General features: G+C 42.8%; 1 protein-coding gene across 2 annotated transcripts; it reads right to left on the bottom strand.

Annotated features, from left to right (window-relative positions):
- Nucleotides 1-380: 380 nt before the first annotated feature.
- On the bottom strand, nucleotides 381-29,837 carry NDP (norrin cystine knot growth factor NDP). 2 transcript variants are annotated; one of them, XM_006137893.4, is made up of 3 exons: nucleotides 29,579-29,837; nucleotides 15,380-15,783; nucleotides 381-7,495 (listed from the first exon to the last, which is right to left on the bottom strand). In XM_006137893.4, exons 2-3 carry the CDS (start codon nucleotides 15,551-15,553, stop codon nucleotides 7,268-7,270), a joined length of 402 nt encoding a protein of 133 aa, XP_006137955.1. In that variant the 5' UTR covers nucleotides 15,554-15,783; nucleotides 29,579-29,837; the 3' UTR covers nucleotides 381-7,267. The 2 variants fall into 2 exon arrangements, with proteins under 2 accessions (XP_006137955.1, XP_006137956.1); XM_006137894.4 differs by having other exon boundaries at nucleotides 15,380-15,735.
- Nucleotides 29,838-58,115: the final 28,278 nt, after the last annotated feature.

The raw sequence follows: 58,115 nt of genomic DNA, 5'->3' as shown, positions 1-58,115 counted from the left end.
CTTTCCATAGCCTTTAGAGCAGTGTGTTTATTTGGATATATGTACTTTACAAACAAACATCAACATTAACTTCTTGCTCCCTAAACCAAAAGGGTCTAAGCTGTCTGCAGATGTACGTTCCCCCGTTCATGGGAATCTGAGCCCCATGTTGCTCAACAATTACACCCGCTGGTCACTGAAGTGAAACATTGATAGAGCTCACAGGGAGTGACTGCTGTGAGGCTGCATGGACACATCTTTAAAAAAAATCAACCATCTAAAAATTTCAGTATTACACATATCAATTTTCATTTTTAATGTTACCACATTGCTTCCAAATAAGCCAGTGAACTGAGACTGATTGTTCTTAAGAATCTTACTACTGCTGCAAAATTACGATATTGAAAACCACGTATTAATTACATATTAAAGGAATGGATGTTTTTATGTTTTCAGAAGGCATTTCTCTTTGAAAGTGTAGTACAGTCAAAAGAGTCCAGTCCTGATGGAAAATTAGAAAATCACAAAATCCATAGAACATTTGTGGTTACAATTAAAGGGAAACTGATCTAGCTAAAGACTAACTCTTTAACTCTTTCTAGAAGAAGAATATTTTAAAATAGGGGGCATTGTTTCAGAAAAATTCTGGTGGGGGACAAAGTTGTGTCATCATATAGAACATTATGAAGATGTTATATCCTGCAAAGTTGGAGCTGGGTGCAAATGGAAGACATAACGGAGCAAACAGACCTATGAAAAATTGAGGGGGCATTGCCCCATATTCCAGTGATGCCCTTGTTAGTAAATTAGTAGGAGGGTATTTTTAAATGTAGTTTTGTAAATGAGTTACATTGTTATTGATTGGGCTTGGTCAGCTAGCTATAGGAAGGGTTGATTTTTGTCACAGGTAAAAGATTTATGACGTCCCTTTGAAATCCCTTTTAGATTCCTCACAGTGTTTCAGAATTTGTAATAGTGCAATCTTGCTTATAAAGTTGTCAATCACTTGTGCTGCATATATGTTTTTGTTTCAGCCTTTGTATTTTAATCCTCTACTGAGTCAAAGAAAGTAGGGAAAACACCCTTATAAACATGGGAGCTCCATATGCTCACAGTGATCTGTTTCTGTCTCCTGCTGTTACTCTAAACTTTTTTAGGATGTTCAGATTTTCTGAAAAATAATATATACACAGAGCTGGAGGGAAAACTCTTTAAGGCCTAATCCCATTTCTTTCAAACTCCACTGCAAACCTTCTGTGGACTTGCTAGTGTAACCCACACATCTAGTGTGGTTCACTGTCCCATGTAGACCATTTCCAATGAGAGATAAGAATGAGTGAGCTCTAGAGCCTGAGTCATAAAGCCAGCTGGCTCTCAGCTTATGCTTTAGACTTCACTTACAATGAGAGATAAGAATGAGTGGTCTAAGTGTCACTCCTAGGGACAGTGAACCACACTAGGGCTACGTCTAGACAGCGGTGCTATTTAGGGATACCAGAAGTATACAGAAATAACTATTCCTGATCTTTAAACGCACCTGTTATTTCAAAATATATTTTGAAATAACAGGTGCGCTATTCCGGCATCCCTGTAACCCTCATTCCACACTTGTCAGAATAGCACTTTATTTCAAAATGACCTCGAAATAAGCTACACAATTTGCATAGTGCTAATTGCGTAGCTTAATTTGAGGTAAGGATGCAGTGTAGACGCACCCTAGGTGTGTGGGTTATACTAGCATAGGCACTGAAATATGCCTCTCTTCCAAGAAAAGGACCCACAACATTCTAAGTTACTCTTCTTCCCAAATCAGTTGCTAAAAAACAGAAGCAGCACTGAAGAAAGACACACAGAAGAGCAGGAGATTGGACTAATCCATTGCTGCACTAACTTCTAGCTTTTTATTGTTCTTGCCCATTCACAAAAACCCATTTAACTGCAAATTATAAATCAGTCTGTGTGCCAGTGCAAATTTGCAAAGAGTTGATCATTGTACACCTGCCTCCGTGATTATAAAATGGTTAATTTGTTATTTGTTTACTGTAAGAAGTGTTCATTTAGGACCTGATCTAAAGCCCATCAGAGACATCAGACTCCCCTTACTGTCAGTGAACTTCATGTCAGGCCCCTTTATTGTACTTAGCATTGTACAAACAGCTTACAAATGCATTTGATTATACCAAGCAGAGACAGCCAGGCTCAGGGTCTCTTATCTATAAAAGTTCTCCAACCTCACAAGCCAAGGGAAAGCATAATTAATATCCCTAGGGACATCTTCAGGAAAACAGTGAGCTCTTAATGTAATTGTTATTATTTATACAGGGGCTGACTCAGCAAAATCATTTAAGTATGCATGTGAGCACGAGTTGTCCCCTTGAAGTGGGGCAAAGTACTCAATGTATGCTAAATTATGATAGTAGCACATCACAACTCCTTCCTAACAGGGTCTCAGGTATATATTGGATTATAATTCTCTTCTTACAAATAAATAACCCCAATGAAGCTCTTCACTATAGTTATTTTTGCATGATCTGAGTTTGTGTCGTTCTCCATCTAAGCTCCATTTCTAAATAATTATAATGAAATTAAGCCAATTCAAATTTAACTATAGCATTGCTGATAAAGTAGTATATGATTTTAAAAAGTAAACCAACTGGGTAGCATGATACTGTGAACTGAACCATGGGAGATGTGGTTACAGAAGAGATTGTTGTGGGTCAGATTTAGTGGCCCACACATTAGGGAAAGGAAGGAAGGAAGGAAGGAAGGAAGGAAGGAAGGAAGGAAGGAGAAAGTGGGGAGAGATGATTGTGGCCTTTGGTTGTAGGAGCATCTTGCCTGTTGGACAAACCATAGAATGTTCTTTAAAGAAGCTGTTCATCCTTCTAGTGTGGTGGATCCTTCTTCAGGAAGGGTCAATCTCAGTGGAAAAAGAAAAACCTCAGACACATACATTCAGATGCCGAGGAAAGGACATTTTTGCAAAGAATCCGCCCTTCGTTCTACCCCCAAAGCATTGCCTAGACAACTGTCCCTTTCCCTTCTGTTCTTAAGGAACATTATTATAGAGGTACTTATATTATAGCCAAACCTTCAGAACATATTGTAGATGTATCAACTACAATTGCATGCTAATGAAACAAAGTAATTTAATTTTCATATTTTCTCGAACAATTTTCAGTTTTTTCAAGATGGTTGCTCTACATGGGTGATGTGAATCCATATTGTTGCACATAATTGATGATTTGTGTACTTTGTTTAGCTGCCTAAAATTGATATATGGGCGTCAAAATACAGATTTAGCTGCTAAATTTTAAGCACTCATTTTGTGACAGCTACAGTCTGGCTGTAACGATCACCCCTTGCTTCCCCCACAATGTTAGAGGAGAAAGAAAGAAAAAGGTCATAAAGTTCATTCTCAACACTATTCAGCCACTGAGCTGCCATACAGTCGACTACAAATAATCATTTCAATTGTTTAGTGCCAGACAATTCCCATGCTATATGAAAACTAGACCATCGGGCCTTACCTTCTGGAGCCAATACAAGTTTTACCTGAGGAAGAGATAAGCAGAAATTGAGAAAGAATGTACAAATTTGGCTCAGATGTTGTCATTTACCAACTCAATTTGTTTTCATATAGGGTTGGCACCTTCATATCCCAACTCTGTTGTATTTATTTGACCTTATAACTAAGTAAAAAAATGTGTATTGACATAACAATTATATGCCTAGCAACAGATTTTGCAGTTACAAGGAGATGACTTCACTATAGGATCAAGAGAAGAGGAAGGAATCTTGGGTATGAGAGAAAGCTTTTGTTAAAATACAAATATCTTTTGAGAGACCTATGGTGACAATAATAGCTCTTGCATTGTGATCAAAAAGGGACATGGGAATAAATATATCCCAAGTTTTTCTCTCACTATAAATATTCTCTTTTTTCTATGCTGGCTCTGAAGTGAAATTCTTTCTTTAACCCCTCTCTTCTTACCAAAGAGAGAGAGAGCAACAACACAACCAACGAGCTTTTCAATTTGGTTTTATTCATCAGTCCAGTCCTGCCTTGTTTGAGACATTGGCTACTGTGTGGTAAAAACTCCAGGCAGGAAATTCTCAGTCTGTGTAAATTGTCAGAGTCCTAGTGACTTCAGTGGAGCTGAGGATCTGCTTCTTGATGTCATGTGTTGGGGGAAAGGGAAGACACACTGCATGCCAGAAGTTGCCCTTAAAATGCTTCCAATATCTTTGATAACAAAATAACATAACTTCAGCACATGAAGAATTCTCTATACTAAGTACAGAGATACTTTGATAACCACATAATATTACTTCAAAATATACAAAGGTAAAACTGAAAATGTATTATTAATGGTTCAGATAAACAAGGGAATTTTCTTATGAAAAGGTGGAATGAGCCTGTTTTGGATTATGAAGAATTTTAGATGAAGAAACACAAAAAGGCACACAAAAATGTTCTCTTGGGGAAGCTCTTGTACAAATTAGTTTTTAGTGATAATGCTCAGTACACTCTCCTATCAGTCATGTGCAAACCATTTATCGGCTATGTAAAGAAACACCATCAGAAAGAAATAATGAATCATGCATGACCAATGATCTCATTGTGCTGCTCCTTCAGTCATGGTCCTGGTATTTGACTATGAGCTACATTGCTCATAACAATTTGACTCATTCTTCATTCACAGCTCTAAGAATTCCTGTTTAAAACTGGCCATCAATGACAAGATGCTCTCCAGCAGACAGGGGCTATCCTTTTCCGTCTATACCATCTGTCCATCGCTAATCTCTGTGAGTGTCTGTGCACATTTGGTCCCATTAGTTTTCTCCTTTTACTGATTTATAGTCTGCTCCAGAATTCAGCTGAGTACCTGCCTGCCACATGTCTCTCCTCCCCAGAGTGTTCAAGGGGAGGCAACAGCCAAGGATGTTAGCTCTGCTTGGTTGACCATAGTAAAGCATGTGTAAGCCTTGGAAATGCTCAGTTCCATTTCAGGCCACTTAATCTGTTTATTTACCTTGGAGAAATCATCCCCCCCAGAGATGCTGGGGACACTTGAATGTGCTTAATGGAATCCCCATGATATAACTGCCAAAAGCTTGGCTGCTATATAAGGTAATTGTTCAAGACAGTTTAGATGGCACACAACAGATGGGCTGAATTCTGGGCTTGTCTACCCACTCCCAACCCCAGCCTCTATCTTTCTATTCATCATTGTGCAGTGACGTCCAGCTGACTTCTGGAGTGACTTATTGGATTGTAGCCATATTCCATGTGGGTATCGGTGAAGATTTGAAGCTGGGCTGAATTTGGCATTATGAGCCATGGAGGAAGCACTTAAGAGCTCTCTTCTTTTTTGGCTTTGACTTTCTTACATGAAACACCTGTTCAGATTGATCTGGATGCAGGGAAGAGCTTCTGTAGGAGATTGACTATCCATCCTACTGAATATAGCACCACTAAAATAAGCCAAAATCCATATAAATTTCAAATAGTTTCCATTTTGTAGAAGGCTCTGGGTATTTGTTGTTCAGCTGACCCCAGAAATGCTAAATGATTAAAGTAATCTGCAGCTTGGGTGCACTGTTTTTTTAAAATGTGCATGTCTGCCAATAGTGGGGGGGTGGCACAGTGAGGGCAGTGACTTCAGCTGAAGTTACTGAGTGTGCTCAGTCCATGTGAGCATGCTCAGTACAAGCCAAGCAGTACTTTTTTTTGGGGGGGAGCATGTGAACCCCCATGTGTTACACACACACATTGCCTCTCTGTATAGGCTATGCAAGCTCTGTAACTCTTGGCTAACCCTATTTCCTTGTATAGCAGTTGCCCTAAAGGGGAAGGCAACTTGTGGTCAGATCCTTCCTTGCAGAGAATAAGCATAAATGAGCTGGGATTCAGGCTCTGCCATGGACTATTGTAGGCATGTCAATTAATGCCCCTGTGCTTCAGATTCCTTATCTTTAAAACAGGGGATGGTGATATTTATTCTCTTTGGATGAAGTACTTTGAGATCTGTGGATAAATGTTTTTCTTATATATTGTTGTTGCTTTGTCAGCTCTAAGTTCTGTGCCTCATGAGGCCAGCCCCGTTTAAGATGGGACTCCATTTAAGAGGATCCATTTTTAAATTGTAAAGCAGTCTTAGTTTCTAGTTTTTAATTAGTGCATTATGACAGCTACAGTCTGGCTGTAATGATCCCCCGCAGGATGTTGGAGAAGAAAGAGTGAAATGCATGACCTTTTTCTTTCTAAATGTCATTCGACCAATGAGCTGAGATGCAATCCAACTACAAAAAATCATTTCAACTGTCTAGGGCTGGACAACTCCCATGCTTCATTCAATAGCCAGTTCACTTTTCAATTATTTATTTGTAATTTCAGCTAAACCACAGTTAAAATTGTCCAGCACTTGTCTGCCAGATCAAGTAACATATATTCGTTGTCATCAATGCAATTCATTTTGGAGGGTAAGATAACTAAGGGATTGAGAATAAAGTGATACAATGAGCAATCGTATGCAGGAATGAACCATCCTGCTTCCAAAATGTCTAGAATATAGTATCTCCAGCAATACGGACCCTGTAGTTCTCTCTGGGTGTCTTTATTGTTCGTGGGGGTGGAGGGAACACCTCTCATTTGGACTTGTTCAGAGCAGAAGAAAGGCTGAAAATATTACCCCTCCCCCTCACCAAAATAACCTTACAGAAAGAAAGGTTCATATACAGAGGAGCCGACAGCCTGCGCAGGCTCTAGGACAAGAGGGGAGGGTCTGCTCTGAGCTCTTGGAAGGGGCGGGGCTGAGGGCAGCCACCACCTGGAGTGTGGCACACATGCCCTGCCCAGCCCTCAATGCTGCCCGGAGCATGCTGTGGGGCACTCCAGTGGTGACTTAAAGGGCCCAGAGCTCCGGCCACCACCGCTGCTGCAGTAGCACCAGCAGCAGCCAGGAGCCCTCGATCCCTTTGACTTGCCAGACCCTGGGGCAATTGCCCCTTTTGTCCCCCTCCTTGTTGGTGGGCCTGTTCACGTCACCAGGGTTATGTCTTCAGCACAGACCAGCAGAGGGATGTCTTTGTTCACACTATCAGCGCAATCCAGGGCCCCAGGGCCTCTCATTTTCTATGGCTCAAATCCAGTCCAGCTTGAAGAGCCGTGGTAGTGGAAATACTGTAATAGTGTCCTGGCAAGATCTCCATGTCTGGGGTTGCTTTCTGGGATCCCTTTCATCCAGCAGTGTCCCCCCTCGCCTCATGTGCAATGCGTTTCCCCCTAGGAGTTGCACTCTTCACAATGGCAAGACAGGATGTAGCGGTAGGTAGCAGTGAGCCTCATGCCACCTGAGCAGCGCAACCTCATTGCTTTCAGCTTGGAGGTCTGAGGCCGGCAACAGTGGCAGGTAGAACGGAATGGTTGTTTTAGAACTGTGCTGAAGGAGACCATCGGCTCAGAGCGTGATGTCTGGCTGCAGTGTCCCTCGCAGCGAGCCAGCAGCACCATCTGCAAGATAGAACAGAGAAGGGTTAAGAAACATCTCCTCTCCCCCTTCTGTGTAAGTTTGTGGCCAAGGAATAGAGCCATGGAGTTTATTCAAATGTAATTGAATTTAAGGGTCTCAGGATTAACTTGGGAAACACATGGTAATGGCTTTTCACTATCTAGTCTGATGCACAGAGCCTTGCAAATCTGCAGATACAGGCAGTCCCTGACTTACGCGGATCAGACTTATGTCGCCCCGGAGCTCACGGGCAGCGGGTCGCCACCCGTGTCCTCTGGGGCGAGAAAAGCTTCTCCCGGTCTCCCTGGTCTGCTGGGGGGTCCAGCAAAGCCACTGGACCCCCCCAGCAGACCAGGGGGACAGGAGCAAAGCCGCGGCGGCCCCCCCCCCCCCTGGAGCAGACCAGGGGGACAGGAGCAAAGCCTTGGAGCACGCCCGCAGCGGGACAGCCCAGGTGTGCTTGGGCTGTCCCGGTACGGGCGTGCTCCACAGCTTTGCTCCCCGTTTCCCTGGTCTGACCAGCAGACCAGGGAGATGGGGAGCAAAGCCTCGGAGCACGCCAGCAGTGGGACAGCCGCGGCGCGCCTGGACTGTACCGCTGCCCACATGCTCTGCGGCTTTGCTCCGCGTCTCCCAGGTCAGCAGCCAGGGAGACGGAGCAAAGCCGTGGAGGACTTGGGCGGTCCCGCCACCCCCGTCTCCCTGGTCTGCTGGGGGGGGGGGGTACAGCTAGTGCCCCCCCCAGCAGACCAGGCTTTTCTTGCCTACCCCTGGGGTAGAGCAGCTGGGGGCTGCCGGGTTGGTCCCGCAGTGCCGCTCCGGACCAACCCAGCAGCACCCCAGCTGCTCTGCCTCAGGCGTCAGCCGCTGCTGGTCAGTTTCAGCAGCGGCTGAATCAGGACGCCTGGGGCAGAGCAGCTGGGGTGCTGCTGGGTTGCTCCAGTAGCACCGAGGAGCCGCGCTACTGGAGCAACCCAGCAGCACCCCAGCTGCTCTGCCCCAGGTGTCCCCAAGTCAGCCGCTGCTGAAACTGACCAGCGCTGACTACAGGAAGCCCGAGGCAGAGTTGCTCTGCCCCGGGCTTCCTGGAATCAGCTGCTGATCAGTTTCAGCAGCAGCTGACTTGGGGACGCCTGGGTTTCTTAAGTTGAATCTGTATGTAAGTCAGAACTGGCATCCAGATTCAGCCGCGGTTGAAACTGATCAGTTTCAGCAGCGGCTGACGCCAGTTCCGACTTACATACAGATTCAACTTAAGAACAAACCTACAGTCCCTATCTTGTACGTAACTCGGGGACTGCCTGTACCTGCTTTATATCCACAAATATCTGCGTCTGTATGGATCATTTTCATGGATCACAGATTGGATATGGATACAAATGTTATTTCTGCATAGGGCTCTACTGGTGCATAACAGTTATAATGGATTATGTCCATTCCAGATTGTTCAATATTAAGTTGTACTTTATGTAGCATCTTGGGTTCTGGACATAATCATCACTTGAGGATTTGGAGCTGGTTTTCAGAAAGCCAAAGTATGTCTTTCAAATACAGTTGCATATGTGCCTGCTTTGTATTTGCAATGACTGCAACTGTGCCGTGACCTGACCTCTCTGAAATTCAAGCCTGAAATCATAACTGACCAATCAAAGTTGAGACTCTTAGTTATGTAATATGTACCCTTTCTAGTTAATAAAACAGTTGGTCACCAGAATTGGGTTTTGAGACTTGTGAACCCTCAAAATGCCTCCCCTAGAAATATGAAAGAGAATCTCAACTTTCTTATTTTTTAAAGTAGTTTTCTGGACCTTTTCTTTGCAAAGATCACTTATAAGAAGTAAATCAATGTAATGTAATGAAGATAAAATGCAATGAAAGTATAAACCAATATAACTGCTTTGCTGGGTTTGAAAGCTCATCACTGACTTTTCTTAACAATATTAAAGGTTGCTGTTTTTTCTCGTCCACTGAATGAACTGTGAATAGATGGAGACATGTTACAGGCCTGGAAAGAACTAAAGCACTTTCATGGTGATTACCCATTTATTTCCCTTCAAAACAATCTGCTGTCCACCTGTAGTGGAGAGTAGAAATTGTGGTAAGTCCTCTCTAAAGCACAAAAAGTTGATGTTTTTTAAATCCTGTTAGCTAATTCAAGTTAAAGGTTATTTCAAACCACAATAGTTAACAGCTTATGTAGACACTGTCAGTATTGAACATCTTTAAAGTTACAATATGGCCAGCCAGCATGATTTTATAGGTGGCAAATGCTATGCCTACATGAGGAGTTAAGAGATGTTTCAAACTAGATCCACAAACTTTGGTTAGCCAAGACACATTCATAGATTCCAACACCAGAAGGGACCATTCTGATCATCTATTCCGACCTCCTGTAGCACACAAGCCATTGAACTTCCCCCTAATTCCTGACTTTGCCTAGATTCAACTTCCTGCCACCAGACTGTGTTATACTTTTCTCTGCTAGACTGAAGAAACTTCAGATCTCTGTTTCCCACATAGGTACTTATAGACCGTGATGAAATCACTCCCTATGATTTTCATTTATGCTACATAGACCAAGACCCCTGGATCTATCACTGTGTACTGCATGTCTTCTAATCCTTTATTCTTGCTCTTTTTTGCTGAACCGTCACCAATTTAAAGTTTATTTTTTTAGCCCACAATTTGGGCTAAAATTGCCTATTTGTTCCATTACATCTATGTCAGATTACAATATTTTTTTAAAGATTAAAAGAAGAACATTTCAACTGAAATGTTACATGATACATCATGGGTTCATGGGTTATAGTACCATGTGGTGAAGAATACCTATAATGGATGGTGATCTCAGCATTGGAATGTTTATACAAGTCCTAAAAAAAAATCCAAACCATATATTGTCCTAAAAAAAAACCCCAAAACTTCAATCTCACCTCCCTCTGCCTAAACCTGTACATGTTTCCAGAAGCAGCAGAAAACAAGGGAACTGGGGAAAGGAATGAAGACAGGGCAAACATTACACAACGTAACTGCAAAGCAGAATTTTTTAATGTGCCAGCAAGAACTCTATTCAGAGCTAACACTAATACTAGTCTTCCACACACAAAAAAGACATAGTTGTTTGCAATAAAACTGCACTGTCATGGTTTAATTAGGCTAATGAATTTAACACAGTGATTATAAAACAAAGCTTCACATTCTTTACAGTTCATACTGTTGCAAAATTTTGCTCTGGTATTAATTGAAAAGTTAGGCTTTCTAGTGCAAGGCCATTTTTAAAACTGGTGCTTTTTCCTTGCAGCCCCTATTTATAGACTGCAGGGTATATTTTAAGAGTGACCCTGCATAATGAGAAACATAAATTTTGTTGGAAAAAAAGTAGTCAGAATTCACATTTAGATGGCTTTTTAAACTCCTGGACTAACTCATAACTTAACCATCACTTCATCAACTCCAAACAGTACCAGTATATTTTGGCAGGTGTGTAAATGAGCTGGAAATAGCATGTACATAAAGGCTTTGGTTTGCTATTTAATCAATTGCAGCAGCTGTTCTTTGCATTGCATACTATAGCAAAATAAAGATTATCACCTAAATAATTAGTAATGATGTGATGGCATAGTGCACTAATAGAGTTAGTGCACATAGAGTAGAAATGCATGGGTATTTTTATAACCTGATATCAGTGTGTGAGTTCTTCTTTTTCCTCACAAAATCATGTACATTTCAGATTGTAATGCTTTCCCGGAAGTACAGCACTGCCTTCCTAATGTAATGCAGGAATGATGGGGATGCTCATGGTTGCCCCTCTGGACTGGCATGAGATCAGCTAAGCAAAAACCCATCCAAACTTACAGTCAGCAGGACTCAACTATTCTGAGGGCTGGGTGCAAAGAGAGGGAGCAGTTCTCATAACAAACTCACAGATAATTACAAATGGGCTTAGAGTTTTGCCGTACCTCAAGCCACAGCCTTTTGGGAATTGAAGATTTTGTTAGTGGTAGTATTGTTCATTTGCACATTTCCGGTGATTGGCTTAGCCTGAAAGTGGGCATGCTAAAATATGTGTCCTTATTTTATATCTGTAGTACTTCTGGCCTGGTATAGAGCTGGAATTACTGCAAATCTCCTGGGATCTTTTGTCTCTCCCACTGTTATCTGAAAACATATACTAAAACTCTTCTTACAATGTATATATCCAGCCTGGCCTCATTATTCTCAGGTGTCACTTGGAGCACTCTTTTGGCACATCTACAAAGAGTGCCTTATAACAGCAGTGTAATTCAGGAGATACTGATATGAGAGGCAATGGGGATTTAGTGCTTTAGGGACCAATGAGTCCTGGTGGCAGAAGGAAGATGGAAGCTAAGCCTGGTGAGGGAATTCAATTCATTGTGAGCGGCAACAAATGTTTTGCTGTAGGCCAAAACAGAAGTACATTGTCTTTTAAAGTTGAATTACCTTCTAATGTCTCTTCTTGATGTTTCTTCTACATATTGTACATAGTGTATTATTATGTTAGCTTCTCAGTCCTGAGGCCTGTGTTCAACATCCAGTTGAGATCACAAATAAATGGGAGTTGATCAATCAAATTGCATTCAATGGACATATTAAATGTCACAGAAATACCTTCCAATTGGCAGCGTTGAAGGTGAAAACAAAGCACTTTATATATTTAGGACATAATCTATCATTAGTCCAGAATGTACAAGAAAACCCACAAGACTTTTGTTATCTCTAATTTTGATGATTGCATAGCCAAGTCTACACTAAGAAAGAAAGTCAACTTAAGATATACAGCTCCAGTTACTTGAACAGCATAGCTGGAGTCGACGTACCTTATGTTGAATTTCTGTGACGACCCCACTGTGGGAAATTGATGGAAGAAACTTTTCCATTGACTTTCCTTACTCCTTGAAACCAGGTGGAGTATTGGAGTCAACAGGGGCAGTCAAGACCCACTAAACTGATCCCCAAGAGATCAATCTCAGCAGCATCAATCTCCCGGTAAGCGAAGACAAGCCCTATGATGCAGTAGCAATAGTAATACGAATCAGGAAACAGGCCCATTAGAAGAGAACTATGTAACTATGTAACTATGTAACTATGAAAAGTATGTTTCAGTGGAAAAGGGCAGAAATTTAAGGCAGATCAAAGAAACAGTGCAAGGAATAACAAAACACACAAGCACCCACTAATCCCATAGAAACTTATTGTTTCTACATTATATGTAAAGGATATAACATGCTTATATATTTCAAACTAATATTTTATCAAAATGTATTTTAAGAGAGATTCTGAGGCCAATCTGCAAAAGGGAATATAATACTGTGCAAGTAGTGCGTGTGCCTTCAGAATAGAATTTGAAGAAGTCACCATAACAGTAGCAATGTCCTGGATCTATAAGATCGTAACAATATGAGCTAGTTGAAAGGTTCATAGGAAATTTTCAAATTTTCCATGGGTTTGAAATAGGCCCATTTTCTAGTTTATGTGAAATTTTCCTTGAGATTTTTATAGATAATTCAGATGTTCAGCAAAAACATTTTCAAAATGATTATGGAATTTAATGATTTCAAACAAAATTTGGATTAAAAATAGATTAAGATGTTGTGGAAGCTTTTGCAAAATGAAAAATTTCAGAGATGTCACCAGACGTTCCACAAGAAGTTCTGTTTTTAAAGAGTAGTTTTTCATCAGAAAACCTTTTGGTGTTAAAATATTCCCCTCACTTTTATTAATAATTAAATAATAAATCGATTAATGAGGGCAGTTGAAGCAGTACTTCATCATCCCAACATCCATAAAAGCATAACCAAATTAAAAGAGGTGGTATCCCTAAGGATTTAGAGGAAATACATTCCATTTGCAATATGGGAAATCAGATAAACATTGCAAGATCCTGGACTGAAATCAATATTGCCAACCTTGAGAACTGAAAAATCATGAGGTACAGTCCTCCCACATCCCCATCATCCCATTGGCTTAAATTCATGATTTTTTTAAAATTGCCTTTTGATTTCTGAGTCTTTACAGTATATTCACTTCACACCAGCTGTTCCCTGCCACTTGGAGAACTAGAAATGTTTGCTTTTATGTGAAAGCATAGATGCTTGTGAAGTCTCTTAGCCCCCGTGTTGGAGATTAATAAAAACATCAAATATTGCAAGGCTCACAATAAAATTGCAAAAGTTGGCAACATTATGAAACTCACACATTCCAGTACAGGCTACCCACAGCATATGGGCATAGCAGAGAGAGACACCCAAGCAATAATATAATGAACCTCCTGGCTCCTTGACTGGCAATTTTGTTAATCTCCAATGGACTCCAAAATCCTTGTAGCACAGGAAAGGGAAGTACTGTCAGAGGGGACATGGCGCAGAAGAGAACTAAAGGCTGTGAGCGAGCAGAAGCAGCAGCCTAGGAGCTGTGGCTAAGGCGGGGCATCTTAGCTGCTTAAGAGCTGACAGCCTGTCTGGGAGAAGACATGAAGAGAGGCCTGAATGAAAGGATTAGATTCTGTCCGGGGGATCATCCAGGAGAGGGATGGCCTGATCTGAATATGCCCAGCACTAGACCTGAGAAGCCCCATCTTGATGAGTTGCCTTGAGGCTGAGTGCGGATGTGTATTGTTGTGGCTCATCTTTTGTTTGTAATTTGAACTACACTCTATATTTCTGGCAGCCCTATCAAAACAACCCTTTGTTGTCCATTAGCAGCTGTGGGCATTTATGGGAACTCACTGAAGGAAGAGCTTGAAGGGCATCTACACAGAGGTGGCATTAATTTTTCTCATGTGTCAATCTGGGGAGCTATGGAGTCATTCCAGATACTAACAGAGAGTGGGGTGAGCAGCAGATCTAAGTGACATTGCTGGGGCAAACTTTTTGCTGAAAAATGCAAATTTGGGTCAATCTAAATATTTTGTGAGTTTGTGTGGAATTTGCTAACTTGTTTCAGCTGAAAAAAACCTGAACATTTAAGCACTGGCATTTTCAATATAATGTACCAGTTATTTTATTCAAAACAATTTCTTGTTTTGAATTTTACCTCAATTGTATTTTTTTTTAAATGGTTTTTAAAAGCCTCAGAATTGCAATAAAACATTTGTTTTGATATGATTATGCCCCTTTCCCTACATTTTTTTTTCTGGCAGTGAATCAAAAAAAATCAGTTATTCACACAGTTCTCATGGTCAGACCTTTGACCACGTGTTTGAATGTGAACTGGGTTAACATTTTCAAAGGGAAGTTAGGGCAGGGAGAAAGGGATCAGTAAGCATTCTCTCCCTCTGTCTCCTTTCTCTCCTCACTTATCATTCATGTCAGAAACTACTGTAAACTATATACAGAAGCTAATATAATATGTTGACTCAAAGTTTTCCAAACTTGAAATTTCAAATGAGAGATAGAAACACTAACAAATGCGAAACAGCCTAAGCCAAAAGTAGTGATCCTTCTTGAATTCTGCAGAAAAGCAAAAATGAGAGGTGCATAATGTTTACTAAATAGTAAAAAAAAAAAAAAAAAGTGAGCAAAATTTTCAGACTCTTTTTTTCATAACTTTTATATAACTTAATTCTTTACCCCAATATAGCCCGTTAGAGTGCATGCCTTTATGCAATCCATATTAATTGAACATGGCCCAAACCAAAACTGCATCAAAGTGTATAGGATTGTGATGATTTGACCTTTACAGATAGACCTTTCTTTGTAAGAGTCTATACCAAAATCCAAAACTTCTGATCTAAGCATTAGTACTTCCTGCTCTAAGGCGGGGTTCTTTTGGTACTAATATTTCACATCAGAATAATAATTGTTGTTAGTTTGTTTCAGAAACATTCTTGATATCAAAGTCCTGGTGTCATTTTTATCAAAACTTACCTTAGAGCTACACTTGTACAGTGGATGACTGATGGAATCAACATAATGATGCCTCATACAGCGACCTGGGTCTGAATCAATCATAAACGAACTGTCTGTTTTACTGTCTGTGTCTCCCATTATTGCCAGAAGGGAGAGCATGGAAATTGAAGCTGCTAGTACCTGGTTTCCCATTGCTGAAGAATTTCTCAGTAATAACAGCAGAGGGAGGTAGAGTATTAAAAAACTTCTAAATATTGAAACCCAGTTCCTTTCAAGGAAGGTGAAAAACCTGGTTTAAGTCTCTTGGTTGTCATTGTTCTTTTTAAGTTGGAGTTTTGTTGAGGTTGTAATCCATCAAAGAATCTTCTACATGGCTGGAACAAAAATGACATCAATTACAGTCCTGACCCCCCCAAAAAAGCCTGCAAGATAAAAACAGACATAAATAAGGCTCATAGGATTTCTGTTAGCCAAAATATTATTCATTGAGTGAACATCATTTTCACTGTAAGTACAGCATACGAGATTATCAAAAAGAAGGTCAAGGCCTTGTGACTTTAAGCACTGCTCTATCATTTTAATAATGATGATAATATTAATTTTCATTATCACAAGCGCTGTAATGCCAAGGCTTTTTACTTTATAGTGTCTCAGTGGGTTCACTTCAATACCAATGATTTGCAACACAACTAAGGATTTCTGCAAATGAAAGAACCTGCCTTTACTTAAAATGCTGAAGGGCATGTTTTAAGGGTTCTGCATTCAAAGATGGAAGTTCTGGCTCTGATGTGAAAATGTATTTTGGTGGTCTCATCCTAATCTCTAGTGCTCAGACATCCACATCAACAAGCCATCACACCATATGGTCAATCTCTTCTCAAATACATCCCAAGGATGCTTTGGGAATACATATCTGCAGATGAAGTCACACCTCATGGCCATCTGGATTTCTGGTGTATGTTGGGAACTGGGAGCAATCTAGGGTAACTATACGTCCTATTTTGCCAAATGATGACCAAAAGCTGAGGGCTTGGCAACATCAGGTTGCCCAACAGACACGTGACAAAATTTATTTAGTGATGGACATTGGGGGAAAAATGTGTCATTTAGTCATTCGGTTTTTTGAAAAATTAACATGGTCATCAACATTTTTACCACAGACATTTGTGTCTGTGTTAAAAATATGTTGCTGACCCCTGAAAATGTCCACTTTTGTCAAAAACGGAACGGTGTGGTATGGTATGGGGGCCAGCAGAGTTCAAGTGACCAGTGCCAGCCTTAAACAAACAGATGGAGGGAGGGTGGTATCCTGTTTTCCCTTTGGGAAATATGGTCACCCTAGAGAAATCCACTGGACCCGAGAACACAGAACCACCATCAGAAGTTCAGAACTATTTGGAGCTCCCTTCTTACATTCCCCTAAATTTCTCCAAGACTATTTCTTGAAAAGTCTACTATGGAGCCAATAGTCTTGAGTGGGCTATTTAACTTTAAATTTACTACAGATATAACCTGATGGAGCTGTAAATTATTGGACTCAATGTAACTTTAGACAACAAAGGAAGCTGGAAAGTAGCATTAAAACAGATGAACTTTCCAAACAGACATAGCTGATGTGATAAAAAAAATTCTCACAGAACTTGTTGCCTATTTGATATTCTATCATGTGTTTTATTGCCTTTCTGCTTTGCTGGCAATTTTGTTTTCTTCAATATGAAATACAATTGAAAGGTTTTGAAACTGCAGTAGTCTGAGTTTTGTGTGTTGTCTTAGAGCTTGCCCTTACACTTCTGTAAAGAAAGGAGAGTGCATAACTGCAGTAAACTGTTCCAGAGTTTATATAAGTTTGGAGCTAATGTTTTTCAGGCTTAATCCAGACACATGAAGTCTCTTCCTACACAGAAATGTAATTCTAAAATGTGAAAAATATTAGTTAAGCTATTCTTGTTTTAGATGTATGGCCGAAAGTGGTTTTGTTTTTTTTTGTTTGGTTTTGGTTTTATTTTGTTTTTTCATTTTTTGCTTTCAGAGCCTGGATTGCTTGCTGATAAAGAAAAGGAAAAATAGCTTTAATGTAAACTTGTGCATGTTACAAACACCAACTCTTTCCCTTGCCTTGAGATATTTTCCAAGCAAATGTTTTTCAGCTGAAGAGAATTGACATTGAAAAGAGATATGGTACAAGCAAAACGAAAACTTTAAAATCCTAAAGTCTTCCGAAACTGCGATTTTTTTTGTGAACTGTCTTACTGTTGTCAATGAAACATGCTTCTAGAATTTAGCAAGGTTTGACAGAAATACAAGAAACTGAGCTGATCCCTGCACAGTGCAGGAATATGCCACAGTTTTTAATTAAGATGTTCCCACAGCATTATTTACCACAATGAACTAAGCACCTAATCTTTTACTCTCTCTCTTGACTCCTCCTGCTTACCTAATAACCAAGCAGGCCAAAACAGTATTCTAGGCAAGATCTTTCTTCAACATAATTAACTAGCATTATCACCACGCACACACACACACACACTACAAAATTCCTTCTCCATTCAAATAAATTTACCTCAAGCACCACCCCACCTCCACTTGTATCCTCAGTAAATATGTACTCATTGGGCCTGAAGTTCAAGTACATGTGTCCCAACACATTTCCCACTTTTGAGCTGCCTTCCATAACTTCAAATGGCTTTATATTAATTGTTGAAGTGAACAGACATAGCTAAGTCTCAGAGTCCTGATTCAATTTGTGAGGGCCCATCTCCCTGTTTTTTAAGAGATGCCTGGAAGACAGAGACTAACTAGGATAACACAACTCATGTAAGCCAGTGTCACGGAAAGTAATAGGCTGGAATGAAAGGGGAAAGGCAGGAAAGGAGAAAATCTGTTAGTAAAAGGATAATGTAGAATCTTACACAGTCCACACAGACATCACTTACCCATAACTGAAATCATCTCTAATCATCACTCAACACAGATCTGGGCCTTCCTGTATCCAAATTTAGCAGCCTGCATGGAACTGTTCCCTTTCTCCACCATTTTGAGATCCCTGAATATAGAAGAGGCAGGGGACAGGAGGAAGAGGCCCTACACATCCTTTATACCAACATAGCACAGTATCCAGGCAAAACAGTAGTATAGCTTTCAGTTTGTATTAATATAGCCCTAATATGGTGGTAAGAAGGGAACTACAGTCTTAGGGAATCCTGCAAACATGGCTCCAATAGAACAGAGAAGAGAATTTAAGAAGAAAATAGCCAAAAGAGAGATCTTAGATAGAAACATGGCCTACATTTTTAGAAAATTGTGTTCTACGAGGGTGCAAGTGTAGACATACCCTAACTTCTTATACATGTATGCAATTACATAAATTCTAACATTTAAAAAATGGTATTTGTGACCCATGGGACATTTCAATGTTTGGAAATGTGTTTCTCTTCCAAATCAGAAATAAAAAAATCAAAATAGCAAAAAAATTCAGAAGATTAAAGATTCTGAGTAGCTGCAGTTTGGAAATAGGGAAACAAAATGGTTCAATGTATGAAAATGACATTTTTCATTTCAAATGCATAAGTTGTACTCTTTTGAAATGTCAACTCAAAACAGACAAAATTCTCTGCATTGATTCCCTGATCAGAAAAATCGAGGGAGAGGATTATTTTGTTTTTTGTCAAAAAATTAACACTCCCACATGGAAAATTTCTATTTCAGAGAAACCATAGTTTTCAACAGAATTTATTTTTTCCACACAAAAAAATTCAACCAGTCTTAAGTTACTACCAGGGCCCAAGTGACCCCAGCAGCAGCCCAGGATCAAAAGAGTGAAAAGTTGTGTGCATGAAAATGTGGTTTATCCACTCTGAGCTATAAGTTTTATGCTTTTAGAGGCACAGCAAAATATTTCTCCTTATATGCACATATAAAACAAGCTATATGAAATAATATCATAGTCAGATAGGAATTTATGATGAGGTTACATTTTAATTTGGGTATATGTAGCAGTATATATACATATTTGAAAAAGCCCTAAAGCTATGAACTCCCACCTGGAAAATATCTGACTAAAGCTAGTTTCAATGGAGAAGTCAAAAGCACTTTTCCATAAAATTCTCTGCCCTAAGTTCCCTGCCAAATTTAAATTCTCTGCCTGTAGTATATAGTAATATGGTAGCGTTCCCTTTTAAAAGTGTGTGCTGTGTTGTAGAAGCTGGCAGAATGCTGCCAAAGCAGCAGTTTGTATACATATTGAGGCCTTGCAAACTGGGTATATTTAGTAAACATGGTTATTTGGATCCCAGCATGCCATGTAGTTCTTTCGTTTTGAGTTTGTTGTGTACACAGCAAAAGACAAGATACTACATAGAATCATGTCAACACTATAGCTGTACAGAAACAAAAAGTGTCACAACATTTTTGTTGTTATATAAATAATATATTTGCACTATTCTTATACTCAGAAAAGCTGCAGTGATTTTGGACTGACTTTTTTTCTTAAACATACTTTCGGGCAACTTTAGCAAGCCTGGAAAAGCCGAGGTAAAAAAAAAAAAAAAAGTTTTGAAGTGATAAACTCCCCAAATCTGGGTGAGAATAGAACCATTTAGGCAGTCTAAATAGGTGCTCCCTGCTATAATTATTTCAGGGAGAGGGGCCAGTTAAATAGGCATTGTCAAGTTGCATCATAATTCATTTATCTTAGGATGAAATTCCCAATTCCCAGGTAAAGAGCAACTAAATGGGCTTGGGGTTGGTGAGAGAGTGAAATTATGAATTGTGAGGATAGACTCCCCACCCATTCAGCACTAGCGCACAGGATAACCATACCCCTTTCCACAGTTGGTGTTATAGTCAGTTAGCCCCCAGTAGTGGCATAGTCCATTAAGCCCCCATAAACTGTATTTGTGGCTACTGGAGCTATGCAGTGGATAGACTTATAGATTGCGCTCTGCAACTCTGCACTCCAACCTGCCCCGTATACTCCCACAGTGAGCTACTGGGGACTCCGCTTTGTGACAGCCTTCGGAATCCCTGCCTCCCTATAGCCTTACTCCCACTGCTGTACTGCTGTCCTTGGCCTTTCTATCACCACACACAAGCAGCAAGAGCAGAATTTCCCCCTTATCATGTTTATCCTTTTGGTAGCTTTCCCCTTAAGATAGGAGTCATGGTATATGTCTGCTTACATTAATATTTGCATATGTTTTAAAATATTGTGCCTGATCCTGCTCTTTGTTAAATTAATGGCAAAATGCCCCACAGAGTTTCTTTTGGTTCTATAAATTAAGGATGCTGTCTTTCCATTTATTTATTTTTGCATTTCCAATTTTTATGCTCTGCCATTCTCTATATTGTCAGGGACATGATTTTAGCAGTGCATTCAAAACCTCTGCACTATGTTGTAAATGCCCAACGAGGTCACTTGAAACCAGCAGTGTTACACTCAGTTGGAAACCGGTAAATATATAGAACCGAAGCAGTATAAAAAAGATTTCCATTCCCAACATGTTATTTCCCCTAGCTGAAATGGTGCAAATACCAAATTAAACATTTGGGGCCAGATCCATGAAAGTGTAAAGCAGCATCTCTTAGTTGATGTCACAAGGTCATTTACAGCTCCAAATCTGGCCCCACATTGACACACAATAATCCAGGATACATTTTTTGTTGAAATCCTGGGGACATTGAAGTGAATGGGAGTTTTGCCATTTGTTGCAACAGAGCAAGGATTTTTCCTATTGTATACAAAATTTCTATCAGTGATACTCAGACCTCAGTGGTTCAGGAGCCAAATTAGCAGTCAACATTATCCAAAAGAACCACAATGGTGTGAATTCATTGTTCATTGTTTCATTTACATATATAAATCTCATAGCAAAATGACTTAGTAATATTATTTTACCAACTACAATTGGTTAATAACCTAGTAAAAGCATCCTGACTGGTTAATATCTAAATCACATCCTGTGCTGCAAAGAGCTACAGGAGACACATAAAAGAGCCGCTTTCAACTTGCAAGACTCAGACTTAGTATCACTGCTTTAAATAATGCACATTTGTTTAGACTCTCCAGATGTGAAGGTCATATCTGCTGATTTCTGCCCACTCTTCTCTCTCTGACTACCCGGCTCTGGTTTTAGTAAGCAGATTTTATTTTCATGAGTAGTCTCCTTTTCAATATTCCTACCACGATTTTGTTTTTATATATTGAAGTTGGTGAATCTGATTCTCATTTGCACTAAGGCGGTCTGACAACTGACACTGCCCTAGCAGCGTAAAGGAGACATATAGTTGGGGACAAATAATTTACTCACAATTTAAGACTCTGTAATGTGAAATGGCCTTAGCATTACTGAGAATCAGGTCCAGCATGTTAAGTATCAGCAACTCTAGAAAAGTAGGCTGCCCATTTAAACAAAAATTTTAAAGCCATCTTCTTTGGAGTGATGAAAATGAAGACATGTCTGAGCACTATGATTTTTGAAAGTCTATTTTGATATCTCTTAGAATCTAGTGAGGGGCGCTGATAGCCTCAGTCCCTTTCTCTTATTCCAGATTGAGTTCAGTGCCACCAGCAGAAATCCAGTGTAATGATACAGCAAAAAAGGCACAGAAGCTCAATACGGAAAATATCTCTAATTAAAAAGCCATCACAGAGAAAATAAGAGCTTGAAAGAACAAATAAAGAAGAAAAAATAAGTGGGCTAAAGAAACACACTTACATCTCTGGATCTTCTCCACTGAAGGAAAATACATCTTTTAGCAGTATTTATTCACTACTATAATTTTCATCCTAACAAACAGCAAATGTAGTATGCTAAGCTTCAAAAAATGGAAAGAAATAACAGATGCTGAAGGTTCAAAAACTTGAAAGGTTATGACATTAGTTGAAAAAAACTCACAAATTTCATTTTCTGATTCAAGACTATTGTAATACTGCAGTATAAAATACCAGTGCCTATAAGTGGCCTAGAAATATTAATGGCACTGCCATATTACTCTGAGAGGTGTGAGGAAAAAGTGAACAGTTTTTGCAGCAAATATAACTCAAGGTCCCCGTGCTGCAAACACAGACAAGTAACATTATGCACATGAGTCGTGCCATTGAGTTTAATAATACTACTGACGAAAACCAAAGTATAAGTGTTTACAGGATTGGGGGCTACTGTATGTAGTGAGCCAAACTAATATGAATAGCTTTGGAATCAGCAAAGTAACATTCCTTTTATGTTGGTAGGAGTATTGCCCATCCTTCTGTTGCTGTGGGAAACAGATACAGCCCTTCCCGACTGCTGTCTTGAAATGGCAACCACAAGTGGGTGCTATGGGCTGGCACACTGCCAGTGGACAGAGCCAGACAGAAATGTAAAAAGCTTTTTAATATACTCCCAAAGAAAACCATTGGTAGACAAAAGAGAGGTTGTATTTTTACCCTTTCCCTTCATGTTGCCAGCCAGGGGTCTTTAAATAGATCCCCCAGTGGCTTGTGCACAATAGCTCCCATTAGAGCCTGGGAGCTGGGTGAGCTCTGTTGCAAAGCTTCTGGCAAGTGCTAATTTTCATAGAGATGCACTACACTAGTATTCTTACATTATTCTAAGTTTGAATGAATTTAGGGCTGTTTAATAAAGGGTAATCCAGCTCCCGCAATGAAGAAAAGAAAGGGGAAGAATATTTTTTAACACCTTTTAGTAGAGAGGAAATGAACAGCATTATCTACGGGTGAAGCTCAGTGCGCAGGATAGTTTTTTTATTTTTTTAACAGGGAAGTCTAAACCTGCACTGGATACACTTCCTCACAGTAATTCATACAAGTGTCTATTTTCCTAGTGAAAATATTCCCATTCAAACTTCTACTTTCGGTTTAGTTTCTCTTAGTGCCTCTACTTTGGTCTAACAGCTTAACATAATCATAGAATCATAGGACTGGAAGGGACCTCGAAAGGCTTATCAAGTCCTGTCCCCTGCACTCACAGAACAACCAAGAACAAACCAGACCAGGGGGAAAACCTAAGGACCAGATGCCAGGATGCAGCCCCTGGCTTGCCTGGATCCAGCCCCTGACGCTCAGGGGTTCCCCCCAGCATTGGGGAGCCCAAACTGATGGCAGGTGGGTTTTTTTGTTTCTCACTTATGTGCAGCCCTCGACCCAAAAAAGGTTCTCCTCCCCTGATCTAGACCATCCCAGATAAATGTCTATCTAACCTCTTAAATATCTCCAGTGATAGAGATTTCACAATGTTCCTAGAGAATTTATTCCAGTCCTTAGCCACCCTTCCTTGTTCACTCAGTCAGAGAACTGATACAATAGCATGTGACTTAGTTTTTCCTAATGTCCAACCTAAACCACCCTTCTGTAATTTAAACCCATTGCTTCTTGTCCTATCAGCAGAGTTTAAGAATTTTTTTTCTCCCTCCTCCTTGTAACAACCTTTTAGGTGCTTGTGAGCATGGGTGTCGAGTACGTAAGGAGGGGGAAGGCTTTGCCTTCCCAAACCACCAACCTGGCCCCGCCCACACTCCACCCCCAGAACACCTGCTGTAGGCATGCTGGAGGCAGAATGTTGCTGCCCTCAGCACCTGCCCTCCCAGTGCTCCAGGGCTGGGGCCACGCCATGTGCCCTCCACCCTCTTTGGAGCTAGAGAGGCTGGGCCAGGCCAGGCCATGCAGCACAGCACAGTACGCCCTCCTCCCTCCTCTGGTGCTCCAGGGTCGAAGAGGCTGGGCTGGGCCGGTCCAGGCCACACGGCACAGCGCACCTTCCTCCTTTCCCCTGTGCTCCGGAGCTGGAAAGGCTGGGTTGAACCAGGCAGCGCAGCATGCCCTTCTCCCTCCCTCAGCGCTCTGGAGCTGGAGAGGCAAGGCTGGGCTGGGCCAGCCCGTGCAGTGCAGTTGTGCCCTCCTCTGGGACTGGGGAGGCTGGGACTATGCCAAGCACCCTTCATGCCCCCCCCACCAGGCTTGGGCGTGTGTGTGTCCATCCACTCCCCTCCCCTCCCTGTGGTTGGGTGGGGACAGTGTGCACACAGTGTGTTGGCCTGCCTCCCCATGGAGGGGGAAGAGATGGGGCCTCAGCATCAGAGGAGGGCTGGAGGTGGGGTTGGGAGCTTGCCTCCCCCAGCCCTGCCTTCACTAACTGTCCATGCTTGCAAGCTGTTATAATATTTTGACAACACCTTGCAAAGTGGGGTCCTGGTCTGTGATCAGGGACCCTAGAAACAATGGCAATACTATTAATACATAACAATATTTTTTCCTGAGATTATTATTACTAACTGAGTATAAAGTTGCCCTGAGGCTTAGCACTGCTTGGGGGCATTACCACCCAGCATAGTGCGGTATAGTTTGGAGCATTAGAAGGAGATGGGAATTTCTGATTCTATGTTATTTAATAGGCAAGTTGCATGTTTAGTAAGATCTGGTTTTATTTGTTTATTTTAGGTTCCCAGAGATTATCAGTTATTAGCAACCATCAGAAATATCTTTTCTTCTCTCCTCTCCGTAATATGTTCAAATCCAAATCCTGTGCTTTTTTTTAATACTTACAGTCCTTATTTGGGAAAAATTCCCATTGGTTTTCATAAGAAATTGACCAAGTGAATAAAAAACTGATTAAGAACTACAGGATTTGACTCACGATAGCAATTCATGCATTGTAATAAGAGGACCTTCTAGTTCCCACTCAATTTGACAGATGCAAGTATCACTGTCATGGTATGTTTAACCTTTGCCAAACCAAAGCTGGAGCATTAACTCCAATCCTAACTCACATGACTCAAAGGGCAACATAACCCGCACCATTACTACATCACCACTCTAAAGTGGTTTACAGCTCAGTTATAATATGCAAGCAAATCTTAGCAGCAGAAACTTTAACAATGATTGATGTAAAGAAAATTTACTAGAATAATATTGATCATGAGGGATTCCTCACCGCTGTGTTTCCTTCATATCAGCTGGTCTACGACAAATGGTGTGATACCAGATGAAAGACTGTGTTTCCTACAATCTAAGGGGACTCTACTCAGATATACCATGCAGTCTAAATGTGGTAAATAGGATGAGAGCTGATGGTGTTTAGAAGAGGTAGTGCCAGTGCTACCCAAATTCTATTTGAATTAGATTATGTGAAAAAAAGAAGGAATATATAGACTACCAGCTGCTCAAAGGCTTACTACAACCTTGCTTTTATTGTTCTGCTAAGTTAGAGATGTGGCATCAGAGGGATTCCAAACATACCATTACTGAGAAATTTTAATATGTTCCATACTGACACATATAAAAAGGAAATAACAGCTGATCATAGTCAGAGCAGGCGACAGCACCTCTCAACATGCGGGTACAGAATTGTGGGAAATGAGGGTGATTTCATCTTCCACAGAGAGACATGTGAATGAGCTAATCCAGTTGTATCCAAATCTTATCCAGGAATTAATATGAGTTACAAGGCAATAAGCATCCAATGGAAAAGCCTGATAACAGCAAACAAAATAACAAAGGGTAAAGAGAAGTTAAATTGAGCATTACTATTCACTGTTGCTTGAGGCAAGAACATGAGGACATGCCATGAAATTGAAAGGCAGCAAATTTTAAACTGGTAAAAAGGAAATGCACTTACTACATACAAACAACATACAACCAGCCTGTGGAACTTTAAGTCCCCAATGTATCACTGAGGCCAAGAGATAAGAAGGGTTCAGGAAAGTATTAGACTATTATACGGCTAATGTAAGCATCCAGCACTATAATAACACAGATTTCTAAAGAGTTTTTGAAAGGATTATAAACCCTAATGCTTCGGGGCATAAAGCAATATTTAAGTGATAGAATTAGGAAGAAACATTCCCTGTGGGCAACTTATTACATATAGAATTTTTAATACCTCCCTTTGAAGTAACTGGCTCTAGCCACTGTCAGAGACACAATACCCAATAGGCTAGGCCAGTGGTCCAATCCAGTAGGACCATTCCTATGTTACTAAAACCAAGCATGCCACATGTCTCCTGAAAATGGCCAATGCGCAAAGCATTAGAGGCACAGGGATGTTCAATTCAATTTGAAAAATATTGTTTAAAAACATCTATCACCACATTTGTATAAATAAATGACCTGGTGACTTAACAATAGCACTGCACTACATTGCACTGTTCTGCAAGCTTATGTCAGAGACATGCCGGTTCAGGAACAACCTTCAGGTTCTCACTTCCTCATTCTTTTGGGAGCAGATACGTCAGAGAGGTGAAGTGGTCAGACTTCAGGGGATACAATGAATCCACATGGGCACATGGCTGACCACATGGGCACTTCTTGTTGAATGGGTTGTTGATTGGGACTCACATCCATCCCATCTAGAGGAATGGTATTGCAGTCCCACTAATCAAAGTAGGCAGCAAGGAAAAACTGGCGATTTCATTGATCCCTATGACTCATCTGAACCTATCTAGGTTAGACCAACTGCTACTGTGCGTATTACCCATGCTTAGATGACTGAATGAAAAACTACTACTATAAGCAGAAAGCCGTACTGGATATAGTGATTGGTGATAATCCTATGCTAGCCAAGCAAAGATAATTTACATACATGCATGTTTAAAAATGAGTGGTGGTATAAAAAAACTGAACTCTAAGAAGCAGCATGGGCAAGTGATGATCTGAATAATATCATAAAAGAGTGGCACAGTAGCTGACTGAAACCTATAGCTAATTGGCTTCATAATAATAAAGTTCCATGTTCATTGTGTAAATTTGCAGCAACAAAATCTATTGAATGCCCTTTATGTTTTAAAATCAAGAAGATATTTATTCCAGAAATAAGAGTTCATTAGTCCAGCATGAGAATGAACATATGGGCCAGATTGTGTCTCTCTGATTCAAGCTGGTAAGCAGTACTCACAAAAGTAGTTTCACTGAAGTCCATAGAGCTATTCATGTGCGTAGCTGCTCATTAGCACGAGTCAGAGTTTCACTATCTGGGTAAAAGTGAGCATTGCTAGCAATGAAAAAAAGTAGATTCACAAAAACAAGTTCTTATCAATACGAACAAAAAGCAGAATGGGATCTGTTATACCCACAGGTAGTGAGTGACCCTAACAGGCATCTGGGTTGCTTCCATTAGGAAATCATTAAATGATGCAGTGGTGGTATGAAATGAATTTGTACTTACTGTTGTCTTAATGTAGCACTTTATGGCTGTGTCTACACTGGCATGAATTTCCGGAAATGCTTAAAACGGAACAGTTTTCCGTTATAAGTATTTCCAGAAAAAGAGCGTCTACACTAGCAGGCTGCTTTTCCGGAAAAGCCCTTTTTCCAGAAAAGTGTCCGTGGCCAATGTAGATGCGCTTTTCTGGAAAAAAGCCCCGATTGTCATTTTCGCGATCAGGGCTTTTTTCCGGAAAAGACTACTGTGCTGTCTACACTGGCCCTTTTCCGGAACAGTTTTCCGGAAAAAGGACTTTTGCCCGAGCGGGAACAGCATAGTCTTTCCGGAAAAGCAGCTGATTTCGTACAGTAAATCGTCACTGCTTTTCCGGAAATTCAAGGGGCCAGTGTAGACAGCTCGCAGCTTATTCCGGAAAAGCAGTTGCTTTTCCGGAATAAGTGGCCCAGTGTAGACACAGCCTATATGTTCTGTTTTGTTCCAGTGCACACTGTCGCTTGAATGCACCCGTAACGACGGGTTGCACTGGAAGTTACTAGAAATTGCTAAGAACACTTGGCTCTCGTATGACACTCTTCATCTTTAAAATGCCATACAGGTACTAGCCAATTAACCTTCTCAACACCCTAATGAGGTCAGTACAACAGAGAGATACTATTATGCCATTTCTTGCGGACCAGGAAATAGAGGTAGCCAGTTTAAATCAGCTTTGGAAGAGAGATTAGATTTCTGGTTCCATGTCCTAACTGTCCAAGCCAATCTCTTCCTCAGAAATGAATATTCACCCCATGTAAAACACCTTCTCCTTCCAAGCTCTCTTTCCAGGGCTGCGTTGTCAGTTCTAGATAATTTCATTAGTATGTTTAACATGAAAATGGAATTCCAAATTTCCCTCTGTCCACCTCTGTTAGTGTGATTATTGCTGTTTAATCTGCTGCCTTCAAACTGGCCATACTTATTGCACTCACATAACTCTCAGCAGCTACACGGGACTTTTGTTCTTCAATCAAGTTCTAATTGGACTTTATCCATTACAATGGACTCCAGTTATACTGTACTCTGATGCATTATTATTCAGCTCACAGCCATACTCTTCTTTTGTCCCTAGCACATAGAAAACAGTTGTGCTCACGCCTCTTACACTGGCATTTTTCTTAAAGAGAAATTTTAGCCTGCAAAACAATACTCTCGGGATACTGAATGGTCCTTTATACCTCCTGACAGACATTTTGAGCTCTTTGGAAATTATCACTGAATGCAGTGCCCTGCCTGAGCATCCTCCAGACTGAGCCACTGAACACACATTCACACTGCATTATTTGTTGTGCAAGCTGACTACTAAATATATCTTCTGATACTATAGCCAAGACAAACACTGTGGATTTCCTCATCTCTCTTAAGCCAATCAAATACATACATTAAATCCATCCTAATCCATAACCAGTCCTATGCACTCCATGGTAACTTCCCAGAAGTTTGGTTAAATAATAACACACAAATTAAAAGTGCCCCCTGCAAAGCATGACACACAAAGCTAGAAATAAATCTTGCCTATTGTTTCAAATTATTCTAAGCACTCCAGCAGATGACTGACCACAGAGCAGCATATATAGGTAGTAATAAAAGTAAAGAGATCAATTTTAAGATAGCTGGCTTGCCTGTATCAATGGAGCTCTATTGTAATGCGACAAAGACAGAGCTGGAGATACTATCATTTTTTTCTTATGAATTCAGGACAGAACTGAGTGCCTGCCTTCCTCACAGATTCATACAAATGAGAAAAAATGTGAGGTTACAACAAGAAACGCAGTTGACTATTTTATTCAGAACCACAGTACACGCTGCCTGGTTTTCTTCCCAGAGACTGGCATCATGAGACAGATGTGTAATTAAGGGAATTACAAGATGATATAGGTAGTAGCCTGGCAGTCATTTTTAAACAAATACACTTTTATTTTAAACATGCTATCTGGAGAACATGTATCTGTCAGATAAACAAAGTAAATGCTCAGTTTAAGTGCATGTAATACCCAAAATATGAGTAAGCACTTATTTGTGTTCTTACCTTTGGAAAATGTGCCGCTCCTTCCTTTCCTCACACTCTTCTGAGAGCGAAAGAGAGGTCTTGTTACTTCCAAATGCTTTTGTTCTTCTGTCCCTCTGTCACATGGCTTGCCTTTTATATTTGCAACACACAAAAGTTAGGGCTGTTGTTTGAGCGAGAGAGAGGGAGTGAGAGAGGGAGAGAGAATGTCAAATGGAAAAGTGCCATTGCAGTCATATATCAATCAGGCGAGCGGCAGCAGCAGCTCACTGGCAAATGGGAATTCCACAGAAATGTGAAGCTCTTGTTATCTGAGAAATCACTAAACACCACCAGCCAAGCTCGCCTCTTCAGGGACTTCTTATTGGAGAGCCAGAAAGAGAAGTAAATGCACTTTTTTTTCATTTAAATGTAAGCGGTATCTTGTTATGCATAAAAGGCAGTGAAGTAAATGTCCTGAATTTTCTCTCTGCCTAAATAAATGTACTGTAGTTGAGATAATAATAATGAGCATGAGGTATAAGATAGTTAAAGCTGAGCAAATAATTACCAATTAATAGTTTGACAACTGAAGCTTATGTTTGTGCTTGGGAAACATCCACAAGGTAACTGAATTTCTTTGGATTTATTAATCCTCTTTCTTTCTTTCTTTCTTTTTTTTTTTTTTTTTTTTTTTTTGATAAATAGCTTTTGGAAGTTTTTACTTTACAGACTGACTCCAGATATTCTAAATTCAAGCTGTGTGTTCTTACTGCAATTGGCCAGATAAGTCACATGCTATTTTATTAGTTCTCTGCCTGAATGAACATGCAAGTCTTTCCAGCATAAATACATGTGCGTAACAATCTGAAATTCAGTTTCTGCAAATAATCTTCCCTGCAACTCTGAAATTTGCTCAGTGAACCTGCAAATTCTTGTGTAAAGCACACAGTCATTGCCAAATTATTAAAAATTGCAAACAAATATTTGAAATTTTTTATTTTCCATTATTTACCTTATTCTGGAGAACATTCCCTTTTTAAAATGGTGATTCTTCAATCCATTTTGTTCAGACACTCTAAGACATGCAGAACATAACCCTGAGAGACTGAAGACAGATCCAAATCACTGACAAAAATGACACAAATAATAACGCATCATAAATTCATCTGGTTACACTCATTTCAGTAGTTGGGAAATCACTGTGCTGCCTTCCCCAAGACAATATATGTGTTTCAGTCTTGCCCCAGAACATTTTCCATTATTAGTCCTATCCTATGACATTACAGAAGTACAACTGTGCACAAGTAATAACGGAGGGTATGTCTACACTACCCCGCTAGTTCGAACTAGCAGGGTAATGTAGGCATACCGCACTTGCAAATGAAGCCCGGGATTTGAATTTCCCGGGCTTCATTTGCATAAGCGGGGAGCTGCCATTTTTAAAACCCCGCTGGTTCGAACCCCGTGCAGCACGGCTACACGGGGCACGAACTAGGTAGTTCGAACTAGGCTTCCTAGTTCGAACTACCGTTACTCCTCGTGAAATGAGGAGTAACGGTAGTTCAAACTAGGAAGTCTAGTTCGAACTACCTAGTTCGTGACCCGTGTGGCCGCGCTGCACGGGGTTCGAACCAGCGGGGTTTTAAAAATGGCGGCTCCCCGCTTATGCAAATGAAGCCCGGGAAATTCAAATCCCGGGCTTCATTTGCAAGTGCGGTATGCCTACATTACCCTCCTAGTTCGAACTAGGAGGGTAGTGTAGACATACCCAAAGCTATCTAGCTAATTATAAATAATTTGATGACTTTGGCTGTGGTTCTGGAGCACACCTAGCCATTCACAAGATATACCTGATCAGAAGCACTGACTATAAAAGATGGTTGGAGTCCTGAATTGATAGTGTTTAAATGCTAACGGGAAGTTGGGATTTGATGAATGTTCTTATTAGCTAAGGGCTTGTCTGTACTATGGAGATCGACCCTCTAGCATTCAAATTAATGGGTCAAGTGAAGACCCGCTAATTCTAACTGAGAGGGCGCTCCCGTTGGTGCCAGTAGTCCAGCGCCTCACATGGAATAAGGTAAGTTGATGGTAGCGTTTGCTTCCATCAACCTCCCGCTATGTGGACAGCCTGAAAATATGATTTAAGATACGTCAACCTCAGCTATGTAATTAAGATAGCTGGAGTTGAGAATCTTAAGTCAACTTTCCCCTTTAGTGTGGCCCAGGCCCATATGACTTTTGTGGTAGAAGATCAAAGAACAGGTGGAAATTATACCTTCAAAATAGAATAATTTGAAAGGGGGATGGCTGGCATATGAGTAAACATCATGGCAACAAGAATACATTCTTTAGCTTGATTTTTGTTGGAGTCAGATTTGGCTGGATGTTAAACAAGTTGGACACTTCAGATTTATAGATCCTCAGAATTTGAATTTCAGCCAAATTTTTATTTCTTATTAAATGTTCAACTTGTTCCTTTCTTTAGCACATCATTTCTCTCCACTGCATTCATGACATTTAACATGTGTGAACAAACTCTCTGACTCCTTCCCAGCAGTCATCAACATAATTGTGTTGCTCACCTCAGTAGGGGAAGATGGAAAACATGTTCTAGAATCTCTATCTACAGCACCTTTCATTTTATTTAAGTGCTCTGTTAACCTGACTACGTCCTTTTCTCAATTAACCTGACTAGACTAGACTAGACTATGTCCTTTTCTAAACCTTCCATTTTATTGAGTATAGTTCTTATAAACTTGTAAAACAAAATGGACCCAAAGATTTTTCTTATTATATTGTCAGATCTGTAAAACAAAGACAGCTCTCTTCAGTTTTCCAATGGAAAAAAAAAAGTGGTACAAGTTTCCGTCCTCTGCTTCCTTGCACAAATGGATTGCAATATGGAAGAGGAGAGGTTATTTAAATATTATATGGATAAAATGAAACCTTTCATGAGATATCAGATATCTCTTGAATCACTACTGAAAATAATTGTTACTGAAAATAACTTCCTAGATTATTTATTTATGCTATCTTGGTATGGAACCTTTATGTATTCTATAGCCAAGTGTATTTACATTGACTGATGGTTGTCTATTAAATGCCATGCGCACTTACATTGTTAAGAAAATAATAATAGTAATTCTAGAGGTCTCAGTATTGTTGAAAATTAATATTGTTTTTCCCATGTGTGAATTCTGAGTAATACAAAATTCAAAATATAAATATTGGGACAAATAGTTAAAAGCAACCTCTAGTTTTTCACCTTCAATGTAGCATCCATTCCTGGATGCAAATGATAACACACTGACATCTACTAACCTGCTTAGCCTTGAAAATCATGTGGTTAGAACTCAGTATTTGCCATCCCAAAACTGTACTTCTAGACAATTACAGGGACAAAACTGGTGGCACAAAATCAGACTCCCCTTTAAAAGTATGATCCATATTTGTTTACAACTCCTCTCTCTTCATGCTTGTCAATCATTGGGGTGAGTCTTATCACATGAAAAAGGAAATGAGGAGGAAACAGGAAAAAGGAAATGAGGAGGATGTCTCAAGGTCTTGGGGATGGATTTCTAATGGTATTTAGGTATGTAAAGATGCAGGTGGGCACCTGGTAAGATTTTCAAAGCATCTAACTAGCTTAAATGCCATTGATATTAATCTAAAAAAATTGAGATTAAATTTCAATGCTGATCCTGCAATAATTATTCTGGTGGTGGTCCGCATGGAACTTCTTGCCGGGCTGGAACCTTTACTTTTTGATCCAGGACTTTTTTAAGTGCCATATTCTTGTACTTGTAATAAACAACCCATATTTATTGGGGTGTTGTGAGCAAGACACAACAGGAGTGTTGCGAGCAAGACATAAGAAGTCATTCTTCCACTCTATTCTGCACTGATTGATTAGGCCTCAGTTGGAGTATTGAGTCCAGTTCTGGGTACCATATTTCAAGAAAGATGCGGAGAAATTGGAGAAGGTCCAGAGAAGAGCAACAAAAATGATTAAAGGGCTAGAAAACATGAGCTATGAGGGAAGACTGAAAGAACTGGGCTTGTTTAGTTTAGAAAAGAGAAGACTGAGAGGGGACATGATAGCAGTTTTCAAGTATCTAAAAGGGGGTTACAAGGAGGAGGGAGAAAAATTGTTCTCTTTGGCCTCTGAGGATAGGATGAGAAGCAAGGGGCTTAAATTGCAGCAAGGGAGGTTTCGGTTGGTGTCACAGGGTGGGAAGCCTGGCCTCCTGGGAGGCCATGCAAGGATCCTCTTAGGTCCCGTCTGGGTGCCTCATCCCATAATCATTCCCCTCCTCCTATGTATAGCTGCTATCAGCAGGGCAGTAAGGCCTAGCAGCGTACTCCATAATGACCCCAGTCCGTGGGGTGGTAAGGCCCAATGGTCAAATCAATAAGGACCCCAGTTGGTGGGACAGTAAGGCCCAGAGGCCAAGTCAATAATGCCATCTAGGCACACACACCCCTTTTGGAGGTGAATGAGGGTGAGGTAGGGGGACCCAGCCCAGGACCCTGTTAGTGGTGGGCATGTCCCACCACTAGCTCAGTGGGGAATCCACCCAAAACATGCTGAGCTCACCATGTGCCCTCCAGCTCCCCACCCTGGGTTACTTCCAACCCTGTTTGAAGGCTGGGGTCTTCCCCGGCTGCAGCCTCTGGACTAGTCACTCCCACGGCGTCTGCCTACCGTGGTGGTGGCAGCTGCTGTTCCTGGGCTCGAGCAGGAGCTCCTTCCTCTTCCATGGCCAGCCCTGACTGAACTGCTCCCCTGGCTTTTATACTAGGCCTGCAGTTGGAGCATGCCCAGCAGGGCTGTGAGGGAGGGGCCAGTGTGGGGTTGTTACATCCCATTACAGTTGCACATTAGGAAAAACTTCCTAACTGTCAGGGTGGTTAAACACTGGAATAAATTGCCTGGGAAGGTTGTGGAATCTCCATCGCTGAAGACATTTAATAGCAGGTTGGCTAGACATCTATCAGGGATGATGTAGATGGTGCTTGGTCCTGCTGTGAGGGCAAGGGACTGGACTTGATGATCTCTTGAGGTCCCTTCCAGTTCTATGATTCTATATTAACCTATAGAAAGTCATTATTTCAGAATTCTCTATAATACAGTAGGGGTGACATGATCGTCCCCACTGATATCAATAGGGCCAGGATTTCACCTTCTGTGTCACAGATTTATTGTGGCATGCAGTCAGAAATCAACAGACAAAAATCAATATGTTTTTAATGTCAAATAGTCTCCTACATTGCCATTTCCCCAGGCAATTTTCCACTCTAAACTATAACGCCTCTCTTTAGTTTATGGGATTATTTTTTAGAACTAATACCAGGCATGCTTGGATGGCAATTATCCATCTTGAAAGACATTGATGTAAGTGCCAGAGCAGTTCAGTTACTCTGCCATGCTGCAGCATCATGAACGGCTAAAAAGTCCAGTTCTTGAGCAACTGTCCTTGCTACAAGGCGAAATGCCAGAGGATGAAACCTACATGCTACGAGCTTGAGGCCTACTCTGCTCTCTTCTTTTTGCTTTCCTCTCTTAGTCTCTTTGACTCCATGGTACACTGCAGCCCTCCAGCTAGTAAAGCTACATCTTCTCATTTTGAAGTGTCTACAATGAAAGTTTGAAAGTTCCTCTTGTACATGCCCCAGACCCTGAGTCTAGGTCAGCCCAGTGGCCCTGGACCATCTGTAAATTCTCAGTAGAAGAGATCCTTTAGAATGTGTCAATTGTCCTTCCAGCGACTGAGCCAAGAGAGACATACATCTGTGTTTGACAGTAGTGACTAGATTTGGCAATTTTACTTTCTTATGAACTTTGGAGTGAGGAATATGATTTCCCACTTGTTATTTAGAATACAGCCACAACAGGAATGTGGAAGGAGTTTAGCCTTCTCTCTTTCCTGCTGCTGGAAATCCAGGAATGCCACCATATATCAAGTGCATACACTTGTACTTAGTGTAAAATAAATGAAAGGAAATGCCTGTCCTTTAAGCAAATTTGTATTAAAGCTTATGAATATTATTTAGACTATTAAAAATAATTGAAATTAAATGGCCAGACTTCCAAAGTCACACTTGGCATACATGTGGGTAACACGTGTGTGGAAATACACACTGAGCCTTTGCCCTTCATGTACTTGTACAAACACATATGACACATTGAGTGCAATCCTGTTAGACACATTGAGTGCAATCCTGGCCCCACTGAAGTCTATGGCAAAACTCCCATTGGGTATGTCTACACTACCCCGCTAGTTCGAACTAGCGGGGTAATGTAGGCATACTGCACTTGCAAATGAAGCCCGGGATTTGAATTTCCCGGGCTTCATTTGCATAAGCGGGGAGCCGCCATTTTTAAAACCCCGCTGGTTCGAACCCCATGCCGTGTGGCTACACGGGGCTCGAACTAGGTAGTTCGGACTAGGATTCCTATTCCGAACTACCGGTACACCTCGTGCCAGACTCCTATTCCATGAGGTGTACCGGTAGTTTGGAATAGGAATCCTAGTCCGAACTACCTAGTTTGAGCCCCGTGTAGCTGCGCTGCACGGGGTTCGAACCAGCGGGGTTTTAAAAATGGCGGCTCCTCGCTATGCAAATGAAGCCCGGGAAATTCAAATCCCGGGCTTCATTTGCAAGTGCGGTATGCCTACATTACCCTCCTAGTTCGAACTAGGAGGGTAGTGTAGACATACCCATTGACTTTAATGGAGTCAGAATGTCACCTTGTATTGTATGTGTGCAAATTTCCAAAGTTCCAGTCTTGCAGATGCTCATGCAAATAATTAACTTCATGCAGGAGTTCAAATGGACTAAACATATGGATAATTGTTTGCAGGATCAGTGCCTCAATTTGCGTAAGTCTTGCCTTTGCACACATTAGCTTGATATGCTCAAATATTTTGACATAATGGCAAGCTTGCATATCTGTCCCTTTGTGATTCAGTCTATAGAAGATTACTATTGTGACTTGGCAAAACTCCATTGATTTCAACAGAATTGTGTGACTTTACACCAAAGCAGGGCCACTGCTTTCTCTGTGACAGCTGTATACTCTTACAGATATCCCTATCAGTAGAGGTGAAAATCATTGAACTCTTTCAGAATAGTCCAATTTATTCAGTCAAAATAAACATGTGAACTACATCATAATATAAGCCTAGAACAATGAATTAAACAAGGTCACATAGCTACTTTAAAAAACAATGTGTTGTGACTTTAAGAAAGGAGTGGTTTCCATCCTCTTTGGTTCCCTAAAGCCCCAATCCAGTGAGGAGCTGAGCATACTCTTCGTGGTGCTAGGACTCCTCAGTTCCTATGACAGTTAACATTAGGACTCCTCGGTATCTCCCACAAAGTGCTGAGAACTATGTTGGTGTTAGCTCTAACTCCCTCTGTCTATGAGATGCATCACAAATCTTATAGGAAAACAAGCCATTTCAAGTGTTCCATTGAACATACATACATATACTTTCCAGAAAGAAGATGCTTAGGTAAAAGTTGCCCTAAAACTAGTGTAGCTCTTCACCCAGGAGGATTCATCCAGTGCAGAAGTATCCTCTGATGACACGGAGCCACTTTAGTAACTCCTTCCTCAGCCCCCATCCCTGCCTCTAGTGTGGTGGACATGTGCAAGAAAAATGAGACATATTAGGGCATCCTTACAGCAGTGTGATCCCAGGATACCGGAAAAGTTCCTTGTGGGTGCTGTTTATTGTAAACATAATTTAGAGCAGCCACTATGGACTGAAGTAGTAGAGATCATCAATGATTTAGATGATGGCATATAGAGTACTTTTATTAAGTTTGCAGATGATACTAAGCTGGGAGAGGTAACAAGCACTTTGGAGGATAGGGTCATAATTCAAAATGATCTGAACAAACTGAAGAAATGGCCTGAGGTAAATAGGATGAAGTTTAATAAAGACAAATGCAAAGTGCTCCACTTAGAAAGGAACAATCAGTTTCACACATACACAATGGCTACGTCTACACTGGCCCCTTTTCCGAAAGGGGCATGCTAATTTTACAGGTCGTAATAGGGAAATCCGTGGGGGATTTAAATATCCCCTGCGGCATTTAAATAAAAATGTACGCCGCTTTTTTCCGGCTTTTAGAAAAGCCGGAAAAGAGCGTCTACACTGGCCCCGATCCTCCGGAAAAAAGCCCTTTTCCGGAGGATCTCTTATTCCTACTTCAAAGCATACTCTTCGTGGTGCTAGGACTCCTCAGTTCCTATGACAGTTAACATTAGGACTTCAAAGTAGGAATAAGAGATCCTCCGGAAAAGGGCTTTTTTCCGGAGAATCGGGGCCAGTGTAGACGCTCTTTTCCGGCTTTTCTAAAAGCCGGAAAAAAGCGGCGGACATTTTTATTTAAATGCCGCGGGGGATATTTAAATCCCCCGCGGATTTCCCTAGTACGACCTGTAAAATTAGCATGCCCCTTTCGGAAAACGGGCCAGTGTAGACGTAGCCAATGGGAAGAGACTGTCTAGGAAGGAGTACGGCAGAAAGGAATTTAGGGGTCATAGTGGACCACAAACTAAATATGAGTCAACGTTGTGACACTGCTGGGAAAAAAAAGCAAACGTGATTCTGGGATGCATTAACAGGAGTGTTGTGACCCAGACATGAGACGTCATTTTTCTGCTCTACTCTGCACTGATTAGGCCTAAGTTGGAGTATTGTGTCCAGTTCTGAGCACCACATTTCAAGAAAGATGTGGAGAAATTGGAGAGGATCCAGAGAAGAGCAACAAGAATGATTAACGGTCTAAAGAACATGAACTATGAGGGGAAGACTGAAAGAATTGGGCTTTTTTAGTTTAGAAAGGAGAAGACTGAAGGGGGACATGATAGCAGTTTTCAAGTATCTAAAAGGGTGTCACAAGAAGGAGGGAGAAAATTTGTTCTCTTTGGCCTCTAATGATAGGACAAGAAGCAATGGGCTTAAACTTCAGTAAGGGAGGTTTAGGTTGGACATTAGGAAAAACTTCCTAACTGTCAGGGTGGTTAAACAGTTGAATAAATTGCCTAGGGAGGTTGTGGAATATCCATCTCTGGAGATATTTAAGAGCAAGTTAGAAAAACATCTATCAGGGATGATCTAGATGGTGGTTGGTCCTGCTGTGAGGGCAGGGGACTGGACTCGATGACCTTTCAAGGTCCCTTCCAGTTCTATGATTCAATGAAATCTAATCAAAAGATCAAAGAGAATGCAAAAAGCACGTTATATTCTGCCCTTTCTCAGATTCTCCCATTGGTCCTTGGGCTCAGCTGAGAAACCAATCCAGTGGTTCTAAAAATACGTGTAATACCCCCTTGTCTGAGCAGCACTTCTATGGCAAATGAAATTTTCCAAAGGCTTATAACTTGATGATAAGATCCACCCTGCATCAAAGCTTGGAATCAACACAAAGAGTTTGATTAATATAAAGAAATGGGTTTTGAAATTTAAGCACCACATTTTGCTCTCCTTTTTCTTATTCGAGAGAATAAGGGGAGCAGGTTTTGGCCTTAAGGCTAGAAAACAGTTTGGACTTGATACACATATGGCGTAAATCAGTTTACCTCCATTAAAGTATAATCCTCATTTAGGATTTGCCAGATCCTAGAACTCTGGACTAAATGGAATTCCTACCCTACGGACTACAACAATAATGGCTACTATCTTCTGATACTATTTCCCAGCAGGCTTGTAGTCCTGGGTAGGGCCAGAATGAAGTAGGCATGAGTGTTGGGAGCAATCTTATTTAACATTTCCATTAACGATTCGGCAGAAAAAAAATGGGAGTGCACTAATAAAATCTGTAGAGAGGTATTGCTAAGACAAAGGAGAACCGGAATAGCATTCAAGGATGACCTTGAAAACTGGAGAAATGGTGTGAAATTTAAATGTGCAAAGGGCAAGGTCATGCATGTTGGGACTAACAACAAGAATATTTTCTATAAGCTAGGGACATATAAATTGGAGACAGAAGAAAAAGAGAAAGACCGAGATGCACTAGTTGCTATCAGAATTATTATAAGCCACCGATGTGATGTGACTGTAAAAAAGGGGTAATGCAATCTTAGGATGTATCAAGCAAGGTATTTCCAGCAGAGAAGAGAGCATCACCACTGGTTCCATGGGTGCTCTGGGGCTGCCACACCCCCAGGGGAAAAATGGAGGATACTGGGCACCCACTAACAGCCCCTCCCAGTGCTTCTTGCCCACCAGAGGGCCCTGCCAATCAGCGTCTCCCCTTCCTCCCTATGCCTATTGCACGGATGTTTCATAGCATGCAGGAGCTGGAGGGTGGGGGAGAAAGGAGGAGGAGCAAGGGCGGGGTACGCTCAGAGAGGGTGAGGCACAGGGTAGGAAGAGGCAGGGCAGTGGTGAGGCTTTGGGTGGAGAGGGGCAAAGCCCATGGCAGAGTTGGGGGTTGAGTACCCCCCAGCACATTAAAAAAATCAGTGCCTGTAGAAGAGAGGGAAATGTTATTACCTCTGTACAAGGCACCAAGACCTCATGTGGAATACTGTGTGTAGTTCTGATCTCCCATGTTTAAGATGAATTCAGACTGGAACAGGTGCAAAGAAGGGTGATCAGAGGAATGGAGAACCTACCTTATGAAAGGAGACTTAAGAGGCTTGGCTTGTTTAGCCTAACAAAACAAAGGCTGAGGGGAGATATGATTGCTCTCTATAAATACATCAGAGGGATAAATACCAGGGTTAGAGAGGAGTTATTTAAGTTAAGCGCCAATGTTGGCAGAAGAACAAATGGATATAAACTGGCCATCAACAAGTTTAGGCCTGAAATTAGATGAAGGCCATCAGAGGAGTGACGTTCTGAAACAATTTTTCTAGGGGTCTAATGGGGGCAAAAAAACCTGTCTGGCTTCAAGACTGAGTTTGATAAGTTTGTGGAGGGGATGGTATGATGAGATTGCCTACAATGGCACGTAGCCCATCTGCAATAGCTAGCAGCTAATATTTCCAGTGGCTGGTGATGGGACACTACATAAGGAGGGTTCTGAATTACTTCAGAGAATTCTTTCCCAGGTGTTTGGCTGATGGGTCTCACCAACATGATGTGTTTCTGTAAGATATGCTGCAGGACTTATTTTGGGGAAGTTCTATGGCCTTTGTTATACAGGAGGTCAGACTAGTCCCTTCTGGTCTTCAAATTTATGAATCTCTGAATCAAAAAAGTATTCCATCCGCTAGGGCAAGTGGGAAGCAGTGCCACTTGCTTTGATGTTGTGAGGATCATTTGAGGTTTTATTTAGGTAGATTATTTTCTAAAGTAAAAGAGAACTAATCAGAGTATCACAAGAATCACAGAACATTGTGGACAATTTCAGAGGAAGCATAAAAAATTTCAATTACGCAGGGGATTTAATAAGATGAAAATATTTTCCTGTAACAACTCTTGCTCCCAGGATCTCCCAAACACAAGAAAACAGGAGAGCTCATTAATATGCACAGCTCCTATATACCAGTCTGGTCCTCTTTGCTTCTCCGTTACAGTTGCTACCCAATTTGTAATAAGCTCTAAAGGGCAAAACCTTTATTCTTCAATGCTGTCAAGACCGATAGGAGCCAGAGTAGGAAAGAAGCAGGAAAAGCAGTAGCTGGTGCTGTGGAAGAGGAAACCAAATGTTACAAGCTCAACACCCTCAATCTCTAGGACTTGTGTAGCTTGCAGTTGGAGAGGCACTGGCCCCGTGAAGGAGAGTCATTGTGTAGTTTCTGAAGAAACCTGCTATCGCAACTTTTCAATGTGGGATACGACATAGTTGTCCTCCGCACAGCTTTGCTACAGTCAGATGGTCTGCTGCTGTCAGGATCCTCTACACCTGGGCTGTGTCTACACTGGCCACTTATTCCGGAAAAGCAGCCGCTTTTCCGGAATAACTTGCCAGCTGTCTACACTGGCCGCTTGCTTTTCCGAAAAAGCAATGACAATCTACTGTAAAATTGTCAGTGTTTTTCCGGAAAAACTATGCTGCTCCTGTTCGGGCAAAAGTCCTTTTCCGGAAAAATTGTTCTGGAAAAGGGCCAGTGTAGACAGCACAGTAGTCTTTTCCGCAAAAAGCCCCAATCGCGAAAATGACGATCGGGGCTTTTTTGCGGAAAAGCGCGTCTACATTGGCCACAGACGCTTTTCCGGAAAAAGTGCTTTTCTGGAAAAGATTCCTGCCAATGTAGACATGCTTTTTCCGGAAATACTTATAACGGAAAACTGTTCCATTTTAAGCATTTCCGGAAAAGGGTGCCAGTGTAGACGTAGCCCACTGGTGTGGGGAGTGCAAACAGGATTCATCCTAAGGACGAAATACTCCTCTCAGGAAAATCTGCCAACAGACCTCCTGGCTCCCTGCAGGTCTCCGAATAAACAATACGAGCTGCCAGTCTAGAACCCAGATCTTCTTGCATGTTTTGAGCACTTTTCTCACTTCCTCTCCAAATCTGAATCAATGGGTTCATTCAGGGTACATCTAAACTACATGGCTCCGTCGACGGAGCCATGTAGATTTGTTTGTTTGACAAAGTCAAATGAAGCCGCGATTTAAATGATCGCAGCTTCATTTACATTTACATGGCTGCCGCGCTGAGCCGACAAACAGCTGATTAGCTGTTTGTCCGCTCAGCGCGCTAGTCTGGACGCTCCCCTGCCGACATGAAAGCCCTTTGTCGGCAGCCCCGTTAAACCTCATCCCACGAGGAATAACAGGGCTGCCGACAAAGGGCTTTGATGTCGGCAGGGGAGCATCCAGACTAGTGCACTGAGCGGACAAACAGCTGATCAGCTGTTTGTCGGCTCAGCGCGGCAGCCATGTAAATGTAAATGAAGCCGCGATCATTTAAATCGCGGCTTCATTTGTCTTTGCCTATGTGTCTAATCTACATGCCTCTGACGACAGAGGCATGTAGTCTAGACACAGCCTCAGATTCCACTGCAACACCTGATACACCTGATCTCTATGCTGTTTCGAACCTCATGCTGTCCTGGATATCACTGGTCTTGGTCTGCAGGGAAGAAGAGGGGAGGGTCCTTCAGCGCCACCCAGGAGTAAATGTTTGGTTCAGATTGGTGCAGACACCATGCTGTTTTATATGAGGTGGGGTTTTTGCTGGATAGTGATACATATGTATTTCCTAGGCTTCTCTTCATTCCTCTTCTGTGCTGCATGTTCTGTATTTTTATCTCTGGGTTTATGAAATGAAGTCCTGTCTTCAGTAACAGGCCTATGCTTGGTGCCAGATCTCTTGTAGGAGTACTGCTCTGAGGCATGGCATCAGCTTGTGACTCTAATTTAAAGTCTCTCCAGACTTTTCTATTCTCTTCTGCTTCATAAAAGGGGGGGGGGAAGCCCCCTCAGGACTGATCCAGCCATCAAGCTGAAGTCTGGGCCAGGACCCCACAATGCAAGAGCTGTAGTGGTTGAAGAGAATCAGGCACTGTTAACCAGGGGCACCAGCCAACTATTCCCTCCTCTACGATTGAGCAGACCACTGAAAATCAGCTTCACGTGCTCTCCCTTAGGCTGTTCTCCAGGACTGCTCTCACCAACACACCAGTGAATGGGATTCTATAGTCCAGAGGCACTAACTGAAAAGAATGTATTTTGAAAAATAAATTAGATAGGCTCCCACACGCGATATGGTTTGTACAGCCTGTTGAGATTCTTCCTGCTATCCATGAAAGGTTGAATAAATGGGATTACTTCATGGTTTAACTTTTCCATTGGAATGACAGCAGTGACCAACCCTTCCCAAGAGGGTTCCAAACACCCCACTGATCAAAGTGCTGAGAATTCTGCAGCACCCAGTCACTTCACTGAAAGTCACTCGGTGCTTCTGAAAATTAGGTCACTATGGGTAAGTCTACACTACAGCGTTAATTTGAGTTAACTTAATTTGAAATAGTTAATTCGAATTAAGGTAATTCGAAAGAATGCGTCTATGCACAAAACCTATTTCGAAATAGCATTTTGCTATTTCGAAATAGTGCATCCACACTGAGTGGACCCTGAACCGAAGTTAAGGCTGGCCGGAACCAGTGCTGGCAGGGCATCAGGTTAAGACTTAGTGTATGGAGCTGCTGCCTGAGGCTAATTGAGCTCCGTGCTTAAAGAGACCCTACCCCCACCCCAGACAGACAGTTCTCAGGATTTCCTGCTTGCTTGTCTACCTCAGTGAGGGACAACAAAGAATTTCTGTCTTGGAGTGCCCGCACTCGGGACACCACAGCACTCGGCACATAGATCCAGAGCTGCCCCTGGACACACCGGTGCGTCTCGTAGGGTCGTTGCCATCAGCCCGGCTGCACTTGCTGCAGGCTGCCATCCAGGGAGTCCATCAGAGGGCTGTCCAGATCCAGGAGGCCCTGCGGGAGAGCATCCACCCCAAGGAACCCTCAGAGCCACCCCAGTCCTCCCTACCGGGGGCTCGTGCCCCAGTCCTCCCTCACATCCTTCCACATACCCCTCCCTAGCCCCCCCTTCCTGATGTCAAATAAAATATACTTTTTTCAAAAATAGAAACTGTGTTTATTTAACAAAATGGTGGGGGGGATGAACCTCTGGGGAGACTGGGGAAAGGAGGTGGGAGACGGTAGGAGAGAGGATGGAAGAGGGGAGGGGGAAAACTGGGAGAAGGGAGCTGGAAGGGGGAAGCAAGGGGAGAAAGGGGGAGGGGGAGCTCAGCACTCAGGGGTGGAGGTCTTGTTGGGCCACATGTCTCCCAGCATGGCGGATGTGGGGGCCTCGGCGTCCCTGGGTGGATGGGGAGGAGGGTGAGGAGGTTGAGGAGGGAGTGGTGGGAGGGGGGCAGGAGTGGGAAGATGGGAAGAGGAACAGTAGCTGGGGGGGGCAGCAGGCGCTGGGGTGGCACGGGGCAGCACCCTCTGCATCAGGGCCTGCAGATGTGAGCACATGGCATGGTCCTGGGCAAGCTGCTCCCAGCAGAGCTGCAGGTCCTCCTGCACCCAGTCCTGGATGGTGCAGTGCAGGGCTCGCAGGGCCCCCAGGTCCTGCTCTCGGTACCCCTGCTGTGTTGCGGTGGTCCTGTGGAGCCCTCGGGTGCTGGAGCATGTCCCAGATGGGGTGGTGCGCCCTGCACGTGCAGCTGATGCGGCTGTGGAGAAAGAAGGGGAGTGGTCAGTTCTCCCTGGGGACTCAGTGGATGATGCCCAGCACCCTCTGCGAGGTGAGGATGACCGTGCCCTGCACCGTCAGAGCTGACATGCTTGCACAGAGGCCATGGTCAGGATGTCTGGCTCTCCCCGGGAGTTGGAGCTGCCCCAAGACCGCACCCATGCCCCCTGTGCCGTGTATAGTGCGGCCGAGGAGGGGGGGAGGGAAGATGTCCGCTGCCTCTGTGTAGAGGGGCATGTGAAGGGAAGGCATCCTGCTGGGTCCTCAGGGTTGGGAGCATGTCAGATCTTTTCATACACGTGTGTGGCTATCTGACCACGGCCCCTGTGTGGCACGCAGCTGGAGCCACCCGCTCAAGGGTGGCACGGCACGTGCCCGCACATGCACAGGTGGCTGCGTGATCCGTGGGAGGCATGGCCCACGTGCACGGTCCCTGGTCTCCCTCCCTGCCCCCCTCTCGGATAGAGGACAGTGATGGCACGTACCTGGTGTGGCCCCCCCGATGACCCTGCTGACTCCGGTGCCAGAACAGCTCGGGGGTCCTGCTGGAGTGGCACCCTCCATGCTGGCCCCTCTGCTGCACCTGGGTCAGGGCCCTCTGGTCCCGGCTTGTTGCCCCCCAGGGTGGCCCTGACCATCCTGCCCCACAGGATGCGGTCAAGGGGGGGGAAGTAGGGGCAGGTGTCAGCCCCTGCTGTGGCACCGCCCCGGTGGCCCTAGTAAACCCAGGTCTTTAATTTTCAGGCGTACCTGCTCCTGGGTGCGCCTGTGGCCTTTCTAGGCCATGGTGGCCGCTATGGGGCCATAGACAGCGCGGTCCTCCACCTTGTGTGGAGATCATGGACATTGGGGGCCTTCCCCCACACCTCTATGAGGTCCATGATCTCCGCACCAGTCCAGGTGGGCACGCACCATCTACGGACCCTGGCTGGCCCCTGGGGGATTGGGCAGGGAATGGCTGGCTGGCACTGGTTGCCTGGCTCATTATGGGGCCACTGGGTGAGGGGCAGAGACTGCTGGCAGGCCTGGATCTGGCACATGCAGTCTGGTCAGAGTCTACCCCTTTAAGGGCTCCGGGGCTGGGGGAGAGGAGAGGAGTTTTCCTGGTTTTGGCCCAGAGTGGCCACCAGGGGAAACTGGGAAGGGCTGGAGGCCAGCTAATTCGAATTACGTGTCTACACAGCACTTATTTTGAATTAGCTATTTCGAATTTGGCATTACTCCTCGTAGAATGAGATTTACCAAATTCGAATTAAGCGCTCCGCTATTTTGAATTAATTTCAAAATAGCGGTTTGCATGTATAGACGCTATTGAAGTTAATTCGAAATAACAGCTGTTGCAGTGTAGACATACCCTTACTTAGTTTTCTAAATATGGACTCAAGGGACTAATTTTGCGCATCTATTTTTTAAAATCTTGGTCTGTGCGTCCAACCACATCATTTCTTTTCCCATTTCAGCTTCCCCCTAGACTAAATAAAAAGAGAGGCTAACTTCTCCTTCTCTCCCTTATTGCATGCTGTGCACAGAAGAATACAACAGACACATCTAAATTAGATTAAAGCACACTGTCAGTAACCATTAATGGGGATATTTCAACCATGAGAAGTCCACTGCTTTTTCCAGTAGACTATTACTTTTTTAGTCCTTTTTGCTGGGAAGCCCAACCTACCTATTGTTTATTTTTTCTGGTGCTGGGCTCCAGAGTTGATGCAGGAGATTTCATCTGAAATCAGAATTATTTTTGCATGTTAGGAAATTGTCCAGGTCCTAACTATGTTTCAATGCCATCTTCTGTTCTCTGATTTTTCTTGTAAATTACATTACCCAAATCCAGATTTCCTCACAAGACAAAATTCCAAGCTAATGTATTTCATTTGTCCGCTTTTCTCAGATTTCCCATTTCATGCCGTTCAGGCTTGAAATTTGCTGCAAAAATGCCCGCAGGCAACTTCAGAATGGCTCATCTTGTTCCTGGGGTTCTGAGAATTAACTATTTTGCAAGAGAAAAACCCCGGAAGTGTATTATTGAATCCCGAATTCTCAAGCGTGCAATGTCAAACTGTCATTATCAGACCAGCTTGGCATTTTCTTTTGACATTTGAAGATTAAGTAAGTGATATTTCAATTAGACAGCACCAACAGATACTAGATATCAACCAATCTACCTCCTTCTTAGGACTTGCCACCATAAGCAAAATCATAGCAACAGTATTGGAAATATAGCATGGAATATACACATGTACAAAAGACTACAGTTATTAGATAATCTCTTGTTACAAGTAAGAGACTCAAAATAGTCTCAATCAATATAAGAAGATTATTTCAAGTGAGCAACTGATTCAAAAGGATAGTATATGTGGTTGCTTAATTATTATTATTGTTTGTTTGTTTTAGGTTTTTATATGTTTGTGATGGATAAAATAGACATTTAACCATAATTCCTAGATCTATTTATGAATTGTTTACTTTTGCATTTTAGCAAGGATACAATTATAGATGTCATTTATTTGTTTAAAAAATTAAAAGGCATCAGTAAGATACACCTTCCATAATATTCAATGGTATCCTTACTGGGAAAAGACAAAAAGTTTCATTTGCAAAAGTAAAACATTACTATTTACATCTTTTTATTCATTTATATTTTTATCCTGTTGCCCATGGCTATGAATTCATTGCAGCAAACTGATTTGACTACACATTACCTGCATGAAAACATCTCTGCAGCTTTCTTTTAACTCAAAATTTCTATCATACATGACAAATAAAGAGCAAATATAAGTTACACTTTAATTATTTAAAAAGCAAGGTTGTTTTTATTATAACCTAGATTTAACATCAAGTCTGAGCCAAACCTGGTTTTCAGAATGTATTTCCTTGGGGGCTTATAATAAGACTACTACAGAGAGACCAGGATGATCTGACATAGTTTAAACTATTTAGCAGCTTGCTGAAAATACAAATAGAAAGCAAAGACAGCAGTATTATCAAACGGTAAATTGTCTAGTGGAATGTGAAAACTATATAAAAAAAACCCCATGATTCATATTGTAATTCAATATATTTGTTGAATTGCTCAGCAAAGGGCCATGGACATTCCATACAGAGCCATTCAGACAGGACAAGAAGTTACAAGCTAAAAATAAAAACAGAACACCACCATCCAGGCCCGCCAATGGGTGGGACTGGGGGAGCAAAGGGGGCAATTGTCCCAGGGCCTGGCGATTCAAAGGGGTCTGGAGCTCCTGTCCGCCACTTCTGCCGCAGTGGAACCAGTGACAGTCAGAGGTCTGGGCCCCTTTTAATTACTTCCAGAGTGCTGTGCCGGATGCTCCATGTGGTTCTGAGGGCTAGAGGGGACACGGCCATTTGGATAGCAGAAAGAATTGACTGCCCTTGGCCCCACCCTTTCCATCCTGAGCCCAGCCCCTTTTGGGGGCACAGAGCTACCCCTTCATACCTTATCTCAGGGCCTGTGCGGGCTATCGGCCCCACTGTCACCACCAAAACTTTTTATATGAATCCATAATATTCTGAATATGCAAAACGTTAAGTGAAATAAACAGCAAGAAGCCTGCTAGTCTATAAGGATAAACAAAGGCAGATTTGTTTTGTTATACTTCTACCTGTGTTACAGGTAAAAGTTACCAATCTACACACACAATTTTCACAGGTTACACTGTATTAAGATAATGCCCTTATAAACTGTGGTGTCTGCAAATTGTAGCTTATTATCCTAATTCCCTATAAAAAAATCTCTCATAATATGTAATATTACACATGTCTGGATAAACATAAGTGATATGGCATGTTTGAAATAGCCAAACTGGCAAGCTACCCAGTAATCTTATCAAAGACAAGTAACAGAGGCCCTTAGTCAGGAAAGCATCCCTATTCCAGAAACCATTTAAACATATGTTTAAGTTAAGCATATCCTTGAGTGCTTTAATGAACTGGAGGCAGGTTAACAACACGCAGCTTCTATTTGCCAAATCACACACACACATGCGCGCACTTCCTTCCAACACTAAATATGAAAGGAGAAGAAAAGAAAATGCATGTAATTGTGCAGTGGCCCAGATCATACTTTGGGGTAGAGCAACAAACAGGTCAGGAGCTGAGGCTGGTGCTCAGGCCAAGCAAGCAGTCATGATGCCCAGGCCCTAATTCGGGGCAGAGCAACAAAGAGTTCAGAGGGCTAAGGCCTAGATTCAAGTTGAGCAGCAGTTGGGTCTCCTAGGTCTGGCAAAGAGCCAATAAACATGGGTGTTTTGCCCCAAAACAGGGGGGAGACTGTCCCCCACAGATTAGGGTGGGGGCAGATGCAGGCCCACCTACTCTACTGTGTCGCAACCCAGGGCCCCAACAGTAGCAGACCCTGGCTGCCACTGGTCAGCAGGGATCCTGAACACAACTTGGGGTATGTCTACACTACAAAGTTAGTTCGAACTAACTTTCATAGGCACTACACTAGCGCTCCGTTAGTTCGAATTTAATTCGAACTAACGGAGCGCTTAGTTCGAACTAGGTAATCCTCATTCCACGAGGATTAAGCCTAGTTCGAACTTACTAGTTCGAATTAAGGGCTGTGTAGACCCTTAATTCGAACTAGTGGGAGGCTAGCCCAGGGAAACTTGTCTGCCCCCCTCCCGGCCCCAGACCCCTTAAAGGGGCACTGGCTGGCTACGGTGCCCGTGCCAGGTGCAAGCCTGCCAGCACCCAGCCAGCAGACCCTGCACCTGGTACGGATCGAGCCACCCACCCGATGCCCCCCAGCCCTCCCCCTCTTCCCGGGACCAGGCTGGCGGCTCCCAGGAGCTTGCCCGGGACCGCAAGAGGCGGGCACCCGCCTGGGCTAGTGCAGACATCGTGGACCTCGTCCACGATCTCCGCACTAGGCACAGGAAAGTGGCCGTCTAGGGCAGGAGAGCTGCCAGCCTGACCACCCAGGAGCAGGAGTGCATGAAAATCAAGGGGGTCCACTGAGACCCCCGACCCTGAGCCCTGAGCTTACAATGGCAGTACTGGGTCAGACCAAAGGTCCATGTAGCCCAGTAGCCTGTCTGCCGACAGCGGCCAACCCTAGGGACCCTGGAGGGGATGGACCGAAGACAGTGACCAAGCCATTTGTCTCGTGCCATCCCTCTCCAGCCTTCCACAAACCTTGGGCAGGGACACCACTCCTACCCCTTGGCTAATACCACTCCATGGACCCAACCTCCATGACTTGATCTCACTTCCCTTTAAACTCTGTTCTAGTTCTAGCCTTCACAGCCTCCTGCAGCAAGGAGTTCCACAGGTTGACTCTTTGCTTTCTGAAGAACAACTTTCTGTTACTAGTTTGAAGCCTGCTACCCATTCCTTTCCTTTGGTGTCCTCTAGTCCTTCTTTATGGGAACTAATGAAGAACTTTTCTGTATGCACCCTCTCCACCCAACTCCTGCTTTTAGAGACCTCTATCCTGTCCCCCCTCCGTCTCCTCTTTTCTAAGCTGAAAAGTCCCAGTCTCTTTAGCCTCTCTTCATATAGTACCTGTTCCCAACCCCTGATCATTTTAGTTGCCCTCCCCTCTCCCAACCTCCCAGTCTCCCCCAGTTTTGTTCAATAAAGACAGATTCCATTTTGGAAGACACATTATCTTTATTTTGTACATCAAGAAGAGGGGCTAGGGAAGGGTAAGTGGAAGGAGGTGAGGGAGGAATGGGGCACGAGCCCCCGATGGGGAGGACTGGGCTGGCTCTGCAGGCTTCTGGGGGTGGAAGCTCTCCTGCAGCCCCCCAATTGCCCCCTCTCCCAGATGGCAGCCTGCGGCAAGTGCAGCCGGGCTGAGGGCCGAGTGGTGTGATGTGCCCAGTGTGGGTAGTCTGGGCACTCCAAGCCAGGACTGCTTTGCAAGCGGGGCACCCCTGAGAACTGTCTGTCCGGGGTGGGGGTCGGGACCCTTTAAGCACAGCCCTCGGCTAGCCTGAGACAGCATCTCAACGTTGTAAGTCCTCCTCTGATGCCCTGCCAGCACTGCTTCTGGCCATCCTTAAGCCTGGTTCAGGGTCCACTTCATGTGGACATGCTAGTTCGAATTAGCAAAATGCTAATTCGAACTAGTTTTTTAGTCTGGATCCGTTAGTTCGAATTAGCGCTGTAGTGTAGATGTACCCTTGCTGACTTGTTCACTGGCATTGCTTCAGCCAGACCAGGGTTGGCTACCCCTGGGCTACTTCCCAGTTCCCCCTCTGGGCATATCTGGCTCAGTACCAGCTCCTTTGGCTCTTCAGGGAATGAAGCCTCCAATAGGGCCTGCTGTTGTTCTGAGTCTGGGGTTGTCAGTGGTCCTGCCATCTGGCCAGTCCTCCACTTCCTTAAGATGTGTAGCAACCTCTCACCTCAGGAGCTTGGGGAAGGCGTCTGGGGCCCAACTGAACTCTTAGCTCCAGTCCTTGTATGTCTGGCCCCACCTCTCTGCTTTCTGGGGGCAGAATAAGATTGATCTGGCCTTGCCTACTAGGGTATATTGGGATGGTCTTTCCCTTCTGGGTTGGGGGTAGGGGGCAACCTGCCTCACTACAAATATATATGTGAACCAACCTGATGGGAAATCAGAGCATTGGCTGTGGCACTACCAAAGATTGTCTCTTTATTCACCTTGACCATGTATGCTGCACAAGTGTCTAGTAAGCTGTCTCTCACCACATTTTAAGTTAAGATGGACACCACATAAAAGTCTTGTTATGCATCTTCTGCATACCCTGAAGAGTCACCAGCATGGTAAATGCACACAGTTCTTCTGAAAAATTTAAAGAATTTAGCTGTCGCCAAGGATAAAACATGGGTGGCAGATTATGAAATAGTCCATTGCATTCTCCCTCCCTTGGCATGAATTAAGGAATGTACACTGGTTTTGCTTTACACGCCTACGGTCTATTTTAAAATATATTTTGGTTTTTTGCAATATTCTTCTATTGTATGAATGGGAAATTAGAGGAGCCCTCTGCACCAGGACCTAAAATGGTGCAGAGAGGTCCAAAGGTGTTTGAACATAAAGACTTTAGCTCACCTGGTAAAGCAGTGGCAGGCACAGCAGAAAGATGTCAACCTAGGAGCTTCAAGGAATGCACAACTGCCGATATCAAGTTTAAGAGCAGGCAGGCAGACCTCTGCACAACTGAGCCCTCTTGTTCCATGCCACTGTAGGTCTCTCGTGACAATTCTCTTTCTCTAGTTCCGTTTATCATAGAATCAGAAGACTGGAAGGGACCTTGAAAATCCAGTATCCTGCACTCATGGCAAGACTAAGTATTATCTAGACTATTCCTGACAGGGTGTTTGTCTAACCTGCCCTTAAAAGTCTCCAATGATGGAGATTCCACAACCTCCCTGGGCAAATTATTCCAGATCTTAACCACCCTGACATAAAGATTTTCTACTGTCCAATCTAAACTGCCCTTGTTGCAATTTAAGCCCATTGCTTTGTGTCCTATTTTCAGAGGTTAAGGAAAGTACTTTTTCTCCTGTCTCCTTTTAGATACTTGAAAGCTTTTATCATGTCCTGTCTCAGTCTTCTCTTCTCCAGACTAAATAAACCTATTTTTTTTCAGTCTTCTCTTGTAGGTCATGTTAATCATTTTGTTGCTCTTCTTCAGACTTTCATCAATTTGCCCACATCTTTCCTGAAATGTGGCACCTACGATTGACACAGCACTCCAGTTGTAGCCTAATCAGCACAGAGTAGAATGGAAAAATTAATTATTTCTTATGTGTTGCTTATAGCACTCCTGTTAATACATGCCAGAATGATGTTTGCCTTTTTTTTTGCATCAGTGTCACACTGTTGACTCATATTTAACTTGTGATCCACTATGACCCCCAAATCCCTTTCCGCAGTACTCCTTCCTAGACAGTCATTTCCCATTTTGTATGTGTGCAACTGATTGTTCTTTCCTAAATGGCGTACTATGCATTTGTCCTTATTGAATGTCATCCTATTTGCCTCAGCCCACTCTACAGGAAAGATGACTGCAGCCCCTCCCTGGGCAAATACAAATGTTGTATAAAAAGGAAAAAAACCAACAAATCAGCCATGGGTGAAGGTGACTGAATGAGCAAGGGCAGATTGGCTAGTTGTGTGTGACGGCTGATATAGTGTCTTATTGTCTTACACTTGGATCTCATTAACAAACAGATGCATTCCTTGGCCACAGCAACAATTAACTAAATGGGATTTTAAAAGCAGATTTAAGCATGAGGTCCCATGCCTTAGTGTGGTCAATCACTTCTCAGTCACTGGATTATAAAGGAATACACTTTGCCGTAGGGGAGCTCCTGGAAGAAAAGTGACAAACAAACAGAAACTCCACAATATCCAGTAACCAATAACACCCAGCTGCAGCTTTCTTTAACGGTTACCATGGTGTTTGCAAAGCCACTGCATGCATTCTGTGCTCAACAGCCACCATCCATACCCTGGAGCCTGATGATTGAAAGCATTCCCCATCGGGCCTACAGCACAGACCTGCTATGCTGCAAGAGACGGCCAGGAGCACTAGCCACAGCTTAATAGAGCCAAGACACTTAACACACTAAAACTTCCTTTGGTTGCTGTTAAATAAATGAGACCTGCAAGTGCTGCCCTTTCAGGTAAGTTCAGTCAGCGATTACCTGATGCGAATCAGGTGTTCATTTGCACTTCTCGCTGTGGCAGGCATAGAGAGTATAACAGGGTTCAGTTCATGGTGGCCCATTGTTTTTACTTCCAGTGCCATGGGAATTGGAACATGGCAAAGATTACCCTTCCTGTTAGGTGAATGGGAAGGAGGAGAACCCTCTGTCCATTACCATGATGGCATCCCCTTCTAATCAAGTTGGTAGGAAGCTGTGCTCAACAAGCTTCCTCCTTTGCTGAAGGACACTGTTTTGACGCCACTGTTGGGCAGTGTTGCTGATTTAGCGACTTTTTACTTTCCCTAGAAGGCAACTGCAAGCCAGCCTCCCCTGTGCACCATTGTCTCTGGTTGCTGTTGCTCAGACCTCCTTCCCCTAGGTCAGCAAGTTTGCTGTCTCCAGTTTGGATACCATCCCCTCTCACCCTCTCCCACTCAGGGCCAAGGGCTGCCAGTAATAAATTGGTGACTTCTTTCTCTGAATGTCACTGTGACCACTAGGTGCTTTGGCATTTATTTCCCTTCTAGGGAAAGTAAAAATCACTAAATCAGCAACACTGCCCAACAGTGGCATCAAAAGAGTTGCCGCATGCTCCGGTGGTTGAACAAAGCAGCATTCTCCTGTCAGGCCTGGCAAGGCCACAATCAAGAGGAGAAGGAGGAGTCTAGGCTGGGGGAACTCGACCACATGGGCACAGTAGAGGTGGAGCTGAGGAGACGGCATCTCAGCCTCTGCCTCCCAAGGCCTGAGAGAACTGGCCCCTTTGGGCACCTCAGCCTTCTGGCTTTCTTCGGCCTTCCACCCACCCCCTTAATGAGTTCACTCCCTCAGAGACTCTCCCTCGCTGGAGAGGGGACACTGTCTCACACAAACCTTGCCCTGAACCCCACACTCCGGAGCCTGCCCAGTCTTCACTTCTTCTCAGGAAGGGCAGACTCCCTCACTCAGGCATTGCCCTGGATGCCTTTCACTCATTGAGGGGAGAGAGAACCTCCCCCACCTGTGTGAGATGGACATTCCTTGTTACATCTGACTAAATGTTCCCTCATGTAGGTTACGTAGCAAATTCTAGTGACATCAGGTTTCCCCTGATGACTTCTTGCTGGGTGGAGTTCACAACACTGCCCCAGGAGCCTTTCACTACTGGGGCAGGGGCTGGGCAAGGCAGAGAGAAGATAAGAGTAAAGAAGGAAAACGCAGCATGTCAGTTGAAGCTGTGAGGCCAAAGAATCAGCATCCAGTTCTATGCATGTGTGCTCACATGCAAAACATACACATGCATTCGTTCCTGGATGTTGGTTGCTGACCAGCTGCTCAGCTGCACAGAGCTATGGAAGCCTTGTAGTTAATGAGGTTTGAGCTAACACAAAAAATACTACTAATAATGCATTTTGAATGCTGTGCTTCTTACCCTTTGTGTCTATATCCTTCATACTGTGATAGGGCATCTTGGCCCATTGCTGACAAACTCAGCCACACATGAGCTTTACCAGGAGGCCCAGTGTCAAATTGAGCAGTAGAAAAGGCAAGTGTGATTTGTTCTGATAGAGATGGATGGCACCTTGCAAAAAAAAATAGTTACACTCCTCCAAGAGCAGCACAGGAACCAGATTGTGACTCGGAGGGGAAGAAATCTGGCCTAACCCTTTGCCTGACATTGCATTCTCCCTGGCTTCTGCTGGCCAAATGGTGCTGGCTGGTGCAGATAGGAACAGAATCAAAATTCTACCCATTCCCCATACCTGCCTTCCCTCCTGCACAGGAAGGAAAGCAGCTTGCCAGAGTGGCTGCTTTCCCTGCCAACTCCATGCAAAGTGTGACACCAGGGCCTCTGAATTCTCCTGTGCTGGTGCCTTAGGTGACTCATGACTGATCCTATAAAAATAAAGGCCATTCCAACTGTGTAAGAATGGAGGAATGAAAAATAGCAAAAATCCTCAGTCTCTCCTTGATTTGGAATTGCGGTGGATAAATTCCAGCTCCAAACAATTCCCTCACATATAAGGGATCAGAAAACAAGTCAATTGCCTAATTTTTGTCAACAGATCTCAGTTTTCTTAGTTGATTATCCAAGAGTGCTGCAATTTTAGAGGGATCCATAAAAAATGTTGGCAAGTCTAGATATGTGAATCATTAATGTATTGGAGCTATTCACCATGGTGTTGATTTCAGTAGAGTTCCACTGGGTGAAAGCCAAAGTAATGCACTGGTGAAAAAGGTCTATAATCTATACTGAACGCATCAGACACGTCTTAACATTGTATAAGGAATACGGTAACATTTTAATAATAATCAGCGTTTGGGTGCATATTTGCTTTAGACAGATTGTATTTTTCATCCACACAATCCTGATTACAGTATTCGCTTTCCTGAAATGTATGGAGAATGTGGTGCTCCTGTTACTTTTGGAATGGGCCTCTATCCTGGACGAAGCAAAAAAAGAAAGTCATCTGCATTTCAATCTAAATTAATGTTTGCATAGGCATGCCTGCCTCTAACCCTGTCCCAATGCCAATACTAGACCTGCCAAGTCCAAAGCGAAGCTGTAAGTTTGAAGGGCTCGCTTTCACTTGCCTCCATGGAGAATGAGGAATAGGGGGAGAACAGAGAGGGATGAATTCGCTGTCAGTCAAGCCTGGTGTGTCCTCCCCCCACTCTTGTGCCTAATCTCCATGGGGGCAAGTGGTCTGAATAACCTGCTGGCTGTGGCATGCCTTTGCAAGCTTACAGCTATTTTGAACTTGACCAGGTCTATAGTAGAATTATGCCAGCAGAGAATTTGGCCCCAGACATGCACAGATTTATCAATCACAGTCAAAAGGGCTGTTTTTAGATATACAAACCACTTGGAGATAGGTTACATGCTCTTAAACTCTGTATCCCATATAAATAGATCTGTGGGGAATTCACTTCTTGGTTAAGAATACACTTTACTTAATGAGCCACTAGTAAAAGATTTAGTGATAGAAATGTAGCCATGTTAGTCTGGTGTAGCTGAAACAAAATACAGGTCTATGTAGTAATAAACCATCTTGTTAGTCTTTAAAGTGCTACATAGTCCTGTTTTTTGTTTTTGTAAAAGATTTGTATCTCCTTTGACACTGATAAAAAAAATGTCATATCTTGGATCTTGACTGCTTTCACCAGAGAAGCAGCAAGTCACCAGGCCAATGAGAAACATTTCTGAACAGCCTTACACCCCATCCAGCTGGTACATTGTCAGGCAAGGCACACTCGCTACTCGTCTATCAATGCTTTCAGAGGGGAAAAAAGATTACAGTTTCAAACAAAAAACTGTGGGCAGTGAGCCATCTTTTGAGTCTGTAATCCTGGAGAAGGGTCAAAGGCTGCTTCTCTGGGAGTCAGTAGACCAAGAAGTATGGACCAGGATCAGACAATAAGGGTACATCTACACAGCAGCACTAAACTGGAAAAAATCTATGCAATTTGAGCTACACTAATTGCGTAGCTTAAGTCGAAATATCGTATTTCAAATTTGGACATGTCTATACAGCACGTATTTAGAAATAAAGCACTCTTCCTCTGACTTCCCTTACTCCTCGTACAATGAGGGTTACAGGAATCAGAGTAAGAAGTCCTCCAGCTTGACAGTATTTCAACATTATGTCAAAATAACTGCTTGTGTGTAGACGTGGACTATGTTATTTCGGGAAAAAAATCAGCTATTCTGAAATAATGCTTCTGTGTAGATGTATCCGAAGAGATTTTCCCCACTGGGGTGCTGATAGAGTCTCAGAGAAAAAATGAACATGCACCAGGTGAGTACTAAAATCACCAAAGAGGCAGTTTTTCTCTCTGATGCTTGACTTTTTTTCAGTTTTGCTCTGCACACGTCCTCATGAAGGGAGTTCAAGACAGACTGGCGTATGCTAGAAGATAGTCATCTGTGTATGAATAATGCCATTGCAATCAGCATTATTTGAGTATAGATAGGCATAATAATACTCCCATTCTATATAGCTCTTGTGCAACAGCACAGACAATACCACATACAGGTCTGGTCCCTGCAGTTTAATAGTGATATAGGGCATGCTGAGAAGTTACAAAGAAGGGTTGCTCAAAATGATATGGTGATTATTATGTAAGGCAAGCAGTAAGAGACTGAGGGAACTAATCTAGGAAAGATAAGGCGCAATGGGGACTGGATCTGAAGCTATACATCCCTTCAAGAAACACAGAAGGAAAAGGAATGCTTCAGGCTCTGAAGATGGCACAACAAGGCACAATGGATAAGGAAGGAACCACTGATGAGAAGCTATTAAAATATACTTCATTGAATGTACAGCTGGGTAATATTAAGAGAAGTGACCACAACATCATCACCTGAGCTACTAAAAATCAGGTAGACTTGGCCCTTGTCTCATCCCAGGCCTTTTCTTGGTTTGACATGCCTGCCCTAGCTTCTCATCTTGATTGTTTTCATCCCTTTGTAATTTAACTAGATCTGGCATGCTGGAACAGCGCTGCCCCTAGAACAGGGCTGGGGAACCTAAGGCCCCGGGGCCGGATGCAGTCCCTGGCTTGCCTGGATCTGGTCTCTGAGGCTCAGAGCCTTCCCCCACATTGGGGAGCCTGCACTGGCTCTCCTCTACTCTCCTGGGTCCCCCTAAGGCTCTGGTGTCTGAGGAGAATGTGGGGAGTGTCTTTCTCCTTCTCAGTTGGGGGCCACGTCAGTGAGGATTTGTTCGGGGGTGTTTTTTTCCTTGCTTCTCATTTGTATGCA

This window comes from Pelodiscus sinensis, chromosome 1 (assembly GCF_052426305.1).
Source record: "Pelodiscus sinensis isolate ZL-2025 chromosome 1, ASM5242630v1, whole genome shotgun sequence".
Taxonomy (NCBI): Eukaryota; Metazoa; Chordata; order Testudines; family Trionychidae; genus Pelodiscus; species Pelodiscus sinensis.
The sequence above is the reverse complement of the archived record's forward strand: the minus strand, read 5'-3'. Positions and strand labels throughout refer to the sequence as shown.

Excerpts from the sequence above, each read along its gene's own strand:
- NDP (XM_006137893.4), bottom strand. The coding sequence starts at position 15,553 with ATGGGAAACCAGGTACTAGCAGCTTCAATTTCCATGCTCTCCCTTCTG. Across the intron at positions 7,496-15,379 it reads TGTACAAGTGTAGCTCTAAG|ATGGTGCTGCTGGCTCGCTG; the intron begins GTAAGTTTTGAT and ends TCTATCTTGCAG.